This window comes from Panicum virgatum, chromosome 9N, assembly GCF_016808335.1.
Source record: "Panicum virgatum strain AP13 chromosome 9N, P.virgatum_v5, whole genome shotgun sequence".
NCBI lineage: Eukaryota > Viridiplantae > Streptophyta > Magnoliopsida > Poales > Poaceae > Panicum > Panicum virgatum.
In genome coordinates, this window is record NC_053153.1 from 42,227,358 (window position 1) to 42,299,446 (window position 72,089).

General features: G+C 49.8%; 1 protein-coding gene across 1 annotated transcript; it reads right to left on the reverse strand.

The window, feature by feature from the left end:
• Positions 1-22,205: 22,205 nt before the first annotated feature.
• Positions 22,206-22,754, reverse strand: LOC120689020. Its single transcript, XM_039971371.1, has one exon. The coding sequence runs from the start codon at positions 22,752-22,754 to the stop codon at positions 22,206-22,208; it is 549 nt and encodes a 182-aa protein (XP_039827305.1).
• Positions 22,755-72,089: the final 49,335 nt, after the last annotated feature.

The following is a 72,089-nucleotide window of genomic DNA, read 5'->3' on the forward strand; positions in this document are numbered from 1 at the left end:
GAGCATCACGACATCCATCAGAGTCGGTGTCATGGGTCCATGGTTGAACATGAAGGCATTAAGCACATTGGACCAGAAGTAGGAAGCTGATATGAGCATCGGCTCGTTCCTAATCATCTCTGATAAGGATAGGTTCAGGCATTGGCTGATATCGTATTGTTCCCAGTTGGTCCTCTGGGAACTAGTTATTCTGCGGGACCAATTTCTTCATCTAGGAGTAGTGCACGGCCAAGATCTGAAGGCCTGAGTCCAATCCACGTTCATATTGGAGGACTTAAGGGGGATCCTGCTGGTTTCCAAATTGATTATACTAGTTGGGTCTGGATTTCCCATGGGACCTAAGCAGACCATCCTAGGTTGATTTTCTAGCGGAATAATCATGTTACCCCTTAGATTCTAAAAATGAAGGCAGAAATGAGGAACACGACTGAAGGGATCGGAAGGGGGTGAAAAACAAATGCTACGGATGAAGAAGGGAGACGTACCTAGGATGGTCCTTGGAGATGGACGCCATTGCTAGAGGGGATGGTCCTTGGACTTGAATCTTCGAAACCCTAGAGAGCTGCGATGGCGGCGGCAGAACAGATGTGTTCTCGAGCAAGATAGAAGGTGGAGGTGCTACAGGGAATGTGCAAGCGGAGAGGAAGATAGAGATATTTATAACTCATGCCCAAGGGTAGAGTGGGAATTTGATACTCTGTTTGTTTGGAAGATGGAGATTCATTTATACATTGGCAATCATGACTGGAGTTAATTTTGGAGCAAAACAAATTACTCCAAAACTGGGGGGCATGTGTTGACACCGTTTTTTGCCACGTGTCAAGGAAGGTGATTTCGGTGAAGAAAAGGTGGCCGGTTTAGAAGAAACCAAAAGATGCACAATGTTGGAATCGGCCGATGGAGTCCGTCTGATGGACCACAGGAATATACCATGAAGATGCTGATTTGTCCGTTCTGGTGTTCGGCCGATGGATAGTTGCCGATGAAGTCAAGGAAGGAGGAGAGGATCCGGACTCTGCGAGAATCTTGATGATTCGGTTGTAATATTTAAAGTAGTTTATCTTTTAGAAAGTCTTTTCTTTTTAGTCAAGTAATGTTTGCCGTGATCGATGAGGACTTGATAGCGCTAGGCTATATATATCAGTTGTAAGGAACCGGAAAAACTTGATACACATCCAATACAACAAACTTTATAATTCCTTTGCACTTTTTCGGCGACTTCGCCTTTTCTCTTCTTTTTTTCGACGAGTTCTTTCAAGTTGATCAAGGGCGCTTCACATTCGAGCGACTTGATTTGCTGGTGAGTCTTCGTTTTACCGAATATATTTGAGCTTTAGCTACCGGGCGCATCGCTGTGGCTTCGTTCAAATCTATTCAAAAGTTATCGAGTTCATCTAGGCTTTGACTTTCAGGTGCATAGTTGTCATCTCGTCTAGATTTATTCACCAATTATCGATATCAGCTAGATTTGTAGGTTTTCCTATGCTTTTTGGCCATTATCACATCTAAAAACATACTAGATCGGCTTTTGATTTTGGAGTGACACTTTTGTTATCTCAAGAGCTGTTTTAGATCTGTTTTTAGCTTTGTATCATCTAAGCTACACATTCGTAGCTTAGATCTTGTCATACACACACGATCGGCTATCCAAAAGCCGGTTTTGTCGTCTAGTGTATCGGCTGATCCTGCCGATGCGCTTCTTTCCTATGCGCTTGCATTTAATATCTTTTTGTCGTCTATAGTATCGGCAAAGCTTGCCGATACGCCCATCTGAGAGATATTGGGAATCCCAGCCGATACGCTCTCGAATTTGACTTTGTTTTCTCCGTTGTCAATTTCAAGTCAAATTGACTGCCACACTTGGTTGACTTTCCGTGACTCGGCGAACACTTGCCCTCGGATTTCAGTGTGTTGATTTTTGCGTCAACACATCTTTTGGCACGCTCGGTGGGACACGAAAGCTTCAACATGGTGGATCTCACAGATAAATCTGCAATTAGTGAAGAAAACCAGATTCCTGTTCCTGAAGATAAGCTCAAAGAAGAACAAAAGGAGGAATATGAAGAGCTGGTGGAGAAATTCAAACGTGAATGCCTCAAGTCGTACAACATGAAAGCACGATGATAGACGCAGTTGGCCAGGCTGTGGCACAAGCCTTCATCAAGAGTGCAACAGTCATGAGCAACACGGTGCACAATGCAGTGGTCAAGACTTTTGCTGAAGGCATGTTACCAGGGTGCATGGGTCCTTGCTATATACAACCAGATCAGATGCAATATACTCCCTTGAAGGTGTCTATGGCAGCAGCCCTGTCGGCTCAAAATAGTCAGGCAGGAACAAGCAACAGTCAAACTCCACCCCAGATGACTACTGCAACATCAGTGGGTACAGTAGATCCTATCTACTCAACCACGCCGCCGATTGCTACAATTATGCAAGGTGGATCTGCGTCCTTATTTCCTAAAGGATGGGATCCTGCTACTTGGTATGGTTTACATCTGGATTTCTTTTCTACGCCACCCAAGATGCAGTTTAATGCATCGGCTTCTCAGTCGATAGCGTCTCAGCCTGATCCATCGGCCGTTCAGCTGATGGGTGCACAGCAGGATGCATTGGCAACACAGCTGAATGCACAAGGTACCGATTCAGGCTCAAATGGACCAAGTGTAGCCCAAAAGCCTAGTTTAGACCACACAAGACAGGCCAAGCCAAACTGGGTTAAGACAAGGAGGCCCAGGACAGCCTGCTGGACGAATCTAGGGGCGGTTGGCCCACCTGGTAGGCCGACCGACCTACTGGTCGGCCGACTAGGCCCATGGGCCCCACCGCCTCAGCTTCGACATGTGACGCCTCCCTGCTGGTTGCTTAAGTCGGTTCCTGGTGCTTCAGCCCATGGCTCCCTCCTATAAATACAAGGGGAGGGGGTAGAGGAATGGACACACACACACACATCACACCCTCTCAACTCACCTTTCTCCCTTGGATCTTGAGACCTTCATCCTAGAGGCTTAGGTAGACTAGGAGGTGTAGAAGAAGAGGAGGAGAGTGAGGAGGAGTCGGGGGAAGTGCCGGGTCTGTCGGCACTCTTCTCCGCTTGTACCTCAACGGATGCTTATTCGGTTGTAGGTGTTCGAGACTTTCTTTGTTTGTTTATTTGCAATTAGAGTTTAGATCGCAAGTTATCATCTCTGCCTTATATTAGTTGATGTGTATGCTAGCGAGTAGCATTTGATCTTAGCTTAAGACCCCGGATAGAAAAGGGTAGTCTTGGCCAGGGCTAAGTTTAGTAGGGAAAGGCGTAGACGTGGTGTCTAGGCTGGACTATACCACTCAGTTGTTTGATAGTCCCACGGTTTGTAGAGGTAGCCGGCAGGTGGTGACAGCCCTGTTCGAGCCGTTTAGTAATCCTCCACGTTCGGATATCAGATAGAGCACATATTGGAACTACCGGTTTGCATAAGTCGGTCGATACTTTTATCTCGAAGTATAACGGCGACGTGATCTCTTCTCCTAGGCATAGATTCTAGATATAGAAAGTCCTCTCTTCTGTCTTCTCCACACCGGTGCGTGTGTCCTTGTATGAGCCTGAACCTGTAGATAGCGTACTCACGTTCCTCAGTGGATACGATACCCTGGAATACTCTTGGGTGAAAGCTACAGTGGTATCCGTGCGCTTGCGGATTTTATTCGTGATGTTGCAAAATACCAACATGGCCCTGGAGCCCGCACCCCTCACATGGCTCGAAAGCCTGGCGCGCGAGTCAATCCACTCGTGGGAGGACCTCAAGAAGGCGTTCATCGACAACTTCCAAGGGTCGCTGCACCGAGTAGCTACTCGCCACGCCCTATCCATGATCAAGCAGGAGCAAGGCGAGTCGATCAGATCCTACATCAAGAGCTTCTTCGACACAAGAGCTACCATCCCCAACGTTGCCGCCGCCGACGTCATCGACTACTTCCTGAGTGGCATCACCGTCCAGTCACTATACCGCGACTTTGGGCGTAATTGGCCCAAAACGGTGGTAGATCTATGTGACATGATGCAGTGCTGGGTAGATGAAGAGGAGCAAGAACGCAGTCGCTTTCCCCGCCGCAACAACGACAACAACGGGAAGCGCCACAACGACCATGGAGGGCCCAGCAACCAGCGGGATCCTACGCATAAGCGTAATCCTGACGACACTATCGGCACTATGGATCGCACACCGCGTGGTAAGAAGGGCGACAAGCCGTAGGACTAGTTCGACAAGATTCTTCACAACAAAAGTTGTCCAATCCACCCCAAGAGCAACCACTCGATGTGGGAGTGCACGATCCTGCACAAATCCTTCCAGTCGGCACCTGCAACTGCTCCAAAGAAAGAACAACACAAAGATGATGAAGACGACAAGAAAGACCGTGATGGTTTCCAACAGCAGCAAAACATTGTCAACGTCATATTTGGAGGAGATCCTAGCTTCTCCAAACGAGCTCAGAAGCTCCTATTCAGAGAGATCCTCTCAGTCGAGCCAGCAATTCAGAGAGCACTCAAATATAGCGAGGTCCCCATTACCTTCTCCAGGGAGGATCAATGGACCAGTTTCTCTAAACCTGGAAAGTTCCCGCTAGTACTCGATCCAGTCATTCAGGGCTCCAAGCTTACTCGAGCACTCATCGACGGCGGAAGTGGGCTCAACCTGATCTTTGCAAGCACATTGGTAAAGATGGGCCTCAACTATATGAGTCTGCTTACTCCAAGCAAGGCTCTGTTCTACGGTATCGCCCCGGGAATTTCTGTACACCAATTGGCTCGGTTACTCTCCCAGTCACGTTTGCTACAGAACAGAACTTCCGAACAGAATATATCAAATTCGAAGTAGCCGACTTCGAATCTTCCTACCACGCTATCTTGGGAAGACCCGCACTAGCCAAATTCATGGTAGTACCGCACTATGTTTACCTACTCCTCAAGATGCCAGGCAACACAGGAGTCCTTTCACTACGTGGAGACCTCCTTAAGTCTTTCGAGTGCGACAAGGAAGCAATCGATCATGCTGCCACAACTCGGGTCCCTAGCTCTGTCAGGGAAATACTTGCTACTGCTAAGGAACTCTCACTCAAGGAGTCAATGCCTTCCAAGAAGCCAAGCCAATCATCAGTTAAACCAACCAATGATGTGGGCACCAAGACTATCCAGCTACAAGAGGGAGATGACTCCAAAACAGCCATCATCGGAGCAGGACTGGGTGACAAATAGGAACTCGAGCTCGTCAACTTCCTTAGGGCCAACTGAGACGTATTCGCGTGGAAACCAGTGGATATGCCAGGGGTGCCCAAGGAGTTGATCGAGCATGCCTTGAAAGCCGACTCTAAAGCCATACCAAAGAAGCAATGGCTAAGGCATTTCTCACCAGACAAGCGAGAAGCCATCAAGAAAGAGCTGGCAAAACTACTCGCAGCAGGGTTCATCAAAGAGGTCTACCACCCTGAATGATTGGCTAACCCTGTGCTTGTCCAGAAAAAGAACAACAACGAGTGGAGGATGTGCGTTGACTACACCGATCTAAACAAGCACTGCCCAAAGGATCCCTTCGGGCTACCACGCATTGATCAAGTAATCGACTCAATAGTAGGATGTGTCCTGTTATCCTTCCTCGACTGCTACTCAGGGTACCATCAGATCGCCCTGAAAGAAGAAGACCAAATCAAGACGGCCTTTATCACCCCTTACGGGGCTTATGCCTACAAGACCATGTCCTTCAGGTTGAAGAACGCTGGGGCTACCTACCAGCGCGCGATACAGCTGTGCTTCGCCGATCAGCTACATCGCAATGTTGAAGCCTATGTTGACGACGTCGTCGTCAAAACCAAGACCCAGGATCAATTTATTACTGACCTAGAAGAGACCTTCAACAGCCTCCGTAAATTTTGCTGGAAGCTCAACCCAACTAAGTGTGTCTTTGGCGTACCCTCTGGAAAACTACTCGGATTCATCGTCAGTAACCGAGGAATTGAAGCCAATCCAGAGAAGATCAATGCCATCATGTCCATGGATGCTCCAGCCACCATCAAGGACGTCCAGAAGCTTATAGGCTGCATGCAGCCTTGAATAGATTCTTGTCTAGACTTGGCGAACAGGGCTTACCCTTCTTCAAGATCTTGAAACGACAAGATAAATTTGAATGGACTACAGAAGCCGCGGAAGCACTCGAGAATCCCAAGCATCACCTCCAGTCACCGCCAATTCTGATAGCTCCACTACCCGGCGAGGAACTACTCCTCTACATCGCCGCAACTACTCATGTAGTCAGTACAGCGATAGTAGTCGAACGACCGGAGGAAGGCCATGCCTATGGCGTCCAGAGACCAGTATACTTCATCAGCGAAGTACTCTCCGAATCAAAGGTTAGATATCCATCAATTCAGAAACTTCTGTATGGAATTCTAATCACCTCTAGGAAGCTCCGGCATTACTTCGATGAATACAAGGTCTCAGTGATAACTGACTTTCCATTAGGGGATATACTCCACAATCAGGATACCACTGGACGAATCTCAAAGTGGGCGGTTGAACTGGGAGCCTTGGAAATCAACTTCAAGCCAAGAACAACAATCAAGTCACAGGCACAAGTCGACTTCTTAGCTGAATGGCGGGAAAATCAGATCCCAGCACCTCATAACATTCCAGAGCATTGGGTAATGTACTTTGACGGCTCACTCAAGCTCGACGGAGGCGGTGCGGGAGTTTTATTCATCTCCCCCAAGGGAGAGCAACTAAAGTACGTGTTCCAAATCATGTTCAAGGTTTCTAAAAATGAAGCTGAATACGAGGCACTGCTACACGATCTTCGACTAGCAGTCTCCCTCGGCATAAAGCGACTACTCGTTTACGACGATTCTCTACTCATCATCCAACAAGTCAATAAGGAGTGGGACATCAAAAAGGATACCATGGACGCATACGTTGAAGAAATCAGGAAGCTCAAAAACAAGTTGTCAGGGTTGGAGATCCATCACGTTGATCGTGACAACAATGTGGGACCTGATGTCCTTTCCAAACTAGGCTCTACTCAAGCAGCTATTCCACCGGGAGTCTTTGTCCATGAACTTCATCACCCATCAGTCAAGGTACAAAGCCAACAAGTCACTGACACGGAGGTCTCTACCACAGTCAGAGAAGTACTGATGATCGAAGAAGATTGGCGGACTCCGTTTATCGACTTCATCACAGAGTTCAAGCTTCCACCACATGTCGATACTAAAAGTGCTGAAGCTGCCCGCATCACTAGGCGCAGCAAGGGTTTTGTCCTGGTTGGCGACAACCTATACAAGCGCTCTGCTTCAGGCATCCTCATGAAGTGTGTTACTGCAACACCCGGTTTATAAAAGAACATAAACCGAGCAATCATATACGTGCCAGGATCAAGTCACACGTATATACAACAGAATGAACAGTATATCATAGCACATATCACGTAAAAAGACATAATAAAGCGAATACGAATGTTATTTATTACAATAATGACAAGAATGTCTGATACAGCGGAAGCGAAGTACAAAATACGGTAAAAGCTCTCCGAAGCTGAAGCAGGGCGCCACAGGGACGTCGACTGGGAGACGAAGCACCTAGAAGTCCTCGTAGTCCTGGTAGCGCTGGACGAACTCCCTCGAGTCGGCAGGAACTGAGCAGCAGTAGCGTAGCCAAGAGGAAAAAGTAGAGAAGAGGCAAGAGTGAGTACACAACTTGTACTCAACAAGTATAACACAAACTATGAGGCTCTAGGCTGGCTGACTCAACTGCATTAGCTTTTAAGTGTTGACAAATTTTATTAAAGCTATTTACTACGAGTTGATGAATTACCATTAACCCAGTTACATAGTAATTAATCAGAATTAAATTATACTACTACTGAGAACCAAACCACGACCAAGCCACCAAGGTAACCCCGAGAAGCACCTCCCTCGTCGGAAGGAGATAACTTCACTAATCAAAAGGAGGATCTGGGCCGCTCATAACCGTGAGCACGGCTAGTATACCAGTTTTACACTCTGCAGAGGTTGCACATCTTTACCCACAAGTCGTGAGCTACGCCAGTTGTTCATCACACTTCCTTAGGTGAGATGGCCAGCGACTCACTACGAGGCCTTTAAAAAGAATCTCGTTGGTAAGGCGTAACCGCGAGAGTTAGGTCGGCGACGATGGGGCCCACCTCCGGGGGTACAAGCACAGGAGCGCAATCCAAGCACAGACCAAGCCGGAGGAGCAGGGACCATTGAAGCTTACTACTCTTGCCCCGCAGGTAAGTTACTCCAAACCAAAAAGATCTAGTTATTACGCCAAGTCTATCCCATTCTAGCCTTGTGGTAGCGCTGTTGTCCCAGGTTGTCGCTCTATGAACCGGTCCTTATGGAGAGTGGCCAACCAAGCACTAAGCACCGTGCTGGCCCCCTAAACCATGTTTCTAACAAAAGCCAATTTTAACGAGACGTGAGCCACTCAAGCCACACAGAGTGCCACTCTCAGGATTAGATTCAAGTAAACCATTATTCAAATTAATTAAAAAGGACCAGAGTGTGTTATAGCGCAGCAACCTAGCACATCTAACCAAAATGCAACCCAAGGATATATTTAAAGGATATAAACTGGCTAGGAAATCCTTAAAGGCATACAGTATTAAAATGCAGTATGAAAATGTAATTAAAAGTGATAGGTTGTTCATGTTACACTTGCCTTCCTCGTACTGCTCTGACTGCTGCTCAAAGTGCTCGGAAGAAGGCTGCTCCTGGTACTGGTACTGGGGCTCCTCAACTGGATCAGCGTCTACTCACGAACACATGGCCAAAACAATGCACGAAAATAAGCATACAAACAAACATTAACAAAAACTAAGAAACAGTACATCATTACAATAAAACAGCAAGAAAAACTAAGTCTAAACTGTTCTACTCGTTACAACGATCGCGTGGATATAAAGAACGCTAAAAACGGAGCTAAAACGCATAAACTAGGCCTAAAACAAGGTTCAGGGGCTTATTTGTAAGAAAAACAGGATTCCAGGGGCTTTTCTGCTAAAACCGAGGGCTAGAATGTAAATAAACATTAGATCTAAGGGCTGACGCGCAAAACTGCCAAGGGTGGACGGCGGGTTTGATTTCTGGAAAACTCAGGGGGGTCCGTGCAAAATTTTGGGCTTAACTGCGATTATTTTTCAAAGGCGGTGGACTGCGGGTTAATACTCAGAAAACGCAGGGGCTTTTATGCAAAAGATCGTGTGTTGACCATTATCTGGTCTTGTTGACTCCGGGCCGATCTAATCCGGGCCGTAGATCTAGGATCGGAGGGTCAGGAGCACGGGACGGCGGCGTTCAGTCGCTGGTGACGCGTCCCGCGGCGGCGCCGCGCTGGGGCTCGCCGGAGTTGGCCGATCCGGCGCTGAAGTGCATGGTTTGGGTCGCGGTTTGGTGCAAAATGACGGGCGCGACACGCGTGGTCCACTGGAGCCTCGTGCGCGGGTCGGGGGTGGCCGGAGCGTGGAGCTCGGCGGTGGAGGCGGCGCTGCGGTGACGGGCTCGCCGGGGTCGGGCGTTCCCGCCGTGCCAGGGCAAAGTTCGAAGCACTAACCGAACGGAAAGCTAGGTTGTAGCACGGGGAAGCTCACCAGAAGCTCACTTTGGGCGGAGAAACGGCGCTGAAGGATCGTCGGCTTGATTCTGCGGCGACGGCCCGGCGAAGTTCGGGGTAGAGTTGAGGAGGCGCAGCTTCTAGCCTCCAAATCCCACGAGCGAGTATGCGGTCGAGCTGTGGTTCCAGGAATGCGGTCAGCGAGGCCAAGGCATCAACGGCAGCAAGGAATCGGGCGGCGGCGGAGTTCACCTGCGCTGGTGTCCGAGCGAAAATTCCCGGCGAGGCGTGAACTGGGGTCGATGGCTGTGGGCTCGGGGAGATCACTGGGACTCGGGCGGAGCTAAAGCACGGCTCTGTTGGGGCTTGGGCGCTGCGGAGCTTTGTGGCCACGCGGAACAGGGGAGCGGCGCGGGGCGGAGCGGCGCGGGGCGGAGCGGCTTAGGGTTTTGGGAGTGGCGGCGGGGGTGGATGGGTGCAGGGGAAGGCTCGGGCCCCTATTTGTAGGGCGGCGGCCAACCTGGGCGTGCGCGCCCGGGGTTGGGAAACCGGCGTGATCCCCGGCGGGGGGTTCGGGCGGCAGCTGCGCTGCGGGGGGGGGGGGCAGATGGACCTGCGGGTGGGGCCACGGCGTCAGCGGCTCTGAGGCGGGGGCGCGGGTCAGCGACAGAGCCCGCGCGAGCGGTTCACGGGCGGGCGTTGACGTGCGGGGCCCCGGTGGCAGCGAAAGCGAGCGCGAGCGGCCGACGCGAAGCTGGGCCGTGCGGGAGGCCGAGCGGGCGCAGCTGGGCTTCGGCGCGGGCGCGAGCGAGGTGAGTGGGCTCGGGGAGAGCTGGTTGGGCCGGGCGAGAGAAGGGAAAGAGGGAGAGGAGGGAGCTGGGCCCGCGTCGGGTTTAGCTGGGCCGGGATCTGGGGTTGGCTGGGTTTTGGGCTTTCTGGGTTTTGGGTTTTCTTTTTCCTATTCTTCTCCTTTCTAAATCTAATTCAAACAAAGTTTGAATTCAAATTTGAATTTGAATTCAAACCACACTCAAGTAAAAATTATGCACCAGCATGAATGCAACAAAAATTTAAACCTATGATAAATTTTAATTAATTAAGGAACAAAAATTAGATTAAATGCCAACTAAACACAATAAACCTTAGAAAATTTAACTAAAGCCAATTAATTTATTAATAAATACTGAAATTTAAATTAGGGTGTTACAGACCCTACCCCCTTAAAGAAATCTCGTCCCCGAGATTTAGCTGGGCTGGCTAGCAAAGAGATCTGGATATGTCTTCTTCAACTCATCTTCTCGCTCCCATGTAGCCTCAGCTTCACTGTGATGACTCCACTGAACTCTGCACATCTTGATGCGCTTGTTCCGAGTAACCCTCTCTGATGTCTCCAGAATCTTCACCGGATGCTCAGTATAAGTCAGATCTTCCTGGACATCGACTCCATCCAGGGGTGCCTGCTCCTCGGGTACTCGCAGGCATCTCTTCAGCTGAGATATATGGAAGACATCATGAACTCCTGAGAGACTGAGAGGTAACTCCAGGCGATAAGCAACTTCGCATTTCCGCTCCAGCACCTTGAATGGCCCCACATACCGAGGTGCTAACTTTCCCTTGACATTAAATCTGCGAATTCCTCTCATCGGAGACACCTTCAGATACACATAATCACCGACACTGAAAGTCAGATCCCTCCGTTTGCCATCTGCATAGCTCTTCTGTCTGCTCTGTGCAATCCTCAGATTTTCCCGCACAGCCTGTACCATCTGTTGAAGAAATCCAGAAGGCTCTACTGCACTGATAACAACCTCTTGGCCACTGGAAGCTGATAGCAAGACTGTCCTCTGAGCACAATCTATACGAACTCCCCATTTGGCCAGAGTCTCCATTCCCAGAATGACATCAATGCCCTTGGTGTCTAGCACCATCAGATCAGTACAGAACTCTACTCCCCTCAAAGAAACACTGACTCTCGGGCAGTAAGTGTGAGACCTCAACTGTCCTCCCGGTGAAGATACTAACAGGCACCTCTTTAATGTGCTAGTATGAATACCATGATGCTCGACAAAAGACTGAGTAATGAAGGAATGCGTAGCACCAGTATCAAAAAGCACTGTAGCTGGATATGAATTAACCATGAACGTACCAATAACCACGTTGGGAGCCTCGGCCGCTGACTCGGCCGTCACGTGGTTCACTCTGCCCTGAAGTGGCGCCCTGGGCTGAGCTGGGCGCCCCTGCTGTCCCGCCTGCGCCTTCCGGGGGCAAGCGTTGGCGTAGTGCCCCGGCTGGCCGCAGTGAAAGCAGGTGCGAGGAGGTCCCTGAGCCTGCTGTCCGGTAGGAGCTGCCGGACGTGGAGCCTGCGGTGCCGGTGGAGCTGGTAGAGCAGTACGAGCCGGAGGTGCCGGTAACCTCTGGCCCTGACCTGCCTGCTGCTGTCGAGGCGGGTACTGCTGCGGTCTCTGCTGGTACTGCTGAGGAGGCCGGTACTGCTGCTGGTACTGCTGGGGCGGCTGGAGGCGTGGACGAGTGTTGCTGCCGGAAGCAACGGGGACAACCTTCCTCTTCTTGTCCTCCATCTCCAGGTGCTTACGCTCAGTGTTGAGCGCACTGTCAACCAGATGGTTGAAGTCGTCGAAGCGGAGGTTGAGCAGCGCGTACTGGAGGTAGTCCTCAATACCCTCCATGAAGTGCTCCTGCTTCTTGCGGTCATCCGCAACCTCGGCAGGGGCGTAGCGTGCCAGCTGAAGAAAGCGATCACGATACTCTGTGACCGACATAGTCCCCTGAATTCACAAAGACAGATAGATATCGGAAAATTAACTCAGGATTCATAAGGATAGAACAAGGGGCATTAGCTCAAAAGAAAACGCTGAATGATTATACTTAAGATTACCTGCTTCAGTGCAAGGAACTCCTTCTGCTTCATCTTCATAACGCCCGCGGGGACGTTGTGGCTACGGAAACGCTCCCTGAACTGGAGCCAGGTGAGAGCCTCGCGGTCGTGAACTAGGTGGGACTCCCACCAGTCCAAAGCTGCACCTCGCAGCTGTCCTGCTGCGTACAAGACGCGCTCACGGTCATCGCACTGGGCGATGTCCAGCTGACGCTCCACTGCACGGAGCCAGTCGTCAGCCTGAAGAGGGTCGGACGTGTGAGAGAACGTTGGCGGGTGCCCCTCAGGAACTCAGCACGCCTGTCGCGAGGCTGCGGCGGTGGAGGAGGCGGAGGCTGAGTGTGAGCGTGCTGAAGAGCCTGAACAGTGTTGTTCAGGGTAGCCATCATCTGCATCTGGAGCTGGAAGTACTGCTCCGGAGTCAAAGGCGGAGGCATCGGGATCCCAGTACCCTGGTTGTTCTGACCCTGCTGCTGGCCAGAACCGGAACCGGTGCTCCTGGTGTTCACCATCTGATTTGATCAAAAGATTTCACGAGTAAGGATATTGCAAGAATAAACTCAGATGGATATGATAACTCTTTGCGGAAAAAGACTCAGCCATGATAAAGTAGACAGGATAGAGTTGACTGTTTTACCCACAACGATCTAACTCATTTTATTAATTAGTTAACTTTAACATCTGAGTGATTTTCTTTAAACAAATTTATACTACAAAACTATGCAATCATTCCAAAAATCCAAATCAAGCATGTAGCATAATAACAAGCAGACAATTTTCACGACTTAGCCGAGTTTAGCAAAAGACTTGACTAACACAACGCGTCGCGGAACGTGCTATCGTTTTATTATAAAAAGGTCACCTAGCTAACTCATGGTGGTCAGATGACTGATTCAGGCCAAAATCTACGAAACTATTCTTCAGAGAGAGAAATCAAGGCAAGAAGGGTAAAAGTCATAGAAGTCAAGGGGTATAATAGTAAAATAGTTTCAGCAGTCAAGGATTGGTGAGAAGAAGTCCTAAAACTCGACCAGTTCTATCTAGGCTTCGTCCTACAGTCGATACGGCTCTGATACCACTCTGTAACACCCGGTTTATAAAAGAACATAAACCGAGCAATCATATACGTGCCAGGATCAAGTCACACGTATATACAACAGAATGAACAGTATATCATAGCACATATCACGTAAAAAGACATAATAAAGCGAATACGAATGTTATTTATTACAATAATGACAAGAATGTCTGATACAGCGGAAGCGAAGTACAAAATACGGTAAAAGCTCTCCGAAGCTGAAGCAGGGCGCCACAGGGACGTCGACTGGGAGACGAAGCACCTAGAAGTCCTCGTAGTCCTGGTAGCGCTGGACGAACTCCCTCGAGTCGGCAGGAACTGAGCAGCAGTAGCGTAGCCAAGAGGAAAAAGTAGAGAAGAGGCAAGAGTGAGTACACAACTTGTACTCAACAAGTATAACACAAACTATGAGGCTCTAGGCTGGCTGACTCAACTGCATTAGCTTTTAAGTGTTGACAAATTTTATTAAAGCTATTTACTACGAGTTGATGAATTACCATTAACCCAGTTACATAGTAATTAATCAGAATTAAATTATACTACTACTGAGAACCAAACCACGACCAAGCCACCAAGGTAACCCCGAGAAGCACCTCCCTCGTCGGAAGGAGATAACTTCACTAATCAAAAGGAGGATCTGGGCCGCTCATAACCGTGAGCACGGCTAGTATACCAGTTTTACACTCTGCAGAGGTTGCACATCTTTACCCACAAGTCGTGAGCTACGCCAGTTGTTCATCACACTTCCTTAGGTGAGATGGCCAGCGACTCACTACGAGGCCTTTAAAAAGAATCTCGTTGGTAAGGCGTAACCGCGAGAGTTAGGTCGGCGATGATGGGGCCCACCTCCGGGGGTACAAGCACAGGAGCGCAATCCAAGCACAGACCAAGCCGGAGGAGCAGGGACCATTGAAGCTTACTACTCTTGCCCCGCAGGTAAGTTACTCCAAACCAAAAAGATCTAGTTATTACGCCAAGTCTATCCCATTCTAGCCTTGTGGTAGCGCTGTTGTCCCAGGTTGTCGCTCTATGAACCGGTCCTTATGGAGAGTGGCCAACCAAGCACTAAGCACCGTGCTGGCCCCCTAAACCATGTTTCTAACAAAAGCCAATTTTAACGAGACGTGAGCCACTCAAGCCACACAGAGTGCCACTGTCAGGATTAGATTCAAGTAAACCATTATTCAAATTAATTAAAAAGGACCAGAGTGTGTTATAGCGCAGCAACCTAGCACATCTAACCAAAATGCAACCCAAGGATATATTTAAAGGATATAAACTGGCTAGGAAATCCTTAAAGGCATACAGTATTAAAATGCAGTATGAAAATGTAATTAAAAGTGATAGGTTGTTCATGTTACACTTGCCTTCCTCGTACTGCTCTGACTGCTGCTCAAAGTGCTCGGAAGAAGGCTGCTCCTGGTACTGGTACTGGGGCTCCTCAACTGGATCAGCGTCTACTCACGAACACATGGCCAAAACAATGCACGAAAATAAGCATACAAACAAACATTAACAAAAACTAAGAAACAGTACATCATTACAATAAAACAGCAAGAAAAACTAAGTCTAAACTGTTCTACTCGTTACAACGATCGCGTGGATATAAAGAACGCTAAAAACGGAGCTAAAACGCATAAACTAGGCCTAAAACAAGGTTCAGGGGCTTATTTGTAAGAAAAACAGGATTCCAGGGGCTTTTCTGCTAAAACCGAGGGCTAGAATGTAAATAAACATTAGATCTAAGGGCTGACGCACAAAACTGCCAAGGGTGGACGGCGGGTTTGATTTCTGGAAAACTCAGGGGGGTCCGTGCAAAATTTTGGGCTTAACTGCGATTATTTTTCAAAGGCGGTGGACTGCGGGTTAATACTCAGAAAACGCAGGGGCTTTTATGCAAAAGATCATGTGTTGACCGTTATCTGGTCTGGTTGACTCCGGGCCGATCTAATCCGGGCCGTAGATCTAGGATCGGAGGGTCAGGAGCACGGGACGGCGGCGTTCAGTCGCTGGTGACGCGTCCCGCGGCGGCGCCGCGCTGGGGCTCGCCGGAGTTGGCCGATCCGGCGCTGAAGTGCATGGTTTGGGTCGCGGTTTGGTGCAAAATGACGGGCGCGACACGCGTGGTCCACTGGGGCCTCGTGCGCGGGTCGGGGGTGGCCGGAGCGTGGAGCTCGGCGGTGGAGGCGGCGCTGCGGTGACGGGCTCGCCGGGGTCGGGCGTTCCCGCCGTGCCAGGGCAAAGTTCGAAGCACTAACCGAACGGAAAGCTAGGTTGTAGCACGGGGAAGCTCACCAGAAGCTCACTTTGGGCGGAGAAACGGCGCTGAAGGATCGTCGGCTTGATTCTGCGGCGACGGCCCGGCGAAGTTCGGGGTAGAGTTGAGGAGGCGCAGCTTCTGGCCTCCAAATCCCACGATCGAGTATGCGGTCGAGCTGTGGTTCCAGGAATGCGGTCAGCGAGGCCAAGGCATCAACGGCAGCAAGGAATCGGGCGGCGGCGGAGTTCACCTGCGCTGGTGTCCGAGCGAAAATTCCCGGCGAGGCGTGAACCGGGGTCGATGGCTGTGGGCGCGGGGAGATCACTGGGACTCGGGCGGAGCTAAAGCACGGCTCTGGTGAGGCTTGGGCGCTGCGGAGCTTTGTGGCCACGCGGAACAGGGGAGCGGCGCGGGGCGGAGCGGCGCGGGGCGGAGCGGCTTAGGGTTTTGGGAGTGGCGGCGGGGGTGGATGGGTGCAGGGGAAGGCTCGGGCCCCTATTTGTAGGGCGGCGGCCAACCTGGGCGTGCGCGCCCGGGGTTGGGAAACCGGCGTGATCCCCGGCGGGGGGTTCGGGCGGCAGCTGCGCTGCGGGGGGGGGGGGGGAAGATGGACCTGCGGGTGTGGCCACGGCGTCAGCGGCTCTGAGGCGGGGGCGCGGGTCAGCGACAGAGCCCGCGCGAGCGGTTCACGGGCGGGCGTTGACGTGCGGGGCCCCGGTGGCAGCGAAGGCGAGCGCGAGCGGCCGACGCGAAGCTGGGCCGTGCGGGAGGCCGAGCGGGCGCAGCTGGGCTTCGGTGCGGGCGCGAGCGAGGTGAGTGGGCTCGGGGAGAGCTGGTTGGGCCGGGCGAGAGAAGGGAAAGAGGGAGAGGAGGGAGCTGGGCCCGCGTCGGGTTTAGCTGGGCCGGGATCTGGGGTTGGCTGGGTTTTGGGCTTTCTGGGTTTTGGGTTTTCTTTTTCCTATTCTTCTCCTTTCTAAATCTAATTCAAACAAAGTTTGAATTCAAATTTGAATTTGAATTCAAACCACACTCAAGTAAAAATTATGCACCAGCATGAATGCAACAAAAATTTAAACCTATGATAAATTTTAATTAATTAAGGAACAAAAATTAGATTAAATGCCAACTAAACACAATAAACCTTAGAAAATTTAACTAAAGCCAATTAATTTATTAATAAATACTGAAATTTAAATTAGGGTGTTACAGTTACCCTTGAAGAAGGCAAAGACATCCTCCGAGAAATACATGAAGGAGTTTGTGGCAACCACGCTGCATCAAGGACACTGGTCGGCAAAGCTTATAGATCAAGTTTTTTCTGGCCAACAGCTGTTTCAGACGCAGAAGACCTTGTCAGGCGATGCCCTGGCTGCCAATTTTTTGGCAAAAAGACTCACGTTCCAGCACACAATCTGATAACAATCCCTCCATCATGGCCGTTCGCCTGTTGGAGTTTGGACATGATCGGACCATTAACCGTCACACCAGGAGGATTCAATCATGTGCTGGTAACAGTCGACAAGTTCACCAAGTGGATCGAGTACAAGCCCATTGTCAAGATCTCATCAGATAGAGCAGTGGACTTCATCTCCGACATTATCCATCAGTTTGGTTTTCCTCACACTATTATTACATATCTTGGCTCCAACTTCACGTCACAATCTTTTTGGGATTTCTGTGACAACTCCTGCATTGAGGTCAAATATGCTTCAGTAGCTCATCCTCGGGCAAATAGACAAGTTGAGCACATAAATGGTTTAGTACTCGATGGTTTGAAGAAAAGACTCTATGATGCCAACACCAAGAAAGGTGGCAAATGGATTCAAGAACCACCTCATGTAGTTTGGGGGCTGCGAACCTAGCCTAGCAAAGCAACTGGACAATCTCCTTTCTTCCTCACTTATGGGTTAGAAGCTATACTACCCACTGATATTATGTGGTAATCTCCAAGAGTAGAATCCTATCAAGAAGGAGAAACAGGTGAAGCTCACAACTTGAGTTAGACTCAGTCGAAGAGGCCAAAATCATTGCCTTAACTCAATTGGCTAGATATCTTCAAGGGGTCAGGCGCTATCATGATCGCAATGTCCAGCAAAGATCCTTCAACGTGGGAGATCTAGTACTACGCAGGATTTAGGATGAGACAGGACTGCACAAGTTAAATTCCAGATGGGAGGGTCCATTCATCGTAACCAAGGTTACAAGACCAGGATCATACAGAATCACTGATGCAGATGGCAATGAGGTACCGAATTCCTGGAACATCGAGCACTTGCGCAAGTTTTATCCTTGATCCAAGCAATCTAGTGTTGTCAGTTGATTTCTTTAATGAAGCAAGGGTCCTTAACGGTATATCGACTACATTAAAGGCAATCTCTCCGTCTAACAGCTTCACCAGTTCAGGATAGCTTATACAGTTCTCCATCAAGATAACTACACAAGCCGCATCCTTGCCCTTAATGTAAGGGCGCAACCTACTAACCTAGCTCGGGAAGGTGTTTGGATACCTTTACTAGTTGTCCATCTTGGGTAACTCGACGGAGTTCATCCTAACAGGTCAACTATGAGGAACTCCAGCCTTGTTGTAAAGGAAAAACTACTTGCTTGCTCGAGTACGTTATGGATACTACTACATTTTGTCCATCTTGGGCAACCCGACGGGGTTCGCCCTAATAGGTCAATCTTACTCTAGTCTACAAGTTAGACACCTTACTCGCCTCGCTCGAGTAAGTTTCGGATATCTTTCTGGCATTTACATCTTGGATAACCCGACGGGGTTCGTACCTAACAGTTTTGCCTTAAGGATTACTCCAGTCCTTGGTCAAAGGACACCTTCCTCGCCTTGCTCGAGTAAGGCTTGGATATCCCTATGACATTTACATCTTGGGCAACCCGACGGGGTTCGTACCTAACAGTTTTGTCTTACGGATTACTCCAGTCCTTGGTAAGGAAACACTATTCATTTGCTCGAGTAGTTTATGGATGCCTTTACAAGTTTCTCAAATCGGGTAGTCTGACGGGACTCACCCTAAATGATTAACTTTAAAGATTACTCCATTCAAGTATTCTACTCAATTAGTTCATATTTATCCTACGGTATCAGATCATGCTTCTGAAGACACACCAATAGGATACGAATTATGGACAATGACAAGAATCCAATGAAGATTATAAGAGTTGTTACAAGCAGTCTACTCTGCCATGTTCTTCAGAATTTCCTCCGCAATCACTTCTAATTCCTTACAATACTCTCGGAATTTCTCATTAGAGCAACTGGGAGCTATTCCTTTAGCTATCGGAGCTAAATTAAATTGAGGCAAGTATGACTTGACAACTCCTATCATGTGGGTTAGATAATTCTTGGAAGTAGCCGTCATAACATCAAAAATTTTCTGGGGAGCTTCTTCCAAACGCTCCACCAAGGACTTGCCACTTGACGACTCTTCTTCAGTATCAACCACATGCACAAGAGCTTGAGCTGCTGCTATTAGTCGAGTATGGTCTTCCGAAGAACCTAATGTGAAAATATCTCAGAAATTGATATGATAAAACAAAAACAAGACAAAAGATCGAGTGCTTACAGGCTTGGGCAGTCTGCAATTGCTTCTGAAGCCTGGAATTTTCCTCTTGAAGCTTTGATCCTTCTTCTTCAAGGTTCTTAATCTGGCGCTTCATGCCACAAACCTCCAGATGATGCTGCTGACTTGCTTCCTAAAGTTTGTTCCAAGCAGCAAGGGCTTCATCCAATCGTTTGGCAATCATGGCTTTCTGCCCCTCCAAGATCTTTCTGTTGTCTACAGTCTTATACAGAGCATGAGACTTTAGGAAAGATCGATTGGCTACATCCTGTAACATCTAAGGCAAGTCTAATCAGACAACGATTACTACTCGATGATGACAAGTAGCAGCAGAAGACTCACCTTGGTAAATTTAAAGCTCCATTGCATACAATCTGCGAGCTTCTTCATATTGTCTACAGTCAACAAAGGATCATCGAACAATTCTTTCCCCAACTCTTCTTGGGCTGACTGAGGCATAGACTGGAATGGTACCAGTCGAACGGAAGGACCTTTTGACCCTTCTGCTCCACTACTCCCAGATCCACCAGTATTGGAGGCTCCTTCAGCAGCTGCAGGAGTATCAGATATTTCAGGGCCTGGTTTGCTTGAATTCTCAGTTGTGTTTGCACTTGGCAAACTGGCAGCCGGGGTCTCGATCAACACAATTACAGGAGATTCGGGGGTTGATCGACTAGTTCCTTCCGAACCACTCGACACCCAGTTGCGGAAGTCTTGGACTTGATCTTTCTCATGCGCTGAAAGATGTTGGATCCTAGCCAAGCAAAATTCTAAATAAGAAAGCTGAGGCAAACGGGATACAATCAACAAAATATTATATACTTACTGGCCGGCATCGAGACGAGGAACTTTCCTCTGCAACATTGATTCGGGAGCCACCTTCTGTTTCTTGCTGTCGTCAGAATCAGCATTTACAGAAGTCGGAGGCATACAATACCAGGATTTATAATTTTTCTACAGAAAGAAGCCAATACTTAGTCAAAAGATCAAAAATGGTTAACTACAAGTACTCGACATGGTATCGAAAACACATACCCAGGCATTCTCGGGAGGATTTTGTGCCGAGAAGAGTGTTGGAAGAGTCAAAGACTTGTCGAAGTTATCAAGTACTTTGTAGCATCTCTTTATTACTTCAGACTGAGCCATTGGCTCTGGGGACATCCTAGTGGGATCCTGTGTGCCTTCATATCTAAAGACAGGATACTTTCGCAGCTGGAGAGGCTGTGTCTGGCGACCAATAAATGAGAAGACCACATGATCTCCAGTGACTCCTTTCTTCTTAACAATGGCAATCGCACGAAGAATGGCTTCAACTTGCTTGCCACCAGGTCCTTTACATGACCAGCTTTCTTGGACTTGCGGGGCACCAGTAATCCTTTTCTGCAAGTGGAGATTCAAAGTTCCCAACATGGAACCAGAACTTCTTCCATTCGGCTCCCTTATTCACCAGATCATAAGCCAAGTACTCGCTTCGTGTTTCCGGACAGAGTACAAATTCACATCCCCCGACGACGACGGGATTGGTGGCATTTGGGACAGGAACAAGGAAGAAGAAATGTTGAAAAAGGTAGAAATGGGAAAGAATTCCAAGGAAAGCCTCACAGAAGTGAGTGAAAATCGAAAGATGCAAGATGGATTGGGGAGTAAGATGGTGTAATTGAATTCCCCAAAACTGAAGAAGTCTATAGAAAAATTCTGACACGGGAAGAGTGAGACCACGTTCTACAAAATCGCGAAACATAATGGTCTCAAGGGTACCTTCCATGGGGTAATCTTCTCCTTCACCAGCGCGCCACTAGCTTACGCCCTGTTCTTGGAGGAGACCCATACTCTCCAACTCCTGGACCAGTGATTTAGACACCTTGCGTTTACGCCAACCTGTGGACATATTGGCGATCGTTTCCTCTTCAATCTTGGACTTGTTCTTCTTGGGAGCCATCTCACAGTCACGAGTTTTAGCTCAGGGGCTATGAGAGGGGCTTTTGGATTTTGACTGAGAAGAGGCGAATGTGAATCTGAGTCTGACGGCAGCCAGGAGTTCAAGGGGTAAAACCTTTGGAAGTTTTCAACCGGCTTTATACGGTCTTCGGGGACAATTTTGTAAATATTTGGGATGCCAACGGATTCTTTCCTTCTCAGGGAAGTTTTCAGTTTTTGCCACGAGTTTACATTGATTCTTAAATCTAAATGGAGGGATTTAAATTCAAGACTCGGGGGCTACGGAATATATATATCAGAGATTTATTTTTCAATTTTTTTGAAAAATAAAGAAGAAGAAAAAGACTGAAGTGACCCTCAGCCTGATTCTACGATTCAACCTAAGGCTCGGGGGCTACTCTATATGGAGCGCGAGTACTTCGCGCACCATATATGATCAAGATTTTGGGGCTTGAGCACCTCACAGCCTCGGAGCAAATGGAAGTACTTGAAGCACTACTCGATGTATCTGAAGGAAGGACCAGAAGCAACCGGAAGGATGTTCTGACTACTCGAAAGACTCAAAGACGCCCAGCCAAGTACTCGACGCCTGCAAGACTCGGCTACGAAGAGCTCGGGAGCTTGTCATACCCGGGACTGCGGGACTGCTCACAGGCGTAGAATGTTCTAGAGTAAGGGATAGCTCATAGATTCTTGAGGTGGTATTCTGGCAGAGGTTCTCTCATCAAGTGTAGGAATCAATTCTTGAGGTGGTTTTCTCAGGGGTAGAAAGGAAGAAAAGAATAGAACAGAGAAGGATTCTATCCTATGATAAGGCCAGTTTCGGGTCTGGCGAGGACCATAGACGAGATTTGTCATATCTTGGAAAGCTCGAAGACGTCTACTTCCTCGAGTTCCGGCATTTCTTGTTCTAGGAACACTTTTAGTCTTTGGCACTTAACCTTGAAAGTGTTCCCGTCATCATCTTGGAGGGTCACCGCGCCGTGATCGGCGGCGTCAAGCACTATGTAAGGGCCTTCCCACTTACTTCTAAGCTTACCATGACCAAACAATCGAATGCGGGAGTTAAAGAGGAGTACTTTATCCCCTGCCCTGAACTGCTTGATCTTGATTCGCTTATCGTGCGAACGTTTCGTATGCTCCTTGTATAACTTGGAGCTATGGAACACTTTTTGCCTCCACTCGTCCAATTCAGCTAATTGAATCTGTCTCTTAATTCCAGCTGATTGGAGGTCCATATTCCACCTCTTGATTGCCCAATGGGACTTGAATTCTAGCAGAACTGGAAGATGGCAGGTCTTGCCGTAAACCAGTTGGTATGGAGTCATCCCTATCGGGATCTTATAAGCTCTCCTGTATGCCCAAAGTGCCTCGGGTAATTTGCTCTTCCATCCCTTCCCCATGGCATTTACGGTCTTTTGCAAAATGTTTTTGATTTGCTTGTTAGACGTTTCTGCCTGACCACTCGTTTGGGGATGGTATGGAGTAGCAACCCGGTGGTCTACTCTAAGTTCGCTGAGGCACTTCTTGAAGGTTTTATCGATGAAGTGTGAGCCTCCATCGCTAATCACGACTCGTGGAACTCCAAAGCGCGGGAATATTGTTTCCTGGAAAATTCTTTTGGAGCTCCTTGAGTCGGCCGCAACACAAGGAAGTGCTTCTACCCATTTGGACACGTAGTCCACAGCCACCAAGATGTACTCGCGCTGCTCTAACATAGGGAAGGGACCCATGAAGTCTACTCCCCATGCATCGAAAATTTCCACTTGAAGGTTACTCTTCAAGGGCATAGCATCTCGGGAATTGATATTCCCATGCTTCTGACATCTTGGGCAATGCCAAACGAATTTTTTGGCGTCTCCATACATTTTTGGCCAGAAGAAACCACTCTACCAAACTTTTGCATGGGTACGGAATGCTTCGTAGTGTCCTTCATAAGGCGAGGAGTGACAACGCTCAAGAATCCTCCGGGTCTCACAAAGCGGGACACAGCGACGAAGTAGACCATCGGCACAGACCTTAAATAGATAGGGGTCGTCCCAAAGGTGGAATCTGTTGAGGTGAATCAGCCTCTTCTTGTCTTCTCCTAGAGGTATGTATCCGATCACCATGAAGTTCACTAGGTTAGCATACCATGGACTGGATGTAGTGACCTTCAGGAGAGTATCATCTCTCAAATAATCGTTGATTGGAAGATACGATCCTTGGATTTGTATCCGGGAGAGATGATCAGCCACACAATTATCTGCTCCTTTCTTGTCCCTTATTTTAAGATCGAACTCTTGAAGGAGCAGAATCCAACGGATGAGTCGTGGCTTAGCGTCCTTCTTGGTGAGTAGGTACTTAAGTGCAGTGTGATGTGTGTACACTATCACTTCAGCACCAACCAAGTAGGACCTAAACTTGTCCATGGCAAAGACCACAGCCAACAGTTCCTTCTCCGTTGTGGCATAGTTAAGCTGGGGGCCGGTCAGTGTCTTACTGGCATAAGATATAGCGTAGTGTTGCTTATCCTTGCACTGACCGAGCACTGCTCCAACGGCATAGTCACTAGCATCGCACATGATCTCGAAAGGAAGGCTCCAATCAGGGGGTTGTATGATGGGTGCGGTAACGAGTGCCTTCTTGAGGGTGTAGAAGGCTAGGAGGCAATCGTCATCGAAGTTGAAAGGGGCATCCTTGGCAAGGAGATTTGTCAAGGGTCGGGCTATACGGGAGAAATCCTTGATGAATCTCCGATAAAAGCCAGCGTGACCCAGAAAACTTCTCACCCCTTTGACATTCATCGGGGGTGGCAATTGCTCGATCACCTCTATCTTTGCCCGATCCACTTCTATCCCTCTTTCGGACACTCTATGTCTGAGGACAATCCCCTCTCTGACCATGAAATGGCACTTTTCCCAATTAAGGACCAAGTGCGTGTCTTGACATCTCTTGAGAACTTTATCCAAATTCTCATGGAATTCGTCAAAACGCTTACCATAGACTGAGAAATCATCCATGAAAACTTCCATGATGTTCTCGATCAAGTCAGAGAAGATCGCCATCATACACCGCTGAAAAGAAGCGGGTGCATTGCAGAGACCAAAGAACATTCGCCGGTAGGCGAACGTGCCGTACGGGCAGGTGAATGTAGTCTTATTCTGGTCATCAGGATGGATAGGAATCTGATGATAACCAGAATAGCCATCGAGGTAATAGAAATAGGAATGCTTGGCCAACCGTTCAAGCATTTGATCAATGAAGGGCAGTGGGAAGTGATCTTTCCGGGTAGCTTTATTAAGCATCCGGTAGTCGATACACATTCGCCAACCAATAACGGTCCTCTGAGGTATGAGCTCATTTCTCTCATTCTGGACCACTGTCATGCCTCCCTTCTTTGGGACTACTTGAACTGGGCTGACCCATTCACTATCTTGCAAGGGGTATATGATACTTGCATGCAGTAATTTCATAACCTCCTTCTTGACTATATCCCTCATCGCAGCATTAAGCCGCCGCTGGTGCTCTCTTGACGGCTTATGGTCCGGTTCCATGGGGATGCGATGGGTGCATAGATTGGGGCTAATCCCCTTCAAGTCCTGCAGAGAGTACCTGATGATGGATCGGTACTTCTCCAGAACTGCAATGAGCCGCCAAGTCTCACTCTCTGTCAGCTTGTCGCTGATGACGACTGGCGTGGCTCTGTTGTTGTGAAGAAAGGCATACTTCAATCCAGGAGGTAGCAGCTTCAGCTCTGGGAGAGTAGGTTGCGGTGGCACCTCTCCATCTAGCTTACTCTGGTCGTCCGGTTCCAGCTCCTGAGTGAAATGAGTGGCATAGTCATCGAGGGAGGGTTGAGTTTGCCCTTCCTCGATGGTGCACACAGCCTCTTCAAGTGGGTCTTGCTCCGGTCTAGCTTCCACAATGGTGTTGCAGGATCGAACTAAGCTGACCGGGATGATATCTCTGCCAACCTTAACCTCGAGCATGGCTTGGTCTCTGTTGGGGATGACGAGAGGCTCTATTGGCCTTCCGACTAAGAGGAACTCTACACCTTCAGGGATATCGAAGATGTGGAAGTCTAGGTAGACCTTGTTGGTTTCCATCATGAATGGAACAACTCGGAGAATACCTCGACTCTCCACGATCTGGCCGTCGATCTATTTCAGGTGCTTACGAGACAGGGTTAAGGGCTGCTCGGGTGAGATGTAGTCTGCCAGAGCTCTGGACATTACGTTCACCCTGACCCTTGGGTCGTAAAAGGCCTCTTGTGGCCGGGAGGTGTGCCCAATAGTGCAGAAAAGAAGTCTGGGATTCCGGTAGATCTGGATGATACTACAGCAGGATTCCACTTCTTCTGTCCATTCCCGGCTCTTAATCGCAGAAAGACCCTCAATCTACAAGGTGGCTACAGGAATGAATGCCTCCGATCGTGAACAAATGCACTTATGTTCCTTCGGCATGTTTAAAACATGACCGAGTTCGATGTACTCCTCCTCTGAGAAGAGGTCAGGTATGAACATAGGCAATTCTTCAAGGAGTGGCTCATGCTCTGAGGACTTGAGTGGTTCGGTGATTTCCTCTATGTGTGGTGGAGGTGGAGAGGAAACAACGGAAAGTATGTGCAGTGGTTGCCTTTCAGTGGGCAGAATTTCTGGCTCGGGAGGATCGTCAAAGACATCGGTGTAAGCAGTAGAGTTAAGGACCTTCTCTTGGATGGTCCTAACTTCAGCCGCTGTCTTATACAAAACTGATCCCTCGGAAACAAGGTTCAAGAAACGCTCACTTTCCGGGTTGAGGCCATAGATGAAGTGTTGCATCAACATCTTAGCAATCTTGTGAGGGGGGATCTGAGGTCGCGAGACGCATGAATCGCACCCATGCTGCCCCAAGTGATTCATTGTCGCCTTGCTCAAAAGTGAGCAGCTGGATGCGACGCGGAATCACCTTAGGAATAAGGAAAAAGAATAGACAGAACTCGTCATTTAGCTGAATCCAATCCTCTCCAACTCTCACTGCAGTCCGATAGTACTAGGTTTTTGCCCTTTCCGTCAGAGAGAACGGAAATAGCTTCCACCGCAGGGTGTTCTGGTTCATCCCAGGTATGATAAAGAGAGAGCAATTCTCCTCGAATTCTTGCAAGTGAGTGTAGGGGCATTCGTCTCTTCTACCAGAGAAGGGTGATGCACGAACCATGGCTACGAGACTGGGACGGATCTCATAGCCATCAGACAGGATGGGATGGTAGGATGGAGGCGGTTCCATATACTCGCGGTATGGAACTGCCGGATAACTAGGAGGATACTCCATGTGGAAAGGTGGATGGATGGATGGATAAGTGTATAGCTGAAAAGCTCTAGTACTAGTGTTGCTACCGTTCCCCGACAACAGCGCCAGAAAGCTTGTTGGCACTCCTTAGCCTAACGAATTACTCCGCAAGCACACAGAGACCAATTGTAGCTTTCACCAGGAGAGTAAGCCTAGGATATCGAATCCAAGGAACGATAATATTCGACTAGTGGTCTGGAGCGATTCAACCAGACCCGCTGGGGAGCAGAGGTACAAGGGTAGAGGGCTTATCTCTAGATAGAATTCTAATTACTAAGATAACTTGAGAAGCTACTAACTTGATCTGTTTCGGCGGCCTAAGTGAAGGGCTTAGAAAGGGATGAGAACGGATCCAACATACTTTCGGCAATCCTACTGCTATGAAAACACCCGAACATGGTGGACTACTAGGGACGGACAAGGCTATCACCACTTGATGCCTACCACTACGGTACCGTGGGGTGCATCACAACCCGAGGTAACTACCAAGCCTAGGCACCACGCCTAAACTATGGAGTCACTGACTTCCGCCTCGCGCTAAGGAAAGAAGAAACCCCAAATGGACAGAACTTGCTATCCATGCAGACAAGGGATCCCACAGATCAAAGAGAGTAACTAAGAAAGTAACTTAAGTAAAAAGTAAACTAACGAGGAACTAAAGACAAGTGAGGAAAACTTACTTGATTATAAGAATTCCCCCGAGGTGGGTACAAGATGGGGTAAGGTCGAGAGAACTCGACTCCGCCCCTTTAGCCCGGCTTCCACCAAAGCTCTCACCTCACACTCTCCCTATTCTACTAAGGATGAACTAAAATTGTGAGGAACTCAAGCTCCCAAGGTGTGTGTTACAAAGTGAGGTGAGGGGGTCCTATTTATAGTGTGCCAAGGTCGGTTCTTGACGGTTATTTCAGGTAGCGCCAGTTGTACGTAGCAGAGGAGGCGGTGCTTGATCTTCACGCGAAGGATGGACACCAGATGCTGCAGAGTGGGGCCAGGTGGCCTGGCCTAGGCCGGCCGGCCTGCCCCTGCCACCACGTGGAATCGCCTTTCCATGGGACGGTACTGATCTCCTCCAAGAGTCGGTTCTTCAGGCGGTTTGATCAACCGACATTCTTTTGGGCCGGGCGGCCTGCCTCTAGCGGCCTCTTGGTCCTCCATTGCACTGACACGCTCCTCTATGGCCATGGATCAATCTTGGATATGGTGTTTGTTGAATACTTGATCATGGCCCAGGTTGGCATCTCTTTTGGATATGGGTCCAAGCCTTCTGGGTCCAAGTTGTGCATTTCTTGATATAGCCCATTGGGATGGCTTGGATTCTCTCTCTCTATGTGACTTTGGTAAAGTCTAATGCCAAGATTCCATCGAATGTATGCTGGTCGGCCGGATTCGGGCCTTCCGGTCCAAACAACATCCGTTTTGGGTCAAATTTGGATATGTCGTCCCTGAGATCAAATAAACACCAAAACTTGTGGAACTCATTAGTAGTAATGGTTATGGCATGGTTAAGGCCTACATTTCATGAAATCAGGCAGAGCGTTGGCGGTGAAAACCATCGTTATCGATAGCCAACAGGTACCTCATTACCGTCAGCATCGGTTATTCTGTATGATCCTGGTCTTATAACTTTATACACTATAAAAGGTCCCTCCCATCTGGAATTTAACTTGTGCAATCTTGTTTCATCTTGAATTCGTCGTAGGACTAGATCTCCTATATTGAAATATCTTTGCTAGACGTTGTGATCATGATAGCGTCTAACTCCTTGAAGATATCTAGCTAACTGGGTCAAAGCATTGACCCTGGCTTCTTCGACTGAGTCCAACTCAAGTTGTCGAGCTTCATCTGCTTCTCCTTCTTGATACGCTTCTACTCTTGGAGATTTCCACATGATATCTGCGGGTAATAGCCTCTGATCCGTATGTAAGGAAGAAAGGAGATTGTCCAATTGCTTTCCTGGGCTGTGTTTGCAGCCCCCAGACCACATGGGGTAGTTCTTGGATCCACTTGCCACCCTTCTTGGAGTTGGCATTGTAGAGTCTCCTTTTCAAACCATCGAGTACTAAGCCATTGATGCGTTCCACTTGACCATTTGCTCAAGGATGAGCCACTGAAGCATATTTGACCTCTGTGTAAGAATTCTCACAGAAATCCCAAAAAGAGTGCGAGGTAAAGTTAGAACACAGATCTATGATAATAGTGTGGGGGAAACCAAACCGATGTATGATGTCAGAAATGAAATCCACTGCTCTATCTGATGAGATCTTGACAATGGGCTTGTACTCGATCCACTTGGTAAACTTGTCAACTGCTACCAGCACATGGTTGAATCCTCCTAGAGCTATGGTGAGAGGTCCAATCATGTCCAGACTCCAGCAGGCGAACGACCATGATGGAGGGATTGTAATCAAGTCGTGTGCTAGAACATGAGTCTTCTTGCCAACGAATTGGCAGATAGGGCATCTTCTGACGAGGTCTTCTGCATCTGACACAACAGTTGGCTAGAAGAAACCTGATCTGTAGGCCTTGCCGACTAGTGTCCTTGATGCAGCATGATTGCCGCAGACTCCTTCGTGTATTTCCCTGAGGATATCGTTGCCTTCTTCGAGGGTAACACACTTCATAAGGATGCCGGAGGCAGAGCGCTTATACAGGTTGTCACCGATGAGGACAAAACCTTTGCTTCACCGGATGATGCGCGCTGCTTCAGCACTCTTGGCATCAACAGGTGGTGGTAGTTTGAACTCCCTGATGAAGTTGATGACCTGAATCCGCCACTCTTCTTCGATCATCAACACTTTCCTAACTGTGGCCGGGGCCTCCGCGTCAGTAGTTTGCTGACTTTAAACCTTGACCGATGGATGATGTAATTCATGGAAAAAGACTCTAGGTGGAACGGCTGCTGGAGTAGATCCAAGCTTGGACAGGAGATCGGCTCCCACGTTGTTGTCACGTTCTACGTGGTGCATTTCCAATCCTGAGAATTGTTCTTGAGCTTTTTGATTTCTTCAACGTATGCGTCCATTGTATCCTTGTTGATGTCCCACTCTTTATTGACTTGCTGAACGACGAGTAGAGAGTCGCTGTAGAAAAGTAGTCGCTTGATGCCGAGAGAAACTGCTAAGCGAAGCCCATGTAGTAGTGCCTCATATTCTGCTTCATTGTTGGAGACTTTAAACAGGATATGGAACACGTATTCAACTGCTCTCCTTTGGGAGAGATGAATAAAACTCCAGCACCGCCTCCGTCTACCTTGAGTGAGCCATCAAAGTACATTACCCAATGCTCTGGAATGTTGTGAGGTGCTGGGATTTGGTTTTCACGCCATTCAACTAAGAAGTCGATTAGTTCTTGCGACTTGATTGCTGTTCTTGGCTTGAACTTGATTTCCAAGGTTCCCAGTTTGACTGCTCACTTCGAAATTCTTCCAGTGCCATCCCGATTGTGGAGTATATCAGCCAATGGGAAGTCAGTGATGGCTGAGATCTTGTACTCATCGAAATAGTGTCAAAGCTTCCTAGAGGTGATTAGAATTCCATACAAAATTTTTTGAATTGACAGATATCCAACCCTTTGATTCAGAGAGTACTTCACTGATGAAGTAAACTGGTCTCTGGATGCCGTAAGTGTGGCCTTCCTCCGGGCGTTCGACTACTATCGCCGTGCTGACTGCATGAGTAGTCGCAGCGATGCAGAGGAGTAGTTCCTCTCCTGGTAGTGGAGCTGTAAGAATCAGCGGTGACTGGAGATGATGCTTGAGGTTCTCGAGTGCTTCCGCGGCTTCTGGAGTCCACTCGAATTTGTCTTATCGTTTGAGGAGCTTGAAGAAGGGTAACCCCCATTCACCAAGCCTGGACAAGAACCGATTCAAAGCTACCATGCAGCCTGTAAACTTCTAGACATCCTTGATGGTAGCTGGAGCATCCATGGCCATGATAGCATTGATCTTCTCTGGGTTAGCCTCGATTCCTCTGTGGCTGACGATGAATCCGAGTTGTTTTCTAGAGGGTATGCCAAAGACACATTTGGTTGGGTTGAGTTTCCAACGAAACTTTTGGAGGTTGTTGAAGGTTTCTTCCAGGTCTGCTATGAATTGATCCTGGGTCTTGGTATTGATGACAACATCATCAACATAGGCTTCAACATTGCGATGTAGCTGATCAGCAAAACACATTTGTATCGCACGCTAGTAAGTGGCACCAGCGTTCTTCAGCCCGAAAGATATGGTCTTGTAGGCGTATGCCCCGTATGGGGTGATGAACGCTGTCTTGATTTGGTCTTTTTCTTTTAGGGCAATCTGATGATAGCCTGAATAGCAGTCGAGAAAGGATAGTAGGACGCATCCTGCGGTTGAGTCGATTACTTGATCGATGTGAGGTATCCCAAAAGGATCCTTTGGGCAATGCTTGTTCAGATCAGTGTAGTCGACGCACATCCTCCACTCGTTGTTGTTCTTCTTTTGGACAAGTACAGGGTTGGCCAGCCACTCAGGATGGTAAACCTCTTTGATGAACCTTGTTGTGAGTAGTTTTGCCAGCTCCTTCTTGATGGCCTCTCGCTTGTCTTGGGAGAAACGCCGTAGCCATTGCTTCTTTGGTGTGGCTTTGGGGTCGACTTTCAATGCATGCTCGATCAACTCCTTGGGCACCCCTGGCATATCCGCTAGTTTCCACGCGAATACGTCTCGGTTGGCCCTAATGTAACACCCGGTTTATAAAAGGACATAAACCGAGCAATCATATACGTGCCAGGATCAAGTCACACGTATATACAACAGAATGAACAATATATCACAGCACATATCACGTATAAAGATATAATAAAGTGAATACAAATGTTATTTATTACATTAATGACAAAATGTCTGATACAGAGTATGCGGAAGCGTAAAACATAAACAAAGCCTCTCGGAAGCTGGGCACCATAGGGACGTCGACTGGAAGACGAACGCCTAGAAGTCCTCGTAGTCCTAGTAGCGCTGAGCGAACTCCCTCGCGTCGGCAGGAACTGAGCAGTAGTAGAGTGTCCCCAAGAGGAAAAAGAGTAGAGTAGGCAAGAGTGAGTACACAACCTGTACTCAACAAGTATAACACGAACTATGAGGCTCTAAGGTTGGCTGACTGACTGCATTAGCTTTTAAGTCTTGGCAAAATTTTAATAAAGCTAATTACTACAAGTTGATGAATTACCATAAATCCAGTTACATAGTAATTAGTCAAAATTAATCATGATACTACTGAGAACCATACCAAACCAAGCCACCAGAGGAAACCTCCCTAACCAAAGGAATATAACCCCACTAATCAAAAGGAGGATCTGGGCCGCTCATGACCGTGAGCACGGCTAGTATACCAGTTTTACACTCTGCAGAGGTTGCACATCTTTACCCACAAGTCGTGAGCTACGCTAGTTGTTCATCACACTTCCTTAGGTGAGATGACTAGCAAACTCACTACGAGGCCGTTATAAAGAATCTTGTTGGTAAGGCATAACCGCGAAGAGTTAGATCAGCGACGATGGGGCCCACCACCGGTGGTACAAGCACAGGAGCACAGCCCCAACCATAGACCAAGCCGGAGGAGCAGGGACCATTGAAGCTTACCACCCTTTGCCCCGCAGGTAAGTTACTCCAAACCAAAAAGACCTAATTAGTAAGTCAAGACCGTCCCATTCCAGTCTTGTGGTAGCGCTATTGTCCCAGGTTGTCGCTCTATGAACCGGTCCTTATGGAGAGTAGCCAACCAAGCACTAAGCACCGTGCTGGCCCCCTAAACCATGTTTCTAACAAAAACCAATTTTAACGAGACGTGAGCCCCTCAAACGGGCCACTCTCAGAATTAAGTTGCATATACCATTAGTCAAATTAATTAAAAAGGACCAAGTGTGTTATAGCGCGGCACCTAGCACAACTAACCAAAATGCAACCCAAGGGATATATATAAGATAATAAAGCAGCTAGGAAAATTCTTATAGGCATACAGAATTAAATGCAGTATGAAAATGTATTTAAAGTGATAGGTGTCGTTCATGTTATACTTGCCTTCCTCGAACTGCTCCTGCTGCTCAAACTGCTCAGAAGATGGTGGCTGCTCCAGGTACTGGTACTGGGGCTCCTCGGATGGATCGACGTCTACTCACGAACACATGGCGAAAGACAATACACAACATAAACATACATGCAAACAATAGCATATACTAAGAAATAGTGCAACAATACATGAAAACAACAAACAAAACTATGCTAGAACTATTCTATGTGTTACAACGATCGCGTGGACATAAAGAACGCCTAAAACGGAGTTAAAACGTGAAATCTAGAGCAAAAACAAGGTCTAGGGGCTTAACTGCAAGTAAACTGAAGTTCCAGGGGGTTCTGGGGAAAAACCGAGAGCTTAAATGTAATTAACACATTGCTGCAGGGGCTAGCGCATAAAAAGGCAGGACCTGGACTACGGGTTCAAAAACTAGAAAGTTCAGGGGCTTAAACACTAAAACAGGACTGGAATGCAATTACTTTTGAACTGCAGCGGACCGCGGGTTGATTCCAGGAAAGATGAGGGGCTCTTTTACAAAATGTCCAGGCCGAAGGGGTATCTTTGAATCAGGGCCGTTGGATCGCGATCTGGCGAATCAGATCGGATCGGCCCACGTTCTAATCTGGGCCGCTGTTTCCAGATCAGGCGGCCAGGAGCAAAGGGCGCGCGGGGCGGCGGCGGGACACGCCGGCGACGTGCTCCTGCGGTGGGGGCTCACCTGACTTGGCCAAACTTGGCCGTCCGGGGGTCAAATCGACCCGAACTTGGGTCTGGGTGGCCTACGCGGCACGTGTAGTCCACCTGGGGTCTTTGCGGGCCTCGGCGAGGTCCGCGGCGGTGCTAGTAGCTGCGGCGGCGGGTGTGCGCGGCGGGACATCGCCGGCGAGCGGTGTTCTAGGGGTGCCAGGGGCTACGGACTACAAGATCTAGCGCCAAAAGGGCCGCGGAGGTGTCATGGGTGCTCACCGAGGCTTGGAACGGGCGGGGACGTTACGCAGAAGTGCCGGCGGCGAGGTAGAGCGGCGGGTCGCGGGCGGCGTTCGCGGAGGGGGTGCTGCAGGGGTTATCCAGCCTCTGGATCCCGTGATTCGTCGCGTAGAGCTCCTGCGGAGGTGCTACGGGGGGGTCAGGATGGGCCAAGGGCCACCGATGGCGAGAAATCAAGGCAGCGCAACAACTCACCGGCGGCGATGGTTCGAACCCGATTCCGGCGATGCAAGGGCCTAGACCGGGGAAGGGGTGCTCGAGGAGTCTCCTGGGGCTCAGGCGGAGCTATCGCGCTGCTTGGCCGGGGCTCCGGTGCGACGGGGCGGCGTGGCCGCGGCGGCATAGAGGAGCGGCGCGGGGTGGAGCTGTGCGGTGGTGGTGTTGCGGTGCAGTGGTGGTGGCGTGGCTCGGTATGGCGCAGGGGTGGCCCAGGGGCGCGTTTAAAGGAATTGGCCGAGATCTCGACGTGCATGCGTGCTGGATGCGGCTGCGGCAATCGCGGCCGTGATCTGCGCCGAGGACGGATCGCGCAACGGCCGCGCGTGACCCTTGGCTCGGGCAGGGAAGGTTCTGGAAGAGAGGGCGTGCGGGGAGGCTGGCCGGTGGGTCCAGGCACGAGCGTGGGGTGGAACGGGGCCACGGGACAGCGGGGCGCAGTGCGGGCGGAGCAGAGGGCTCGGCGAGGATCGCGGAGAGAGGAAGAGGAAGGAGCTGACAGCGGGCCCGGCTGGTCAGAGAGACGGGGAGGGCGACGCGCGCGAGCTGAGCGGAGACGGGCCGTGCGCGCTAAGAGGCCAAGCGCGTGCAGGGGGGAGGCGAGCTGGGCCGCGGTGTGCTGGGCCGCGCGGGCTGAGGGAAGAGATGTGTCGCCGGGTTGGGCCGAGAAGGAAGTGGGCCGCGGGGAGAGGGAGTGGCTGGGCCCGCGTCGAAGTGGGTTGGGCTGCTATGGGTTCTTCTCCTTTTCTATTTTCTATTTCAAACCCAAAACTCAAACTAAAACCATTTGAATTCAAATTCAAATTTTAATTCAACCCTAGCACTCAAACAAAAAGAACAATGCACCAGCATGAATGCAACAACAAACTTTAAAGCTAGAGAAAATTTTAATTGCTTGTGAAACAAAAATAGATTAAATGCAAGTGTAAACACAATAAACCTTAGAAGTTTAAATAAAGCCAATTAAATTTATTATTAATTACTTAAATTTAAATTAGGGTGTTACAGACCCTACCCCTTATAGGAATCTTGTCCCCGAGATTCAGCTGGGCTGGCTAGCAAAGAGATCTGGATATGTCTTCCTCAGCTCATCTTCTCGCTCCCATGTAGCCTTAGCTTCACTGTGATGACTCCACTGAACTCTGCACATCTTGATGCGCTTGTTCCGTGTAACCCTCTCTGATGTCTCCAGAATTTTCAACGGATGCTCAGTATAAGTCAGATCCTCCTGCACATCTAACCCATCCAGTGGTGCCTGCTCCTCGGGTACTCGCAGACACTTCTTCAGCTGAGAAATATGGAAGACATCATGAACTCCGGAGAGGTTGGTAGGCAACTCCAGGCGATAAGCAACCTCGCCTTTCCTCTCTAGCACCTTGAATGGACCAATGTACCGAGGTGCTAGCCTCCCCTTGACATTAAACCTGCGGATTCCTCTCATCAGAGACACCTTCAGATATACATAATCATCAACACTGAAAGTCAGGTCCCTCCATTTGCCATCTGCATAGCTCTTTTGTCTACTCTGTGCAATCCTCAGATTCTCCCGCACAGCCAGTACCATCTGCTCTACATCTTCAATAATGTCAGGGCCAAAGAGCTGCTTCTCACCAATCTAATTCTAGTAGAGAGGAGTCCTGCACTTTCTGCCATACAATGCCTCAGAGGGGGTCTTCTTCAGACTGGCCTGGTAGCTGTTGTTATAGGAGAACTTAGCGTACGACATGCACTTATCCCAACTAGTACCATACTAAATAGCACAAGCTCTCAGTATATCCTCCAACACTTGGTTGGTTCCCTCTGTCTACCCATCTATCTGAGGATGATAGGCGGTACTGAAGCACAGCTTCGTATCCAACGAATCATGGAGTTGTTCCCAGAACCGGGAAGTGAACTGTGATCCTCTATCAGATATGATCTTCTTGGGCACACCATGCAAACAGACAATCCGAGAGATATACAACTTTGCAAGTCTGGCACTGGAGTAAGTAGTGTTCACTGGAATGAAGTGAGCAACCTTCGTCAGACGATCCACTACTACCCATATAGAGTTGTACCCTTTCTGAGTACGAGGCAACCCAACGATGAAGTCCATAGTGATTTCCTCCCATTTCCACTATGGAATCTTCAATGGCTGCAACAGACCTGCTGGCCTCTGATGCTCAGCCTTGACACGCTGACAGGTGTCACAAATAGCCACGTACTCTGCCACTGAACGCTTCATCCCATACCACCAGAAACGTTCCTTGAGATCATAGTACATCTTGGTGCTACCCGGATGAATAGAGTAAGCTGTATCATGGGTCTCACTCAATATCAGCTTCCTGAGATCCTTCACATCTGGCACACAGATCCGGTTCTTGTACCACAAGGTACGCTGATCATCCTCTCTGAAATAAGGAGCCTTGCCTTCCTTGAGCAACTCACGGATCTCCTGCAGCTTCTCATCTTCCTTCTGATGTTGCCGGATCTCTGCCTCTAGAGTGCGCACTACCTCGAATGTCGCACTCGAAGTATGATGCAAGAAACCCAGACTCAACTGCTCAAATTCCTCGCATAACTCTAGAGGCATCTGGAAAGCAACGGCCATGTTGACATAGCTTTTTCTGCTCAGAGCATCTGCCACAACATTGGCCTTACCCGGATGATAGTGAATCTCCAGGTCATAGTCCTTGACCAGTTCTAACCATCTCCTCTGCCGCATGTTCAGCTCATTCTGCGTGAATATATACTTGAGGCTCTTGTGATCAGTATAGATATCACACTGCTGCCCATACAAGTAGTGCCTCCAAATCTTCAGAGCATGCACAACTGCGGCTAACTCAAGATCATGAGTGGGATAGTTCAGCTCATGCCGACGTAACTGCCGTGAAGCATAAGCAATCACTCTGCCCTCCTGCATCAGAACACAACCGAGACCATCCTTCGAAGCATCACAGTACACCGTGATCCTCTTGCTCTGGTCTGGCAGAGTAAGGACTGGCGCCGTAGTCAACCTCTTCTTCAGCTCATCAAAGGCCATCTGACGCTCATCAGTCCATATGAATGCCGCATTCTTCTCTAGCAAGGAAGTCAAGGGCTTCGCAATCTTGGAGAAATTCTCAATGAACCTCCGATAATATCCTACTAAGCCCAAGAATGACCGGACTTCCTTCACCGTCTGCGGGGTCTCCCACTCAAGCACATCCTTCACCTTGCTCGGATCAACTGCAATACCTCCCTTGGAGATGATATGACCGAGGAATGGAACCTCGTCAATCCAGAACTCGCACTTGCTGAACTTAGCGTACAGCTGATGCTCTCTCAATCTCTCGAACACGAGCCTCAGATGCTCTTCATGCTCTTCCTCTGTCTTGGAGAAGATCAGAATATCATCAATGAAGATCACCACGAAGACATCCAGATAATCCATGAAAACCATGTTCATCAAGTGCATGAAGAAAGCCGGGGCATTAGTCAAGCCGAAGGACATGACCGTGTACTCATACAACCCGTACTTGCAGGTGAATGCCATCTTCGGAATATCCTCAGGATGGATCCTCAGCTGAAAATAGCCCGAACGCATATCAATCTTCGAGAATATACGAGCACCTCGAAGCAGATCAAAGAGATCCTCAATATGGGGTAGTGGATGCTTATTCTTGATGGTAACTGCATTCAGCTCCCGATAATCGACACACATTCTCTTCGAGCCATCCTTCTTATCTACTAGCAACAATGGAAAAGCCCAAGGAGAGAAGCTACGACGGATATAGCCCTTGGCTAGCAACTCATCAATAGTCTTCTTGATTTCCACATGCACTATAGGTGCCATGCGGTAGGGCCGCTTTGCAATAGGAGCTGTGCCAGGCAAGAGATCAATAGAAAACTTGATGTCGCGTTCAGGCGGCATACCTGGCAAATCATCCGGAAAGACATCCGGGAATTCAGACACCAAGCGAATTCCATCCGTGGGTCTAGCCTCCATCTGATGAAGAAATCCAGAAGGTTCCACTACACTGATAGTAACCTCCTGACCACTGGAAGCCGATAACAAGACTGTCCTCTGAGCTCAATCTATCCGGACTCCCCACTTAGCAAGAGTCTCCATCCCCAGAATGACATTGATGCCCTTGGTGTCTAGCACCATCAGATCTGTATTGAAATCTACTCCCCTCAAGGATACACTAACTCTGGGGCAGAAGGTATGAGACCTCAATTGTCCTCCCGGTGAAGATACTAACAGGCACCTCTTTAATGTGCTAGTACGAATACCATGTTGCTCGACAAAAGACTATGTAATGAAGGAATGCATAGCACCGGTATCGAAAAGCACTGTAGCTGGATATGAATTGACCATGAATGTACCAATAACCACGTTAGGAGCCTCGGCCACTGACTCGGCCGTCACGTGGTTCACTCTCCCCTGTAGTGGTGCCCTGGGCTGAGCTGGGCGTCCCTGCTGTCCCGCCTGCGCCTTTCGGGGGCAAGAGTTGGCATAGTGCCCCGGCTGGCCGTAGTGATAGCAGGTGCGAAGGGGTCCTTGAGCCTGCTGTACGGCAGGAGGAGCTGCCTGCCGTGGAGCCTGATGTGCTGGCGGAGCTGGTGGAGCAGCACGAGCCGGAGGTGCCGGTAACCTCGGGCCCTGACCTGCCTGCTGCTATTGTCGAGGCGGGTACTGCTGCGGCCTCTGTTGGTACTTGTAACACCCGGTTTATAAAAGAACATAAACCGAGCAATCATATACGTGCCAGGATCAAGTCACACGTATATACAATAGAATGAACAGTATATCATAGCACATATCACGTGAAAAGTCATAATAAAGCAAATACGAATGTTATTTATTACAATAATGACAAAATGTCTGATACAGCGGAAACGAAGTACAAAATACGAATAAAGCTCTCCGAAGCTGAAGCAGGGCGCCACAGGGACGTCGACTGGGAGACGAACGCCTAGAAGTCCTCGTAGTCGTAGTAGCGCTGGACGAACTCCCTCGTGTCGGCAGGAACTGAGCAGCAGTAGCGTAGCCAAGAGGAAAAAGTAGAGAAGAGGCAAGAGTGAGTACACAACTTGTACTCAACAAGTATAACACAAACTATGAGGCTCTAGGCTGGCTGACTCAACTGCATTAGCTTTTAAGTGTTGGCAAAATTGTATTAAAGCTATTTACTATGAGTTGATGAATTACCATTAACCCGGTTACATAGTAATTAATCAAGATTAAACATGTTACTACTGAGAACCAAACCGAAACCAAGCCACCAAGGTAACCCCGAGAAGCACCTCCCTCGTCGGAAGGAGATAACTCCACTAATCAAAAGGAGGATCTGGGCCGCTCATAACCGTGAGCACGGCTAGTATACCAGTTTTACACTCTGCAGAGGTTGCACATCTTTACCCACAAGTCGTGAGCTACGCCAGTTGTTCATCACACTTCCTTAGGTGAGATGGCCAGCGACTCACTACGAGGCCTTTACAAAGAATCTCGTTGGTAAGGCGTAACCGCGAGAGTTAGGTCGGCGACGATGGGGCCCACCTCACGGGGGTACAAGCACAGGTACGCAAACCAAGCACAGACCAGCCGGAGGAGCAGGGACCATTGAAGCTTACTACTCTTGCCCCGCAGGTAAGTTACTCCAAACCAAAAAGATCTAATTATTACGCCAAGTCTATCCCATTCTAGCCTTGTGGTAGCGTTGTTGTCCCAGGTTGTCGCTCTATGAACCGGTCCTTATGGAGAGTGGCCAACCAAGCACTAAGCACCGTGCTGGCCCCCTAAACCATGTTTCTACAAAAACATCTTTTAACGAGACGTGAGCCACTCATCCACACAGAGGGCCACTCTCAGAATTAAGTTCAAGTAAACCATTAATCAAGTTAATTAAAAAGGACCAGAGTGTGTTATAGCGCAGCAACCTAGCACAACTAACCAAAATGCAACCCAAAGGTATATTTAAAGGATATAAACTGGCTAGGAAATCCTTAAAGGCATACAGTATTAAAATGCAGTATGAAATTGTAATTAAAGTGATAGGTTGTTCATGTTATACTTGCCTTCCTCATACTGCTCCTGCTGCTGCTCAAATTGGTCAGAAGACGGGTGCTCTGGGTACTGGTACTGGGGCTCCTCAGATGGATCAACGTCTACTCACGAACACATGGCCAAAACAATGCACAACAATAAGCATACAAGCAAACTCTAACAAAAAGCTAAAGAACAGTACATCAATACATAACAACAGCAAGAAAAACTAAGCTAAAACTATTCTACGCGTTACAACGATCGCGTGGATACAAAGAACGCTAAAAACGGAGCTAAAACGCGTAAACTAGGCCAAAAACAAGTTCAGAGGCTTATTTGTAGGAAAACTGAAGTTTCAGGGGCTTTTCTGCTAAAACCGAGGATTAAAACGCAATAAAACACAAATTCCATGGTCTAACTCGCAAAAACTACCAGGCTGGACGGCGGGTTCAAAATTAAAGAAGCTTAGGGGGCTAAGTGCAAAAAACAGGGCCTCTGCGTAAATATTTTTACACTAAATAGGACTGCGGGTTGAATCAGTAAAAGGCCGAGGGTTCTTTAGCAAAATTCCAAGGCCGAACCGTTACTTTTGATTCTGGACGCTCGGATCTGGATCGGGTGGCTCAGATCTAAACAGCTGGGGTTCTAATCTCGGCCGTCGGTTTCGGATCGGGCGGCTTGGGGGGTTTGGGCGCGCGGGGCGGCGGCGTCGCCGCCGGAGCTCTGCTCCGCGGCGGAGGGTCGCCGGGGTTAGCAAAACCAGCGTTCCAGGGGCGGATTAGAGCCGGGCTAGGGTCTAGGGGCACCTATGCGGCATGCGTAGGGCACTGGTGTGCTCAGGTAAACGGATTCGGGGCTCAGGACAAGGGTGCGGCGGCGCAGGCGGCGAACCTCGCCGGGGCGCGGCGTGCAGGGTCCTCGGGAGCGGCCAAGGGCTAACCAAAAAGCATAACAGGTTCAGGGGGATTAACTAGTGCTCACCGAGGTGCAGGTCGGTCAGGGAAGCCACGCAGGGGTAGCTGTCGACGGTGGCCGGCGGCGGCGCACGGGTAGAGCTCGGGAAAGGACCGTTGCAGGGCGTCTCCGGGTCTGCAGGTGCGTCGAAGAGGTCCGCGCGGGTGCTGCAAAGGAGTAGCGGTGTTCAGGGCGACCTGACCGTCACCGGCGGCGAGAAATTTTGAGCGGGCGGCGCACTCACCGGCGGTGGTTCTCCGCGGAATCCCAGCTGCTGCTGGTCGGATTCGGGGGCGAAAGCTTCGGTGTGCGTCTGCACGTCGAGGTGGAACGAAGGCGGGGAGTTGCAGGGGCAGGGCTGCAGCGGAGTGGCGCGGCCACGTCGGCGCAGAGGTGCGGCACGGCGGGGCTGCAGCGGAGCGGCGAGCTAGGGTTTGGGGAAGGCGGCTGCGGATGAGGGAGCAGGGGGGGTGCGGCGCGGTGGTTAAAAGGGGCAGGGCCGGGGATCTCGGGGTCCGGCTTGGGAAGGAAATCCGCGAGAATTTCGGGCGGGCGCCGCGGCCGTTGTGCGGGCGAGCGCTGCGGGGACGACGGGTCTGACCCGTGGGGTCGGCCTGTCAGTGGGGCGACGCGCGCGAGCGGCGGGGCGCGTCACGCGGAGGAGAGGAGTGGGCCGCGCGCTTGGGCCGTGCTGGCGCGGGGGAAGGGAAAGCGGAGCGCTGGACTGGGCCGGCGCTGGCTGGGCGGGGGCGGGAGCGGGCCGTTGCGGGTTGGGCTGGGCCGAGTGGGGAGCGGGAGAGAAGAGTGGGCCGGTGCTGGGCTGCTAGCTGGGTTTTGGGCTTTCTTTTTCCTACTCTTCTCCTTTCTAAATCTAATTCAAACAAAGTTTGAATTCAAATTTGAATTTGAATTCAAACCACACTCAAATAAAAGTATGCACCAGCATGAATGCAACAAAAATTTAAACCTATGATAAATTTTAATTAATTAAGGAACAAAAATTAGATTAAATGCCAACTAAACACAATAAACCTTAGAAAATTTAACTAAAGCCAATTAATTTATTAATAAATGCTGAAATTAAAATTAGGGTGTTACATACCCTACCCCCTTAAAGAAATCTCGTCCCCGAGATTTAGCTGGGCTGGCTAGCAAAGAGATCTGGATATGTCTTCATCAGCTCATCTTCTCGCTCCCAAGTAGCCTCAGCTTCACTGTGGTGACTCCACTGAACTCGGCACATCCTGATGCGCTTGTTCCGAGTAACCCTTTCTGACGTCTCCAGAATCTTCACCGGATGCTCAGTATAAGTCAGATCTTCCTGCGCATCAACTCCATCCAGGGGTGCCTGCTCCTCGGGTACTCGCAGACACCTTTTCAACTGAGATATATGGAAGACATCATGAACTCCTGAGAGGCTGAGAGGTAACTCCAGGCGATAAGCAACTTCGCCTTTCCGCTCTAGCACCTTGAATGGCCCCACATACCGAGGTGCTAACTTCCCTTTGACATTAAATCTGCGGATTCCTCTCATCGGAGACACCTTCAGATACACATAATCACCGACACTGAAAGTCAGGTCTCTCCGTTTGCCATCTGCATAGCTCTTCTGTCTGCTCTGTGCAATCCTCAGATTTTCTCGCACAGCCTGAACCATCTGCTCTGCATCATCTATGATCTCAGGGCCAAAGAGCTGCTTTTCACCAATCTGATCCCAATAGAGAGGAGTCCTGCACTTTCTGCCATACAATGCCTCAAAGGGAGACTTCTTTAGACTGGCCTGATAGCTGTTGTTATATGAGAACTCAGCAAATGACAGGCACTTATCCCAACTAGTACCATACTGAATAGCACAAGCTCTCAGCATATCCTCCAACACTTGGTTGGTTCTCTCTGTCTGCCCGTCTGTCTGAGGGTGATAAGCCGTACTGAAACGCAGCTTCGTATCCAACGAATCATGGAGCTGCTCCCAGAAACGAGAAGTGAACTGAGACCCTCTGTCAGATATGATCTTCTTCGGCACACCATGCAAGCAGACAATCCGAGATATGTACAACTCTGTAAGTCTAGCACCGGAGTAAGTAGTGTTCACTGGTATGAAGTGAGCAACTTTCGTCAGACGATCCACTACTACCCATATGGAGTTGTACCCTTTCTGAGTACGAGGCAACCCAACAATGAAGTCCATAGTGATTTCTTCCCATTTCCACTCTGGAATCTTCAAAGGCTGTAACAGACCTGCTGGCCTCTGATGCTCAGCCTTGACACGCTGACAGGTGTCACAAATAGCCACGTACTCTGCCACTGAACGCTTCATACCATACCACCAGAAACGTTCCTTCAGATCATAGTACATCTTCGTGCTGCCCGGATGAATAGAGTATGCTGTATCAAGGGCCTCACTCAGAATCAACTTCCGGAGATCATGCACATCAGGCACACAGATCCGGTTCTTGTACCACAAAGTACCCTGATCATCCTCTCTGAAATGAGGAGCCTTGCCCTTCTTGAGCAACTCACGAATCTCCTGCAGCTTCTCATCATCTTTCTGATGCTGCCTGATCTCTGCCTCTAGAGTCGGTACTGCCTCAAATGCTGCACTGGAAGTATGATGCAAGAAGCCCAGACTCAACTGCTCGAACTCCTCGCATAACTCTAGAGACATCTGGAAAGCCACGGCCATGTTGACATAACTTCTTCTGCTCAGAGCATCTGCTACAACATTGGCCTTGCCCGGATGATAGTGAATCTCCAGGTCATAGTCCTTGACTAACTCTAGCCATCTTCTCTGCCGCATGTTCAGCTCATTCTGCGTGAAAATATACTTGAGGCTCTTGTGATCAGTGTAGATATCACACCGCTGCCCATACAAGTAATGCCTCCAAATCTTCAGAGCATGAACAACTGCGGCTAACTCAAGATCATGAGTAGGATAGTTCAGCTCATGCCGGCGTAACTGCCGTGAAGCATAAGCTATCACTCTGCCCTCCTGCATCAGAACACACCCAAGACCATCCTTCGAAGCATCACAATACACCGTGAACCTCTTTGTCTGGTCTGGCAGAGTCAGGACTGGCGCCGTAGTCAACCTTTTCTTCAGCTCATCAAAGGCCATCTGACGCTCATCAGTCCATACAAAAGCCACATTCTTCTCCAGCAAAGAAGTCAAAGGCTTCGCGATCTTGGAGAAATTCTCGATGAACCTCCGATAATATCCGGCTAAGCCCAAGAAAGACCTGACTTCCTTCACTGTCTGCGGTGTCTCCCACTCGAGCACATCCTTCACCTTGCTCGGATCAACAGCAATGCCTCCCTGAGAGATAACATGACCGAGGAATGGAACCTCGTCAATCCAGAACTCGCACTTGCTGAACTTGGCATACAGCTGATGCTCTCTCAATCTCTGCAACACGAGCCTCAGATGCTCCTCATGCTCTTCTTCTGTCTTGGAGAAGATCAGAATATCATCAATAAAGATCACCATGAAGACATCCAGATAATCCATGAAAACCATGTTCATCAGATGCATGAAGAAAGCCGGGGCATTAGTCAAGCCGAAGGACATGACTGTATACTCATATAGCCCGTACTTGCAGGTGAATGCCATCTTCGGAATATCCCCAGGACGGATCCTCAGCTGAAAATATCCCGAACGAAGATCAATCTTCGAGAATATACGAGCACCTCGAAGCAAATCGAAGAGATCCTCAATACGGGGCAGTGGATGCTTGTTCTTGATAGTGACTGCATTCAGCTCACGATAATCCACACACATCCTCTTCGAGCCATCCTTCTTATCTACTAGCAGCAATGGAAAAGCCCAAGGAGAGAAGCTGCGACGGATATAGCCCTTGGCTAGCAACTCATCAATAGTCTTCTTAACTTCTTCATGCTCTATAGGTGCCATACGGTAGGGCCGCTTTGCAATAGGAGCTGTGCCAGGCAAGAGATCAATACAAAACTCAATGGCGCGTTCAGGCGGCATACCTGGCAGATCATCCGGAAAGACATCCGGGAATTCAGACACCACGCGAATACCGTCCGTGGGTCTAGCCTCCATCTGATGAAGAAATCCCGAAGGCTCTACTGCACTGATAACAACCTCTTGGCCACTGGAAGCTGATAACAAGACTGTCCTCTGAGCACAATCTATCCGGACTCCCCACCTGGCCAGAGTCTCCATTCCCAGAATGACATCAATGCCCTTGGTGTCTAGCACCATCAGATCAGTAGAGAACTCTACTCCCCTCAAAGAAACACTGACTCTCGGGCAGTAAGTGTGAGATCTCAACTGTCCTCCCGGTGAAGATACTAACAGGCACCTCTTTAATGTGCTAGTATGAATACCATGATGCTCGACAAAAGACTGAGTAATGAAGGAATGCGTAGCACCAGTATCAAAAAGCACTGTAGCTGGATATGAATTAACCATGAACGTACCAATAACCACGTTGGGAGCCTCGGCCACTGACTCGGCCGTCACGTGGTTCACCCTGCCCTGTGCTGGCGCCCTGGGCTGAGCTGGGCGCCCCTGCTGTCCCGCCTGCGCCTTCCGGGGGCAAGCGTTGGCGTAGTGCCCCGGCTGGCCGCAGTGAAAGCAGGTGCGAGGAGGTCCCTGAGCCTGCTGTCCGGTAGGAGCTGCCGGACGTGGAGCCTGCGGTGCCGGTGGAGCTGGTGGAGCAGTACGAGCCGGAGGTGCCGGTAACCTCTGGCCCTGCCCCGCCTGCTGCTGCTGTCGAGGCGGGTACTGCTGCGGTGGCCTCTGCTGGTACTGCTGAGGAGGCCGGTACTGAGGCTGGTACTGCTGGGGCTGCTGGAGGCGTGGACGAGTGTTGCTGCCGGAAGCAATGGGGACAACCTTCCTCTTCTTGTCCTCCATCTCCAGGTGCTTGCGCTCAGTGTTGAGCGCACTGTCAACCAGATGGTTGAAGTCGTCGAAGCGGAGGTTGAGCAGCGCGTACTGGAGGTAGTCCTCAAGACCCTCCATGAAGTGCTCCTTCTTCTTGCGGTCATCCGCAACCTCGGCAGGGGCGTAGCGAGCCAGCTGAAGAAAGCGATCACGATACTCCGTGACCGACATAGTCCCCTAAATTGACAAAGACAGATAGATATCGGAAGATTAACTCAAGATTCATAAGGATAGAACAAGGGGCATTAGCTCAAAAGATACCACTGAATGATTATATTTAAGATTACCTGCTTCAGTGCAAGGAACTCCTTCTGCTTCATCTTCATAACGCCCGCGGGGACGTTGTGGCTGCGGAAACGCTCTCGGAACTGGAGCCAAGTGAGAGCCTCGCGGTCGTGAACTGGGTGGGACTCCCACCAGTCCAAAGCTGCCCCTCGCAGCTGTCCTGCTGCGTACAGAACTCGCTCCCGATCATCGCACTGGGCGATGTCCAGCTGTCGCTCCACTGCACGGAGCCAGTCGTCAGCCTGAAGGGGGTCGGACGTGTGAGAAAACGTCGGCGGGTGACCCCTCAGGAACTCAGCACGCCTGTCGCGAGGCTGCGACGGTGGAGGAGGCGGAGGCTGAGTGTGAGCGTGCTGAAGAGCCTGAACAGTGTTGTTCAGGGTAGCCATCATCTACATCTGGAGCTGGAAGTACTGCTCCGGAGTCAAAGGCGGCGGCATCGGGATCCCAGTACCCTGGTTGTTCTGACCCTGCTGCTGGCCAGAACCGGAACCGGTGCTCCTGGTGTTCACCATCTGATTTGAACAAAAGATTTCACGAGTAAGGATATTGCAGGAATAAATTCAGATGGATATGATAACTCTTTGCGGAAAAAGACTCAGTCATGATAAAGTAGACAGGATAGAGTGGACTGTTTTACCCCCAACGATCTAACTCATTTTATTAATTAGTTAACTTTAACATCGGAGTGATTTTCTTTAAGCAAATTTAATCTACTAAGCTATGCAATCAGTCAAAAATCCAAATCAAGCATGTAGCATAATAACAAGCAGACGATTTTCACAACTTAGCCGAGTTTAGCAATAGACTCGACTAACACAACGCGTCGCAGAACGTGCTATCGTATTATTATAAAAGGGTCACTAGCTAATACTCATGGTGGTCAGATGACTGATTCAGGCCAAATCTACGAGAACTATTCTCCAGAGAGAGAAATCAAGGCAAGAAGGGTAAAAAGTCATAGAAGTCAAGGGGTATAATAGTAAAATAGTTTCAGTAGACAAGGATTGGTGAGGAGAAGTCCTAAAACTCGACCAGTTCTATCTAGGCTTCGTCCTACAGTCGATATGGCTCTGATACCACTCTGTAACACCCGGTTTATAAAAGAACATAAACCGAGCAATCATATACGTGCCAGGATCAAGTCACACGTATATACAACAGAATGAACAGTATATCATAGCACATATCACGTAAAAAGTCATAATAAAGCGAATACGAATGTTATTTATTACAATAATGACAAAATGTCTGATACAGCGGAAATGAAGTACAAAATACGAATAAAGCTCTCCGAAGCTGAAGCAGGGCGCCACAGGGACGTCGACTGGGAGACGAACGCCTAGAAGTCCTCGTAGTCCTGGTAGCGCTGGACGAACTCCCTCGTGTCGGCAGGAACTGAGCAGCAGTAGCGTAGCCAAGAGGAAAAAGTAGAGAAGAGGCAAGAGTGAGTACACAACTTGTACTCAACAAGTATAACACAAACTATGAGGCTCTAGGCTGGCTGACTCAACTGCATTAGCTTTTAAGTGTTGGCAAAATTTTATTAAAGCTATTTACTATGAGTTGATGAATTACCATTAACCCGGTTACATAGTAATTAATCAAGATTAAACATGTTACTACTGAGAACCAAACCGAAACCAAGCCACCAAGGTAACCCCGAGAAGCACCTCCCTCGTCGGAAGGAGATAACTCCACTAATCAAAAGGAGGATCTGGGCCGCTCATAACCGTGAGCACGGCTAGTATACCAGTTTTACACTCTGCAGAGGTTGCACATCTTTACCCACAAGTCGTGAGCTACGCCAGTTGTTCATCACACTTCCTTAGGTGAGATGGCCAGCGACTCACTACGAGGCCTTTACAAAGAATCTCATTGGTAAGGCGTAACCGCGAGAGTTAGGTCGGCGACGATGGGGCCCACCTCACGGGGGTACAAGCACAGGTACGCAAACCAAGCACAGACCAGCCGGAGGAGCAGGGACCATTGAAGCTTACTACTCTTGCCCCGCAGGTAAGTTACTCCAAACCAAAAAGATCTAATTATTACGCCAAGTCTATCCCATTCTAGCCTTGTGGTAGCGCTGTTGTCCCAGGTTGTCGCTCTATGAACCGGTGCTTATGGAGAGTGGCCAACCAAGCACTAAGCACCGTGCTGGCCCCCTAAACCATGTTTCTACAAAAACATCTTTTAACGAGACGTGAGCCACTCATCCACACAGAGGGCCACTCTCAGAATTAAGTTCAAGTAAACCATTAATCAAGTTAATTAAAAAGGACCAGAGTGTGTTATAGCGCAGCAACCTAGCACAACTAACCAAAATGCAACCCAAAGGTATATTTAAAGGATATAAACTGGCTAGGAAATCGTTAAAGGCATACAGTATTAAAATGCAGTATGAAATTGTAATTAAAGTGATAGGTTGTTCATGTTATACTTGCCTTCCTCGTACTGCTCCTGCTGCTGCTCAAAGTGGTCAGAAGACGGGTGCTCCGGGTACTGGTACTGGGGCTCCTCAGATGGATCAACGTCTACTCACGAACACATGGCCAAAACAATGCACAACAATAAGCATACAAGCAAACTCTAACAAAAAGCTAAAGAATAGTACATCAATACATAACAACAGCAAGAAAAACTAAGCTAAAACTATTCTACGCGTTACAACGATCGCGTGGATACAAAGAACGCTAAAAACGGAGCTAAAACGCGTAAACTAGGCCAAAAACAAGTTCAGGGGCTTATTTGTAGGAAAACTGAAGTTTCAGGGGCTTTTCTGCTAAAACCGAGGATTAAAACGCAATAAAACACTAATTCCAGGGTCTAACTCGCAAAAACTACCAGGCTGGACGGCGGGTTCAAAATTAAAGAAGCTTAGGGGGCTAAGTGCAAAAAACAGGGCCTCTGCGTAAATATTTTTACACTAAATAGGACTGCGGGTTGAATCAGTAAAAGGCCGAGGGTTCTTTAGCAAAATTCCAAGGCCGAACCGTTACTTTTGATTCTGGACGCTCGGATCTGGATCGGGTGGGTCAGATCTAAACAGCTGGGGTTCTAATCTCGGCCGTCGGTTTCGGATCGGGCGGCTGGGGGGGTTTGGGCGCGCGGGGCGGCGGCGCCGTCGCCTGAGCTCTGCTCCGCGGCGGAGGGTCGCCAGGGTTAGCAAAACCAGCGTTCCAGGGGCGGATTAGAGCCGGGCTAGGGTCTAGGGGCACCTATGCGGCATGCGTAGGGCACTGGTGTGCTCAGGTAAACGGATTCGGGGCTCAGGACAAGGGTGCGGCGGCGCAGGCGGCGAACCTCGCCGGGGCGCGGTGTGCAGGGTCCTCTGGAGCGGCCAAGGGCTAACCAAAAAGCATAACAGGTTCAGGGGGATTAACTAGTGCTCACCGAGGTGCAGGTCGGTCGGGGAAGCCACGCAGGGGTAGCTGTCGACGGTGGCCGGCGGCGGCGCACGGGTAGAGCTCAGGAAAGGACCGTTGCAGGGCGTCTCCGGGTCTGCAGGTGCGTCGAGGAGGTCCGCGCGGGTGCTGCAAAGGAGTAGCGGTGTTCAGGGCGACCTGACCGTCACCGGCGGCGAGAAATTTTGAGCGGGCGGCGCACTCACCGGCGGTGGTTCTCCGCGGAATCCCAGCTGCTGCTGGTCGGATTCGGGGGCGAAAGCTTCGGTGTGCGTCTGCGCGTCGAGGTGGAACGAAGGCGGGGAGTTGCAGGGGCAGGGCTGCAGCGGAGCAGCGCGGCCACGTCGGCGCAGAGGTGCGGCACGGCGGGGCTGCAGCGGAGCGGCGAGCTAGGGTTTGGGGAAGGCGGCTGCGGATGAGGGAGCAGGGGGGGTGCGGCGCGGTGGTTAAAAGGGGCAGGGCTGGGGATCTCGGGGTCCGGCTTGGGAAGGAAATCCGCGAGAATTTCGGGCGGGCGCCGCGGCCGTTGCGCGGGCGAGCGCTGCGGGGACAACGGGTCTGACCCGTGGGGTCGGCCTGTCAGTGGGGCGACGTGCGCGAGCGGCGGGGCGCGTCACGCGGAGGAGAGGAGTGGGCCGCGCGCTTGGGCCGTGCTGGCGCGGGGGAAGGGAAAGCGGAGCGCTGGACTGGGCCGGCGCTGGCTGGGCGGGGGCGGGAGCGGGCCGTTGCGGGTTGGGCTGGGCCGAGTGGGGAGCGGGAGAGAAGAGTGGGCCGGTGCTGGGCTGCTAGCTGGGTTTTGGGCTGGGTTTTGGGTTTTCTTTTTCCTACTCTTCTCCTTTCTAAATCTAATTCAAACAAAGTTTGAATTCAAATTTGAATTTGAATTCAAACCACACTCAAATAAAAGTATGCACCAGCATGAATGCAACAAAAATTTAAACCTATGATAAATTTTAATTAATTAAGGAACAAAAATTAGATTAAATGCCAACTAAACACAATAAACCTTAGAAAATTTAACTAAAGCCAATTAATTTATTAATAAATGCTGAAATTAAAATTAGGGTGTTACAGTACTGCTGGTGTAACACCCGGTTTATAAAAGGACATAAACCGAGCAATCATATACGTGCCAGCATCAAGTCACACGTATATACAACAGACTGAACAGTATATCACAGCACATATCACGTAAAAAGACATAATAAAGCGAATACGAATGTTATTTATTACATTAATGACAAAATGTCTAATACAGCGGAAGCGAAGTACAAAATACGATAAAAACTCTCCGAAGCTGAGCAGGGCGCCACAGGGACGTCGACTGGGAGACGAACGCCTAGAAGTCCTCGTAGTCCTGGTAGCGCTGAGCGAACTCCCTCGTGTCGGCAGGAACTGAGCAGCAGTAGCGTATCCCAGAGGAAAAAGTAGAGAAGAGGCAAGAGTGAGTACACAACTTGTACTCAACATGTATAACACAAACTGTGAGGCTCTAAGGTTGGCTGACTGACTGCATTAGCTTTTAAGTCTTGGCAAAATTTTATTAAAGCTATTTACTACAAGTTGATGAATTACCATAAACCCTGTTACATAGTAATTAATCAAAATTAAATATGATACTACTGAGAACCAAACCGAAACCACCAAGGTAACCCCGAGAGGCACCCCCTCGTCGGAAGGAGATAACCCCACTAATCAAAAGGAGGATCTGGGCCGCTCATGACCGTGAGCACGGCTAGTATACCAGTTTTACACTCTGCAGAGGTTGCACATCTTTACCCACAAGTCGTGAGTTACTCTAGTTGTTCATCACACTTCCTTAGGTGAGATGACTAGCAAACTCACTACGAGGCCGTTACAAAGAATCTCATTGGTAAGGCGTAACCGCGAAGAGTTGGATCGGCAACGATGGGGCCCACCTCACGGGGGTACAAGCACAGGTGCGCAAACCAAGCACAGACCAGCCGGAGGAGCAGGGACCATTGAAGCTTACCACCCTTTGCCCCGCAGGTAAGTTACTCCAAACCAAAAAGACCTAATTAGTAAGCCAAGACCATCCCATTCCAGTCTTATGGTAGTGCTGTTGTCCCAGATTGTTGCTCTATGGACCGGTCCTTATGGAGAGTGGCCAACCAAGCACTAAGCACCGTGCTGGCCCCCTAAACCATGTTTCTAACAAAACCAATTTTAACGAGATGTGAGCCACTCAAGCCACACAGAGGGCCACTCTCAGAATTAAGTTGCATATACCATTAATCAAATTAATTAAAAAGAACCAAGCATGTTATAGCGCGGCACCTAGCATAACTAACCAAAAATGCAACCCAAAGGATATATATATAAAGGATATAAAGTGGCTAGGAATGTCCTTATAGGCATACAGTATTAAAATGCAGTATGAAAGTGTATTTAAAAGTGATAGGTTGTTCATGTTATACTTGCCTTCCTCGTACTGCTCCTGCTGCTGCTCAAAGTGGTCAGAAGACGGCTGCTCCGGGTACTAGTACTAGGGCTCCTCAGATGGATCAACGTCTACTCACGAACACATGGCCAAAAACAAGGCACAACATAAACTTACAAGCAAACACTAACAAAAGCTAAGAAACAGTACATCAATACATAAAAACAGCAAACAAAACTATGCTAGAACTATTCTACACGTTACAACGACTGCATGGACATAAAGAACGCCTAAAACGGAGCTAAAACGCAAAATCTAGGCCAAAACAAGTTCCAGGGACCTATTTGTAAGAAAACTGAAGTTCCATGGGGTTTTTGGGCAAAACCGAGGACTAAAACATAATTAAACATTAGTTCTGGGGTCTAACTCGTGAATTTTCCAAGATAGGACGGCGGGTACTATTTTTAGAAAGGCTGGGGGGTGAACTGCTAAAAACAGGACCGATCCGTAATTTCTTTTGAATAGAAGTGGACTGCGGGTTGATTTAAAAGAAACCGAGGGTCTCTTTTACAAAAAGTCCAGGCCGAAAGGGTATCTTCTAATCTGGGCCATTGCCTTTGGATCTGACGATCCGGACTCGGTCTGGATCTAATCTAATCTCAGCCGTTGGCTATTAATCGGGCGGCTCAGGATAGTTGGGGGCGCGGGCGGCGGCGCGTTCCCGCAGCGGCGCACGACTGGAGAAAGTGCTCTGGGGGCTGCAGGGCTCCGCTTGGGCTGGGGTTTGGCCGTGGAGGATGCTCGTGGCACGTGTAGTCCACCTGGGGTGCGGGTTGGGTTTGGGGAGGTCCGGAGCACGGAGTTCGGCGGCCATGGCGGCTCGGGGCGGCGAAGTTTGCCGGCGTAGGGTGTTCTAGGGGTTCTAGTGGTCTACGGACCCTAGATTCTAGCGCAATAGGACGGGCAGGAGATTCGTGTGCTCACCGAGCTCGAAAACGGAGGAGATGGCCGGGCGAAGTCGACGGCGGCGCTGACCGGCGGCGTGCCGTGGACCGGTGCTCGCGGGAGAGGCCGTTGTAGTGGAGTTCCGGAGTCTGGGCTTCACGGTTGAGCACGGGACGGTGCTGTGAAGGAGTACAAGAGGTTAGGGTGGTCCGGGGACTGTCGGCGGCGAAGAAATTACGGCGGCGGAGCTTCTCACCGGCGGCGGGTCTTGGTGGAAATCCGGCCGCTGATCGGGTCGAGGTTGCGGGTGGAGACTTCGGGAAGGTTCCTGGCGTCGGGACGGAACTGCTACGGGGGCCTGGGCCGACCGTGGGTCGATGGAGCAGCGCAGATGCGGCAGCGCAGGAAGCTCTGTTCTCGCAGAGCAGGGCGGGTGTGGCGTTGCGGCGTTGTGGCGGCGGCTGCGGACTAGGGTTTAGGGCGGCGGAGGTGAGGGCGAGCTTGGGGGCAGCGGTGGTGATCCTAGGCGTGAGTGCCCAGGGTGGGAAGGCCGGCGTGATCGTTGCCGGAGATTTCGGCTTCGGTTGCACGAGGGAGGGAGACGAGACTGACTGCTGGGCCCGGGCTGTCAGCGACTGGGCGAGCGTGTGCGGTGCGGCTGGCAGGTGGGTCCAGGGGCGCGGCCGAGTGTCTTGTTCGCGGGCTGAGCGCTCCGCGCGGGCTGAACGGGGCGAGCTGCAGCGCGTGGTGGGTGGGCCGAAGCGAGCTAAGCCGAGAGGGGGGGGGAAGCGTGGGCGAAGCGGGAGAACGGGCCGGGTGCGGAGAGCGGGGTCGCGGCCCGTGCTCCGTGGAGCTGGGCTGCAATGCTGGGAGTGGTGAAGGGCTGGGCTGCCTGAGTGGATTTGGGCCGGGTCTGGTTGGCTTGCTGGGTTTGGATTTTCTATTTTCCTTCTCTTTTCTAATTCTAGTTCCTATTCAAACTCAACCAAAACTAGTTGAATTCAAACCTGAATTTGAATTCCCCTTCTAAAACTCAAACAATTAAAACAAATGCACCAGCATGAATGCAACAACAAAAATTTAAACCTATGATAAAATTTTAATTACTTGAGGATCAAAATTAGATTAAATGCAAGTCTAAACATAATAAACCTTAGAAATTTAAATAAAGCCAATTAAATTTATTAATAAATGCTGAAATTTAAATTAGGGTGTTACAGACCCTACCCCCTTAAAGAAATCTCGTCCCCGAGATTTAGCTGTGCTGGCTAGCAAAGAGATCTGGATATGTCTTCTTCAGCTCATCTTCTCGCTCCCATGTAGCCTTAGCTTCACTGTGGTGACTCCACTGAACTCTGCACATCTTGATGCGCTTTTTCCGAGTAACCCTCTCTGATGTCTCCAAAATCTTCACCGGATGCTCAGTATAAGTCAGATCTTCCTGCACAACTACTCCATCCAGTGGTGCCTACTCCTCGGGTACTCGCAGACACCTCTTCAGCTGAGATATATGGAAGACATCGTGAACTCCTGAGAGACTGGTGGGCAACTCCAGGCGATATGCAACTTTGCCGTTCCTCTCTAGCACCTTGAATGGACCAACATACCGAGGTGCTAACTTCCCCTTGACATTAAACCTGCGGATTCCTCTCATCGGAGACACCTTCAGATATACATGATCACCAACACTAAAAGTCAGGTCTATCCGTTTGCCATCGGCATAGCTCTTCTGTCTGCTCTGTGCAATCCTCAGATTTTCTCGCACAGCCTGAACCATCTGCTCTGCATCATCTATGATCTCAGGGCCCAAGAGCTGCTTCTCACCAATCTGATCGCAATAGAGAGGAGTCCTGCACTTTCTGCCATACAATGCCTCGAAGGGGGACTTCTTCAGACTGGCCTGATAGCTGTTGTTATATGAGAACTCAGCATAAGACAGGCACTCATCCTAACTAGTACCGTACTGAATAGCACAAGCTCTCAGCATATCCTCCAACACTTGGTTCGTTCTCTTTGTCTGCCCATCTGTCTGAGGATGATAGACGGTGCTGAATCGCAGCTTCGTATCCAACGAATCATGGAGCTGCTCCCAGAACCGTGAAGTGAATTGAGATCCTCTGTCAGATATGATCTTCTTGGGCACACCATGCAAGCAGACAATCCGAGAGATGTACAACTCTGCAAGTCTAGCACCGGAGTAAGTAGTGTTCACTGGAATGAAGTGAGCAACTTTCGTCAGACGATCCACTACTACCCATATGGAGTTGTACCCTTTCTGAGTACGAGGCAATCCAACAATGAAGTCCATAGTGATTTCCTCCCATTTCCACTCTGGAATCTTCAAAGGTTGTAACAGACCTGCTGGCCTCTGATGCTCAGCCTTGACACGCTGACAGGTGTCACAAATAGCCACGTACTCTGCCACTTAATGCTTCATTCCGTACCACCAGAAACATTCCTTCAGATCATAGTACGTCTTCGTGCTGCCCGGATGAATAGAGTAAGCTGTTTCATGGGCCTCACTCAGAATCAACTTCCGGAGATCCTTCACATCTGGCACACAGATCCGGTTCTTGTACCACAAAGTACCCTGATCATCCTCTCTGAAGTGTGGGGTCTTGCCCTTCTTGAGCAACTCACGGATCTCCTGCAGCTTCTCATCTTCCTTCTGATGCTGCTTGATCTCTGACTCTAGAGTCGGTAGTGCCCCGGCTGGCCGCAGTAATAGCAGACGCGTGCAAGTGTCGAAGCCTGCTGTCCGGTAGGAGCTGCCGGACGAGGAGCCTGCGGTGCTGGCGGAGCGGGTGGAGCACGAGCCGGAGGTGCCGGTAACCTCGGGCCCTGACCTGCCTGCTGCTATCGAGGCGGGTACTGCTGCGGTGGCCTCTGCTGGTACTGCTGAGGAGGCCGGTACTGAGGCTGGTACTGCTGGTGCTGCTGGAGTCGAGGGCGAGTGTTGCTGCCAGAAGCAACGGGGACAATCTTCCTCTTCTTGTCCTCCATCTCCAAGTGCTTACGCTCAGTGTTGAGCGCGCTGTCAACCAGATGGTTGAAGTCGTCGAAGCGGAGGTTGAGCAGCGCGTACTGGAGGTAGTCCTCAAGACCCTCCATGAAGTGCTCCTGCTTCTTGCGGTCATCCGCAACATCGGCAGGGGCGTAGCGAGCCAGCTGAAGAAAGCGATCACGATACTCCGTGACCGACATAGTCCCCTGAATTGACAAAGACAGATATATATCGAAAGATTAACTCAAGATTTCATAAGGATGGAACAAGGGGCATTAGCTCAAAAGAAACCGCTGAATGATTATATTTAAGATTACCTGCTTCAGTGCAAAGAACTCCTTCTGCTTCATCTTCATAACGCCCGCGGGGACGTTGTGGCTGCGGAAATGCTTCCTGAACTGGAGCCAAGTGAGAGACTCGCGGTCATGAACTGGGTGGGACTCCCACCAGTCCAAAGCTGCCCCTCGCAGCTGTCCTGCTGCGTACAGAACTCGCTCACGATCATCGCACTGGGCGATGTCCAGCTGACGCTCCACTGCACGGAGCCAGACGTCAGCCTGAAGAGGGTCGGACGTATGAGAAAACGTCGGCGGGTGACCCCTCAGGAACTCAGCACGCCTGTCGCGAGGCTGCGGCGGTGGAGGAGGCGGATGCTGAGTGTGAGCCTACTAAAGAGCCTGAACAGTGTTGTTCAGGGTGGCCATCATCTGCATCTAGAGCTGGAAGTACTGCTCCGGAGTCAAAGGCGGCGGCATCGGGATCCCGGTCCCCTGGGTGTTCTGACCCTGGTTGTTCTGCCCCTGCTAGTCAGAACCACGCCTGGTGTTCACCATCTGATTTTGGACAAAAGATTTCACGAGTAAGGATATTGCAGGAATAAATTCAGATGGATATGATAACTCTTTGCGGAAAAAGGCTCAGCCATGATAAAGTAGACAGGATAGAGTAGACTGTTTTACCCCCAACGATCTAACTCATTTTATTAATTAGTTAACTCTAACATCAAAGTGATTTTCTTTAAACAAATTTAAACTACTAAGCTATGCAATCAGTCAAAAATCCAAATCAAACATGTAGCATAATAACAAGTAGACAATTTTCACAACTTAGCCGAGTTTAGCATACAACTCGACTAACACAACGCGTCGCAGAGCGTGCTATCGTATTATTATAAAAGGGTCACTAGCTAATACTCATGGTGGTCAGATGACGGATTCAGGCCAAATCTACGAAAACTATTCTTCAGAGAAAGAAATCAAGGCAAGACGAGTAAAAGTCAAAGAAGTCAAGGGGTATAATAGTAAAATAATTTCAGCAGGCAAGGATTGGTGAGAAGAAGTCCTAAAACACGACCAATTCTATCTAGGCTTCGTCCTACAGTCGATACGGCTCTGATACCACTCTGTAACACCCGGTTTATAAAAGAACATAAACCGAGCAATCATATACGTGCCAGGATCAAGTCACACGTATATACAACAGAATGAACAGTATATCATAGCACATATCACGTAAAAAGATATAATAAAGCGAATACGAATGTTATTTATTACATTAATGACAAAATGTCTGATACAGCGGAAGCGAAGTACAAAATACGATAAAAGCTCTCCGAAGCTGAAGCAGGGCGCCACAGGGACGTCGACTGGGAGACGAACGCCTAGAAGTCCTCGTAGTCCTGGTAGCGCTGGACGAACTCCCTCGTGTCGGCAGGAACTGAGCAGCAGTAGCGTAGCCAAGAGGAAAAGTAGAGAAGAGGCAAGAGTGAGTACACAACTTGTACTCAACAAGTATAACACAAACTATGAGGCTCTAGGCTGGCTGACTCAACTGCATTAGCTTTTAATCTTGGCAAAATTTTATTAAAGCTATTTACTACGAGTTGATGAATTACCATTAACCCAATTACATGGTAATTAATCAAGATTAAACATGTCACTACTGAGAACCAAACCGAAACCAAGCCACCAATGTAACCTCGAGAAGCACCTCCCTCGTCGGAAGGAGATAACTTCACTAATCAAAAGGAGGATCTGGGCCGCTCATAACCGTGAGCACGGCTAGTATACCAGTTTTACACTCTGCAGAGGTTGCACATCTTTACCCACAAGTCATGAGCTACGCTAGAGGTTCATCACACTTCCTTAGGTGAGATGACTAGCGACTCACTACGAGGCCTTTACAAAGAAACTCGTTGGTAGGGAGTAACCGCGAGGGTGGATCAGCGACTATGGAGCAGGTCTAGTGGGCGTCAAGACACGAAGCATAGACGAGGCCACTCAGCACGAGGGTCATAGAAGCTTACCGCCCCTGCCCCGCAGGTAAGTTACTCCAAACCAAAAAGATCTAATTATTACGCCAAGTCTATCCCATTCTAGCCTTGTGGTAGCGCTGTTGTCCCAGGTTGTCACTCTATGAACCGGTCCTTATGGAGAGTGACCAACCAAGCACTAAGCATCGTGCTGGCCCCCTAAACCAGGTTTCTACAAAAACCATATTTTAACGAGACGTGAGCCACTCAAGCACGAAGCACAGAGGGCCACTCTCAGAGTTAAGTTCAAGTAAACCATTAATCAAATTAATTAAAAAGGACCAGAGTATGTTATAGCGCAGCAACCTAGCACAACTAACCAAAATGCAACCCAAAGGATATATATAAAGGATAAAAAGTGGCTAGGAATGTCCTTATAGGCATACAATATTAAAATGCAGTATGAAAATGTATTTAAAAGTGATAGGTTGTTCATGTTATACTTGCCTTCCTCATACTACTCTGGCTGCTGCTCAAAGTGCTCGGAAGATGGCTGCTCCTGGTACTAGTACTGGGGCTCCTCAGATGGATCAACGTCTACTCACGAACACATGGCCAAAACAATGCACAATAATAAGCATTCAAGCAAACTCTAACAAAAGCTAAAGAAACAGTACATCAATACATAAAAACAGCACACTAAACTAATCTAAAACTATTCTACGCGTTTCAACGATCGCGTGGACATAAAGAACGCTAAAAACGGAGCTGAAACGCATAATCTAGGCTAAAAACAAGTTCTAGGGGCTTTTCTGCTAAAACCGAGGGCTAAAACGTAAATAAACATTAATTCTGGGGTCTAACGTGCAAAAACATCAAGGGTGGACTGCGGGTTCTAATTTTAAAGAGCTCAGGGTCTAAAACGTAAAAGTAAGGGCAGATCTGGAATTACTTTTCACCAGAGATGTACTGCGGGTTGATTTCTAATAAACCGAGGGTCTCTTTAACAAAATTACCAAGCTGAACCGGTATCTTTGGATCTCAGTCGTCGGATTGAGATCTGGTGGCTTAGATCTAATGCAACTCCGATCTAATCTCGAGCGTCGAAACCAGATCGGGCGGCCAGGGTTAAGCGGGTGCGGGAGGCGGCGGCGCTTGACCGCCGGCGGCGAATCCGCGGCGGCGGATCGCCGGAGAAAGCGAAACCGGGGCTACGGTGCTCGGTTTGGACTATGGTTTGGCCGTGGAGGTTCACCAGGGAATGCGTAATTCACTGGGGCGGCTAGCTGGGTTCGAGGGGAGGGTTTGCGGGGTTCTCCATGGCGAGGGGCGGCGCTGCGGCGAAGACGCTCGCCGGAGCGAGTGCTCTAGGCGATGCCAAGGCCTACGGGCTACGCTAACACGCCAAAAAGGAAGCGCGGGCGGGGGATGTCCTCACCGAGAGGTTGTGGTGGCCGGAGTCGCGGCGTAGGTGAGTCGTCGGCGAAGGTTAGCGGCGGCGGTGGGTCGGAGTCCGTGGACAGGGGCGCTGCGGCGGTCCTCCGGGCGTCGGGCTGCAGGATTTCGACTCGCGGCGGTACTGCGGAGATGCACAAGGGTCAGGGAGGTCCGGGGATCGTCGGAAATGAGCAAATGGCCAGAGATCGGGGTTTACCGGGGTTGGGGAGCTCGGCGCGATTCCGGTGATGCGGTCCAAGAATTGGAGCGTAGACGGCTTGGGAAGCCTCCCAGGGCCGATGCGGAGCATCTGCGGCGGTCGGCAGGGCCTGGGGTGCCGTGGCGTGGCCGGTCCGCGGCGGAGCAGGGCACGACGGAGCAGAGCGGTGGAGTAGAGCAGCGTGGGGTGGCGGCTAGGGTTGGTGGCGGCGCTCTGTTGGATTGGGAGAGGCGCAGGGGGGTCGTGGGGGTTTAAATGAAGGGGCTGGGGTCCTGGGCGTCCGTGCCACTGGGCGCGCGGGCGAGATCTCCGGCGAGATGGGCGGGGTTCGTTGGTGGGCTGGAGAAGGAAGGGGAAGGAGGGCGATGACAGGCGGGCCCAGGGCGCAGCGAGACGGGGCGGGGAACGTGTGCGGCGACGCGGGCTGCGGCTGACGGGTGGGCCCTGGCGGTCAGACGGGGCGAGTGCGGGTGACGCGGGGAGCTGGGCCCGCGTCGGGTTCAGCTGGGCCAGGCAGGTTGGGCCTAGCGCGGGATTTGAGTTGGGTTTCCAGGGAAGTTTGGGCCGGGCCTGAGTTGAGTTTGGGTCCGGTTGGGTTTGGTTGTGGGTTTGTTTTCTATTTCTATTTCCTATTCTTCTCCTTTCTAAATCTAATTCAAACAAAGTTTGAATTCAAATATGAATTTGAATTCAAACCACACTCAAATTAAAAGTATGCACCAGCATGAATGCAACACAAATTCTTAAACTTAGACAAATTTTAATTACTTGTGAAACAAAATTAAATTAAATGCAAGGCTAAACACAATAAACCTTAGAAATTTAAATAAAGCCAATTAAATTTATTAATAAATTCTGAAATTTAAATTAGGGTGTTACAGACCCTACCCCCTTAAAGAAATCTCGTCCTCGAGATTTAGCTGGGCTGGCTAGCAAAGAGATCTGGATATGTCTTCATCAGCTCATCTTCTCGCTCCCAAGTAGCCTCAGCTTCACTGTGGTGACTCCACTGAACTCTGCACATCTTGATGCGCTTGTTCCGAGTAACCCTCTCTGATGTCTCCAGAATCTTCACCGGATGTTCAATATAAGTCAGATCTTCCTGCACATCGACTCCATCCAGGGGTGCCTGCTCCTCGGGTACTCGCAAACACCTCTTCAGCTGAGATATATGGAAGACATCATGAACTCCTGAGAGGCTGAGAGGTAACTCCAGGCGATAAGCAACTTCGCCTTTCCGCTCTAGCACCTTGAATGGCCCCACATACCGAGGTGCTAACTTCCCCTTGACATTAAATCTGCGGATTCCTCTCATTGGAGACACCTTCAGATACACATAATCACCGACACTGAAGGTCAGATCTCTCCGTTTGCCATCAGCATAGCTCTTCTGTCTGTTCTGTGCAATTCTCAGATTTTCTCGCACAGCCTGAACCATCTGTTCTGCATCATCTATGATCTCAGGGCCAAAGAGCTGCTTCTCACCAATCTGATCCCAATAGAGAGGAGTCCTGCACTTTCTGCCATACAATGCCTCGAAGGGGGACTTCTTCAGACTAGCCTGATAGCTGTTGTTATATGAGAACTCAGCATAAGACAGGCACTTATCCCAACTAGTACCGTACTGAATGGCACAAGCTCTCAGCATATCCTCCAACACCTGGTTGGTTCTCTCTGTGTGCCCATCTGTCTGAGGGTGATATGCCGTACTGAAATGCAGCTTCGTATCCAAAGAATCATGAAGCTGCTCCCAGAACCGAGAAGTGAACTGAGACCCTCTGTCAGATATGATCTTCTTGGGCACACCATGTAAGCAGACAATCCGAGAGATGTACAACTCTGCAAGTCTAGCACCGGAGTAAGTAGTGTTCACTGGAATGAAGTGAGCAACTTTCGTCAGACGATCCACTACTACCCATATGGAGTTGTACCCTTTCTGAGTACGAGGCAATCCAACAATGAAGTCCATAGTGATTTCCTCCCATTTCCACTGTGGAATCTTCAAAGGCTGCAACAGACCTGCTGGCCTCTGGTGCTCAGCCTTGACACGCTGACAGGTGTCACAAATAGCCACGTACTCTGCCACTGAACGCTTCATCCCATACCACCAGAAACGTTCCTTCAGATCATAGTACATCTTCGTGCTGCCCGGATGAATAGAATAAGCTGTATCATGGGCCTCACTCAGAATCAACTTCCGGAGACCCTTCACATCTGGCACACAGATCCGGTTATTGTACCACAAAGTACCCTGATCATCCTCTCTGAAATGAGGAGCCTTGCCCTTCTTGAGCAACTCACGGATCTCCTGCAGCTTCTCATCATCTTTCTGATGCTGCCTGATCTCTGCCTCTAGAGTCGGTACTGCCTCAAACGCTGCACTGGAAGTATGATGCAAGAAGCCCAGACTCAACTGCTCGAACTCCTCGCATAACTCTGGAGGCATCTGGAAAGCCACGGCCATGTTGACATAACTTCTTCTGCTCAGAGCATCTGCTACAACATTGGCCTTGCCCGGATGATAGTGAATCTCCAGGTCATAGTCCTTGACCAACTCTAGCCATCTTCTCTGCCGCATGTTCAGCTCATTCTGCGTGAAAATGTACTTGAGGCTCTTGTGATCAGTGTAGATATCACACCGCTGCCCATACAAGTAATGCCTCCAAATCTTCAGAGCATGCACAACTGCGGCTAACTCAAGATCATGAGTGGGATAGTTCAGCTCATGCCGACGTAACTGCCGTGAAGCATAAGCAATCACTCTGCCCTCTTGCATCAGAACACACCCAAGACCATCCTTCGAAGCATCACAATACACCGTGAACCTCTTCGTCTGGTCAGGCAGAGTCAGGACTGGAGCTGTAGTCAACCTCTTCTTCAGCTCATCAAAGGCCCTCTGACGCTCATCAGTCCATACGAAAGCCACATTTTTCTCCAGCTAAGAAGTCAAAGGCTTCGCGATCTTGGAGAAATTCTCAATGAATCTCCGATAATATCCAGCTAAGCCCAAGAAAGACCTGACTTCCTTCACTGTCTGCGGTGTCTCCCACTCGAGCACATCCTTCACCTTGCTCGGATCAACAGCAATGCCTCCCTGAGAGATAACATGACCGAGGAATGGCACCTCGTCAATCCAGAACTCGCACTTGCTGAACTTGGCATACAACTGATGCTCTCTCAATCTCTGCAATACGAGTCTCAGATGCTCCTCATGCTCTTCTTCTGTCTTGGAGAAGATCAGAATATCATCAATGAAGATCACCACGAAGACATCCAGATAATCCATGAAGACCATGTTCATCAGATGCATGAAGTAAGCCGGGGCATTAGTCAAGCCGAAGGACATGACTGTATACTCATATAGCCCGTACTTGCAAGTGAATGCCCTCTTCGGAATATCCCCAGGACGGATCCTCAGCTGAAAATAACCCGAACGAAGATCAATCTTCGAGAATATACGAGCACCTCGAAGCAGATCGAAGAGATCCTCAATACGGGGCAGCGGATGCTTGTACTTGATAGTGACTGCATTCAGCTCCCGGTAATCAACACACATTCTCTTCGAGCCATCCTTCTTATCTACCAGCAATAATGGAAAAGCCCAAGGAGAGAAGCTGCGACGGATATAGCCCTTGGCTAGCAACTCATCAATAGTTTTCTTGACTTCTTCATGCTCTATAGGTGCCATGCGGTAGGTCCGCTTTGCAATAGGAGCTGTGCCAGGCAAGAGATCAATACAAAACTCAATGGCGCGTTCAGGCGGCATACCTGACAAATCATCCGGAAAGACATCCGAGAATTCAGACACCACGCGAATACCGTCCGTGGGTCTAGCCTCCATCTGATGTAGAAATCCAGAAGGCTCTGAAGCACTGACTGTCACCTCTTGGCCATCAGATGCCGATAAGTGAACTGTCCGCTGAGCACAATCAATACAGACTCCCCATCTGGTGAGAGTCTCCATGCCCAGAATCACATCTATCCCCGAGGAGTCAATAACTATCAAGCCAGTGCGGAACTCTACCCCCTTTATGACAATACTAACTCTGGAGCATATGGAACATGTACGAATCTGACCCCCAGGTGAGGTAACTACCATAGCTGTCCTCATACAAGAAACCGGTATACCATGCTGCTCGGCAAATGACTTGGAAATGAAAGAATGAGTAGCACCGGTATCGAAAAGCACTGTAGCGGGGTGAGAGTTGACCATGAACGTACCAATACCACGTTAGGAGCCTCGGCCGCTGACTCGGCCGTCACGTGGTTCACTCGAGCCTGTGCTGGCGCCCTGGGCTGAGCTGGGCGCCCCTGCTGTCCCGCCTGCGCCTTCCGGGGGCAAGTGTTGGCGTAGTGCCCCGGCTGGCCGCAGTGATAGCAGACGCGTGCAAGTGTCGAAGCCTGCTGTCCGGTAGGAGCTGCCGGACGAGGAGCCTGCGGTGCTGGCGGAGCGGGTGGAGCACGAGCCGAAGGTGCCGGTAACCTCGGGCCCTGACCTGCCTGCTGCTGTCGAGGCGGGTACTGCTGCGGTGGCCTCTGCTGGTACTGCTGAGGAGGCCGGTACTGAGGCTGGTACTGCTGGTGCTGCTGGAGTCGAGGGCGAGTGTTGCTGCCGGAAGCAACGGGGACAATCTTCCTCTCCTTGTCCTCCATCTCCAAGTGCTTACGCTCAGTGTTGAGCGCGCTGTCAACCAGATGGTTGAAGTCGTCGAAGCGGAGGTTGAGCAGCGCGTACTGGAGGTAGTCCTCAAGACCCTCCATGAAGTGCTCCTGCTTCTTGCGGTCATTCGCAACATCGGCAGGGGCGTAGCGAGCCAGCTGAAGAAAGCGATCACGATACTCCGTGACCGACATAGTCCCCTGAATTGACAAAGACAGATATATATCGAAAGATTAACTCAAGATTTCATAAGGATGGAACAAGGGGCATTAGCTCAAAAGAAACCGCTGAATGATTATATTTAAGATTACCTGCTTCAGTGCAAGGAACTCCTTCTGCTTCATCTTCATAACGCCCACGGGGACGTTGTGGCTGCGGAAACGCTCCCTGAACTGGAGCCAAGTGAGAGACTCGCGGTCATGAACTGGGTGGGACTCCCACCAGTCCAAAGCTGCCCCTCGTAGCTGTCCTGCTGCGTACAGAACTCGCTCACGATCATCGCACTGGGCGATGTCCAGCTGACGCTCCACTGCACGGAGCCAGACGTCAGCCTGAAGAGGGTCGGACGTATGAGAAAACGTCGGCGGGTGACCCCACAGGAACTCAGCACGCCTGTCGCGAGGCTGCGGCGGTGGAGGAGGCGGATGCTGAGTGTGAGCCTGCTAAAGAGCCTGAACAGTGTTGTTCAGGGTGGCCATCATCTGCATCTAGAGCTGGAAGTACTGCTCCGGAGTCAAAGGCGGCGGCATCGGGATCCCGGTCCCCTGGGTGTTCTGACCCTGGTTGTTCTGCCCCTGCTAGTCAGAACCACGCCTGGTGTTCACCATCTGATTTTGGACAAAAGATTTCACGAGTAAGGATATTGCAGGAATAAATTCAGATGGATATGATAACTCTTTGCGGAAAAAGGCTCAGCCATGATAAAGTAGACAGGATAGAGTAGACTGTTTTACCCCCAACTATCTAACTCATTTTATTAATTAGTTAACTCTAACATCAGAGTGATTTTCTTTAAACAAATTTAAACTACTAAGCTATGCAATCAGTCAAAAATCCAAATCAAACATGTAGCATAATAACAAGTAGACAATTTTCACAACTTAGCCGAGTTTAGCATACAACTCGACTAACACAACGCGTCGCAGAGCGTGCTATCGTATTATTATAAAAGGGTCACTAGCTAATACTCATGGTGGTCAGATGACGGATTCAGGCCAAATCTACGAAAACTATTCTTCAGAGAAAGAAATCAAGGCAAGACGAGTAAAAGTCAAAGAAGTCAAGGGGTATAATAGTAAAATAATTTCAGCAGGCAAGGATTGGTGAGAAGAAGTCCTAAAACACGACCAGTTCTATCTAGGCTTCGTCCTACAGTCGATACGGCTCTGATACCACTCTGTAACACCCGGTTTATAAAAGAACATAAACCGAGCAATCATATACGTGCCAGGATCAAGTCACACGTATATACAACAGAATGAACAGTATATCATAGCACGTATCACGTAAAAAGATATAATAAAGCGAATACGAATGTTATTTATTACATTAATGACAAAATGTCTGATACAGCGGAAGCGAAGTACAAAATACGATAAAAGCTCTCCGAAGCTGAAGCAGGGCGCCACAGGGACGTCGACTGGGAGACGAACGCCTAGAAGTCCTCGTAGTCCTGGTAGCGCTGGACGAACTCCCTCGTGTCGGCAGGAACTAAGCAGCAGTAGCGTAGCCAAGAGGAAAAAGTAGAGAAGAGGCAAGAGTGAGTACACAACTTGTACTCAACAAGTATAACACAAACTATGAGGCTCTAGGCTGGCTGACTCAACTGCATTAGCTTTTAATCTTGGCAAAATTTTATTAAAGCTATTTACTACGAGTTGATGAATTACCATTAACCCAATTACATGGTAATTAATCAAGATTAAACATGTCACTACTGAGAACCAAACCGAAACCAAGCCACCAAGGTAACCTCGAGAAGCACCTCCCTCGTCGGAAGGAGATAACTTCACTAATCAAAAGGAGGATCTGGGCCGCTCATAACCGTGAGCACGGCTAGTATACCAGTTTTACACTCTGTAGAGGTTGCACATCTTTACCCACAAGTCGTGAGCTACGCTAGAGGTTCATCACACATCCTTAGGTGAGATGACTAGCGACTCACTACGAGGCCTTTACAAAGAAACTCGTTGGTAGGGAGTAACCGCGAGGGTGGATCAGCGGCTATGGAGCAGGTCTAGTGGGCGTCAAGACACGAAGCACAGACGAGGCCACTCAGCACGAGGGCCATAGAAGCTTACCGCCCCTGCCCCGCAGGTAAGTTACTCCAAACCAAAAAGATCTAATTATTACGCCAAGTCTATCCCATTCTAGCCTTGTGGTAGCGCTGTTGTCCCAGGTTGTCGCTCTATGAACCGGTCCTTATGGAGAGTGGCCAACCAAGCACTAAGCACCGTGCTGGCCCCCTAAACCAGGTTTCTACAAAAACCATATTTTAACGAGACGTGAGCCACTCAAGCACGAAGCACAGAGGGCCACTCTCAGAGTTAAGTTCAAGTAAACCATTAATCAAATTAATTAAAAAGGACCAGAGTGTGTTATAGCACAGCAACCTAGCACAACTAACCAAAATGCAACCCAAAGGATATATATAAAGGATATAAAGTGGCTAGGAATGTCGTTATAGGCATACAGTATTAAAATGCAGTATGAAAATGTATTTAAAAGTGATAGGTTGTTCATGTTATACTTGCCTTCCTCGTACTGCTCTGGCTACTGCTCAAAGTGCTCGGAAGACGGCTGCTCCTGGTACTGGTACTGGGGCTCCTCAGATGGATCAACGTCTACTCACGAACACATGGCCAAAACAATGCACAATAATAAGCATTCAAGCAAACTCTAACAAAAGCTAAAGAAACAGTACATCAATACATAAAAATAGCACACTAAACTAATCTAAAACTATTCTACGCATTACAACGATCGCGTGCACATAAAGAACGCTAAAAACGGAGCTGAAACGCATAATCTAGGCTAAAAACAAGTTCTAGGGGCTTTTCTGCTAAAACCGAGGGCTAAAACGTAAATAAACATTAATTCTGGGGTCTAACGTGCAAAAACATCAAGGGTGGACTGCGGGTTCTAATTTTAAAGAGCTCAGGGTCTAAAACGTAAAAGTAAGGGCAGATCTGGAATTACTTTTCACCAGAGATGTACTGCGGGTTGATTTCTAATAAACCGAGGGTCTCTTTAACAAAATTACCAAGCCGAACCGGTATCTTTGGATCTCAGTCGTCGGATTGAGATCTGGTGGCTTAGATCTAATGCAACTTTGATCTAATCTCGAGCGTCGAAACCAGATCGGGCGGCCAGGGTTAAGAGGGTGCGGGAGGCGGCGGCGCTTGACCGCCGGCGGCGAATCCGCGGCGGGGGATCGCCGGAGAAAGCGAAACCGGGGCTACGGTGCTCGGTTTGGACTGTGGTTTGGCCGTGGAGGTTCACCAAGGAATGCGTAATTCACTGGGGCGGCTAGCTGGGTTCGAGGGGAGGGTTTGCGGGGTTCTCCATGGCGAGGGGCGGCGCTGCGGCGAAGACGCTCGCCGGAGCGAGTGCTCTAGGCGATGCCAAGGCCTACGGGCTACGCTAACACGCCAAAAAGGAAGCGCGGGCGGGGGATGTCCTCACCGAGAGGTTGTGGTGGCCGGAGTCGCGGCGTAGGCGAGTCGTCGGCGAAGGTTAGCGGCGGCGGTGGGTCGGAGTCCGTGGACAGGGGCGCTGCGGCGGTCCTCTGGGCGTCGGGCTGCAGGATTTCGACTCGCGGCGGTACTGCGGAGATGCACAAGGGTCAGGGAGGTCCGGGGATCGTCGGAGATGAGCAAATGGCCAGAGATCGGGGTTTACCGGGGTTGGGGAGCTCGGCGCGATTCCGGTGATGCGGTCCAAGAATTGGAGCGTAGACGGCTTGGGAAGCCTCCCAGGGCCGATGCGGAGCGTCTGCGGCGGTCGGCAGGGCCTGGGGTGCCGTGGCGTGGCCGGTCCGCGGTGGAGCAGGGCGCGGCGGAGCAGAGCGGCGGAGCAGAGCAGCGTGGGGTGGCGGCTAGGGTTGGAGGCGGCGCTCTGTTGGATTGGGAGAGGCGCAGGGGGTCGTGGGGGTTTAAATGAAGGGGCTGGGGTCCTGGGCGTCCGTGCCACTGGGCGCGCGGGCGAGATCTCCGGCGAGATGGGCGGGGTTCGTTGGCGGGCTGGAGAAGGAAGGGGAAGGAGGGCGATGACAGGCGGGCCCGGGGCGCAGCGAGACGGGGCGGGGAACGTGTGCGGCGACGCGGGCTGCGGCTGACGGGTGGGCCCTGGCGGTCAGACGGGGCGAGTGCGGGTGACGCGGGGAGCTGGGCCCGCGTCGGGTTCAGCTGGGCCAGGCAGGTTGGGCCTAGCGCGGGATTTGAGTTGGGTTTCCAGGGAAGTTTGGGCCGGGCCTGAGTTGAGTTTGGGTCCGGTTGGGTTTGGTTGTGGGTTTGTTTTCTATTTCTATTTCCTATTCTTCTCCTTTCTAAATCTAATTCAAACAAAGTTTGAATTCAAATATGAATTTGAATTCAAACCACACTCAAATTAAAAGTATGCACCAGCATGAATGCAACACAAATTCTTAAACTTAGACAAATTTTAATTACTTGTGAAACAAAATTAAATTAAATGCAAGGCTAAACACAATAAACCTTAGAAATTTAAATAAAGCCAATTAAATTTATTAATAAATGCTGAAATTTAAATTAGGGTGTTACATTGTGATCAGTGTAGATATCACACTGCTGCCCATACAAGTAATGCCTCCAAATCTTCAGAGCATGCACAACTGCGGCTAACTCAAGATCATGAGTAGGATAGTTCAGCTCATGCCGGCGTAGCTGCCGTGAAGCATAAGCTATCACTTTGCCTTCCTGCATCAGAATACACCCGAGACCATCCTTCGAAGCTTCACAATATACCGTGAACCTCTTGGTCTGGTCTGGCAGAGTCAGGACTAGCGCCGTAGTCAACCGTTTCTTCAGCTCATCGAAGGCCATCTGACACTCATCAGTCCATACGAAAGCCACATTCTTCTGCAGCAAAGAAGTCAAAGGCTTCGCGATCTTGGAGAAATTCTCGATGAACCTCCGATAATATCCTGCTAAGCCCAAGAATGACCTGACTTCCTTTACTATCTGCGGTGTCTCCCACTCGAGCACATCCTTCACCTTGCTCGGATCAACAGCAATGCCTCCCTGAGAGATAACATGACCGAGGAATGGAACCTCGTCAATCCAGAACTCGCACTTGCTGAACTTGGCATACAGCTGATGCTCCCTCAGTCTCTGCAATACGAGTCTCAGATGCTCCTCATGCTCTTCTTCTGTCTTGGAGAAGATCAGAATATTATCAATGAAGATCACCACGAAGACATCCAGATAGTCCATGAAAACCATGTTCATCAGATGCATGAAGAAAGCCGGGGCATTAGTCATGCCGAAGGACATGACCATGTACTCATACAGCCCGTACTTGCAAGTGAATGCCGTCTTCGGAATATCCCCAGGATGGATCCTCAGCTGAAAATAACCCGAGCGAAGATCAATCTTCGAGAATATACGAGCACCTCGAAGCAAATCAAAGAGATCCTCAATACGGGGCAGTGGATGCTTGTTCTTGATGGTAACTGCATTCAGCTCCCGATAATCGACACACATCCTCTTCGAGCCATCCTTCTTATCTACTAGCAACAATGGAAAAGCCCAAGGAGAGAAGCTGCGACGGATATAGCCCTTGGCTAGCAACTCATCAATAGTCTTCTTAACTTCTTCATGCTCTATAGGTGCCATGCGGTAGGGCCACTTTGCAATAGGGGCTGTGCCAGGCAAGAGATCAATAGAAAACTCAATGGCGCGTTCAGGCGGCATACCTGGCAGATCATCCGAAAAGACATCCGAGAATTCAGACACCACGCGAATACCGTCCGTGGGTCTAGCCTTCATCTGATGAAGAAATCCAGAAGGTTCCACTGCACTGATAGTAACCTCCTGACCACTGGAAGCCGACAATAAGACTGTCCTCTGAGCACAATCTATCCGGACTCCCCACTTAGCAAGAGTCTCCATCCCCAGAATGACATCAATGCCCTTGGTGTCTAGCACCATCAGATCTGTACTGAACTCTACTCCCCTCAAGGACACACTAACTCTGGGGCAGAAAGTATGAGATCTCATCTGTCCTCCCGGTGAAGATACTAACAGGCACCTCTTTAATGTGCTAGTACGAATACCATGTTGCTCGACAAAAGACTGAGTATTGAAGGAATGCATAGCACCAGTATCGAGAAGCACTGTAGCTGGATATGAATTAACCATGAACGTACCAATAACCACGTTGGGAGCCTCGGCCGCTGACTCGGCCGTCACGTGGTTCACTCTGCCCTGAAGTGGCGCCCTGGGCTGAGCTGGGCGCCCCTGCTGTCCTGCCTGCGCCTTCCGGGGGCAAGTGTTGGCATAGTGCCCCGGCTGGCCGCAGTGATAGCAGGTGCGAGGGGGTCCCTGTGCCTGCTGTCCTGCAGGACGAGCTGCCTGCCATGGAGCCTGAGGTGCTGGCGGAGCTAGTGGAGCACGAGACGGAGGTGCCGGTAACCTCTGGCCCTGACCTGCCTGCTGCTGCTGTCAAGGCGGGTACTGCTGCGGCCTCTGCTGGTACTACTGGGGAGGCCGGTACTGCTGCTGCGAGTACTGCTGAGGCGGCTGGAGGTGAGGACGGGTGTTGCTGCTGGAAGCAACGGGGACAATCTTCCTCTTCTTGTCCTCCATCTCCAGGTGCTTGCGCTCAGTGTTGAGCGCGCTGTCAACCAGATGGTTGAAGTTGTCGAAGCGGAGGTTGAGCAGCGCGTACTGGAGGTAGTCCTCAAGACCCTCCATGAAGTGCTCCTGCTTCTTGCGGTCATCCGCAACATCGGCAGGGGCGTAGCGAGCAAGCTGCAGAAAGCGATCACGATACTCCGTGACCGACATAGTCCCCTGAAGTGACAAAGACAGATAGATATCGATAGATTAACTCAAGATTCACAAGGATAGAACAAGGGGGCATTAGCTCAAAAGAAACCAGCTGAATGATTATATCTAAGATTACCTGCTTCAGTGCAAGGAACTCCTTCTGCTTCATCTTCATAACGCCCGCGGGGACATTGTGGCTGCGGAACCGCTCCCGGAACTGGAGCCAGGTGAGAGCCTCGCGGTCCTGAACTGGGTGGGACTCCGACCAGTCCAAAGCTGCCCCTCGCAGCTATCCTGCTGCGTACAGGACTCGCTCCCGATCATCGCACTGGGCGATGTCCAGCTGACGCTCCATTGCACGGAGCCAGTCGACAGCCTGAAGAGGGTCGGACGTGTGAGAGAACGTCGGCGGGTGACCCCTCAGAAACTCAGCACGCCTGTCGCGAGGCTGCGGCGGTGGAGGAGGCGGAGGCTGAGTGTGAGCCTGCTGAATGTAACACCCCGGCCTACAAATAGTACAAGAGAAGTTGAGAATCTCTCAGATGAAACAGAAGAGTTATGCTTTTTCGGATTTATGTAACACCTATCTGGAGTTATCAGCAGTAATGCCTGTGCAGTGTTGTCTAAATAGGATAGAACCTTAAATAATGGAGTTTTTCTCTCTTCCTTGACCTTACCAATCTGTGTTTCCTCTTTGCCCCAG

What these genes read in the sequence shown, in the direction of transcription:
- LOC120689020 (XM_039971371.1), bottom strand. Translation starts at nt 22,754, where the DNA reads ATGGGGAAGGGATGGAAGAGCAAATTACCCGAGGCACTTTGGGCATAC.